This window comes from Prosopis cineraria, unplaced genomic scaffold (genome assembly GCF_029017545.1).
Source record: "Prosopis cineraria cultivar Desert tree isolate PC_DT_omini unplaced genomic scaffold, ASM2901754v1 PC12, whole genome shotgun sequence".
In the NCBI taxonomy this organism is placed as follows: domain Eukaryota; kingdom Viridiplantae; phylum Streptophyta; class Magnoliopsida; order Fabales; family Fabaceae; genus Prosopis; species Prosopis cineraria.
The window spans coordinates 38,279,923-38,351,286 of NW_026555343.1; the positions used below are offsets into that span (position 1 = coordinate 38,279,923).

Here is a 71,364-nt window from a genome sequence, read left to right on the forward strand (position 1 = left end):
TATTTAGAAATAAATAATTTTGATTAGGAGATTATTATTGAATTTAATTTAAAATAAAATCTTAAGTTATGATTTTTTTAGAAAATAGAAATAATAATAATATTAGAAAAAAAATAAGAAAGGGAATATAAATTTCAAAAAGAAAAAAAAAGGGGATGGGGGGCGTATTAAATCCGTTGGGGTGTGTGTGTTTGTTGTGTGAAAAAAAGAGAGATGAAAGAAAGAGAGTGTGGGACACATGCCAAATTTAAAAACTCACACACTCAGCTTCATTCTTTCGTTCATTTCTTCGGCGTCTCTCACAGAGTGGAAAGCAGAAACAGAGTGGGCGTTCGTCCAGAGAAAGATTTGATTCAAAGCTTAGAATATTTTGGGTGAAATTTTAAATATTTTAAAATTATGTAAGTATTTTAAATTTTTTTTAATTATCTTTTCTCTTGAGTTTCTGATTTTGTGGTTATGAAAATTTTAGAGTTTGAAAGGAGAGATGAATTTATGATGAATAAATATAATTGTTAAGATTGTTGGTAGTACAATAAATATTTTACAATATTATTTTATTAATGAAATTTGAATTTAAGACTTTTGTGTTGAACCTTAGACTCCTATGGTTAGATTTTTAGTAAATATAAATATAAATATAAATTTATAAGTTAATTTATTAATTACTAAAGGATTATTTGGGAATAGAAACATATTATTAAAACTATAAAATAATGATTCTAGGCTTCCCAAGTTCGCAATTTTTGGGTATGTTTATGTGTGAATTTATAAAATAAAAAATAAAAATTTTGATATTAAAAAATATTTGAAAGTTGATGTTAGCCAAAGTTTCAATGAAACTAATGTAATTTGAAGGAAACTAAGGAACTAAGTGGACAATTTTAAATATATGAAATTAGATTTTTAGAATTCAAGAAACTAAAACTAAGGTTTTGAAAATGCTCAAGTGTTGGAATATGAGTGGGAATAGTGTTGATGATGTTATTGACACCTGATATAATTAATTATAGATTAATTTTTATTTGACACCAATCAAGCTTTGAAAAGCTATGAAAGTATCATAACTAGAGGGATAATATTTGACCTTTTAAATATTTAAGATAATCAAGAGAAATTAATTTGTGCAAATTGTGTATTAGTTAATTATTTATGCTTGTGTAAAGAGAAGAAATGATATTGAGATGTCATGTTTATATTAAATGCAATGTATGGCTTTAAACTTGTGAAAATTGACTATGTTGAAGCTAATGACATGATATATATATATATATATATATATATGTATATATATATGTATATATATATGTATATGGGTTATATTGTGCTTTATGGCTTGATGATTAATTGTAAGACCAAAATGGTTTGATAAATGAGATCGCATGTTAATATGTATATGATGTTATGATTTGAAATATGAGCACGTATGTAAAGTTTGTGAAAGAGGGTTGTAGCCCTGTTTAGTCCAACGTGTAATGTCTAATGAGAAGTTTGTATTGAGATGCTTAATATGAATATGGTAATAAATGTGTTGAGGATGCATATGACATGAATGAGTTAAGGGATGATGATGTGTTATGGTTGAAGCCATGAATTAGATATATGTGATTATATCTTGTAATGAGCATGAAGGTCTAAATTTATAACTATTCACTATTTGAAAATCATACATTTGCATTATTGAGTTGAGATGGCATTTGCATAGCATGATCATATGGTGGGAGTTTGACTTATTGAGGGAAGATGTGATTTACCAAAATTCCACATGGTACATTGGCTACTATTGCTAGACCTACAAGGCTATAGTCATTACTTGCATTGTTGTGGATAGTAACAAAGTTACTTTGTAAAGTAACTAGTTTGTAAGGACATTGTGTCCACTAGTTCTCATTGGAGTGAGGCTAGCATGTGAGGAGACACCCCGTTAGTTGTAGCTTGAGGGAAACCGTGTTCTTTTAGTGATTGATGATAACTTTCGCCCAGTGAGTTTTAATTAATTGGATTCAGCTTAGATTAGTCTCCCACATGGACTAACCCATAGATTAAGCTCATGAATTTCATGTCTCGAGGTATAAGGAGGATATAAGGGAGATATTGATCATGCATTACATATGAGAATCATTTGTAGATGATTTTAATTGTGAATAATATGTGGGAATTGTGGCATAATGAGAATAAAGACTTGTAGGCCTAATTAAGTATGATGGCTTGTAAGTTATAGGGAAGTTGAACATGTTTATTATGATTGATTTGTCACACATTATGCCCAAACATGCTATATGCTTGTTTAATGAACTTACGAATTGATAATAATCACTTGTTTGAATATTGATGTTAAAAATGGCCATTTGCATTTATAATTGTTTAGCATGCATTTGAATGAGTTATACCTTAATTATTAAGTGATTATACTCACCCTCTTTCTTTAATATTTTACAGGTGCTAACTCATCTGAATTGAAAAGAGAAAAAACGAGTTCCTAATTTGTAGGCTATGTTTATTTTAAGTTCATGTGTATGAATTACTTTTAATATTGCCAACTAAGATTTATGTTTTATCACTTGTATTATGGGTTTTGAATGTGGTGGTTGTGTATTTTGGATCCTAGGCTTATTGTAATACACATAGGTTAAATTTAAAGGTCAAAATACTAATGTAAATGAGTTGAAATTGTTATGCATGAATAGATGATACACTTGTTTAATTCATACAACGACCTTCCCTTAGCTTTTGAATTAGGGATGAGTTGGATGAAATGTGTTATGATGTGTTATGAGTTAAATAAATGAAAATGTGAAGAGTAAACATATGCAAATATGACTTTAGGTTGTCAAATATGTGTATGAGGGATTTATATGTGATGGCATGTAATGAGAATGCATGTAAATATGCTATGAGGATGATTAGACGTTATGCAATCTTCTTTTGAAAATAGTTGATATATTTTGATGTTGAAAAACCTAAAATCCCAATTTGGTGTTAAGTTTGAAACATATTTCTTTTGAAAAGAAAATACAAGTTGAGTTGGGTTAGGTTAATCATTCTTGAATAATCCTCTTGAATTAATCCGTGATTAACTATGATTAGTGAGTTTTTAGTCTCCTAATTTAGGAGCAGTTTTACATCAATCAATCGTTGTCTCATGCATGCATCCATATTCGTAAGAAATAGGACTAATATTGGCGCAAACTTACTAATCACTTATGTTATAATAATGACTAACTATTATAACCCTGCCTATATTTTATAACAGATTCCAAACCTGGATAAATAAAGAGGGTTGCGTTAAATTCTTGGAGGTCAACATAAAATTCTATCGAATTTCACATGGATATGAATGATGTAAGTTTTTTTTTTTTTTGGGTAGTTACTAAAGGCGGCTATGCGTAGAGATATGAGTCTTCTTTTGTTCAAACTTAGTGTTTTTCTTCCTCTCGGCACCAGTTATCTTGTCACCCATTGTAGCATCTCATAGTTCGAGGCTTATGGCCAGTTTTAGTTCATTCGTTTCTTTTTTATATTTGAGAATGTTAAAGTTATTTGGTGCTCAATTTTTTTTTTTTTAAAGCCCATGTCAGAGTTTCATTGAGAAAGCTTCAATGTAGTATTTGAATTGGCGGATTTAAATTTGAAATTTTATATTTTAAATCTTATATTTAAAATTCTTTATTTAGGTAGTTTAAAAAATTTCATACTGAAAAAAAATAAATGAGTTGATGTTCGAAAATGAAAATAAAAATGAAAATGTAATATGAGAAAAGATATGTGAAGCATAAATGTATCAACAGTGAAAATACAAGGAAAATGATATGTTTGGAGTAATTGAAATTTTAAATAACTAAAATGTAAAAAGAATTTAAAATTATAAAGGAACTGTAAGAAAAAATGAATTTAGATTAGAATAAAATTTAAATTCAAAATTTTTTTGTATATTTAAACAAAAAATTTGGTTCAAATCTAATTTTTTATTAATTTAAACGCAACATAAAAGTTTTTTTTTTGGTGTGAAGTAAATGGTTGCTGCATTTTTATTTGATTCATTTGAAAATTGAGGCAGCTGGGTGTATTAAATGATAGTGTTAAAACATCTAACGATTTTTTTTTTTTCCCCATGCAGCCCCTCAGCTTCAATCGCAAATGTAATATCTTTAAGATATGAATAGTGTGCGTGATTCATTTATAGATCAAATTGCTTATATTACTAATGATAGACTAACTAATAAGTTAGGATGGTTTTCCTTTTTAATGTATATAAAACTATTTATATAATTTTTTTGTTCAACATGTCAAACTTTATATTTTTATTTTTATCATTCAAAATGTCAACTTTATGTTATTTAATTTTTTATTACATATATTTTTTAACATTTCAAATGTAATGCATTTATATAATAAAAATTACATATAATGAAAATAAGGTTCTTTTTTAGTAATTATACATTTAAAAGTAATTTTTATTATATACTTCCTCCATTTAAAAATATAAGGCATTTTTAACCAAATCTCATCCTCTAATAAAGTAATTAATTGTCTTCAAACTAGCCATATTTTTTTATATTTATTTCTTATTAATAGGTCATTTCACTCTAAAATAAATATAAAGTGATTTATTCAATAGGGATACTTAAAAAAAAAAGACAATGATTATATCCTAAAAAATTAAATAACAATTGTATTTAAGAGGACAATGGTTATTAAATACACTTTAATCAATAAGGATCATCATTATAATAATTTTTGTTTGGTAAAAATTTTTAATATTCGTACAGACAAAAGTTATGTGTACATATGCATTTTGAATTGTATATTTTTAATATGCAAAAATTTATATTATTTATACATTTTTTATTATATAAATTATTCACCATATCAAATTTTATATTTTTTTAAAAAAATAAATTTTAAATAAAAAATTACATACCATAAAACTATATACTTTTTAGTAATTATACTTCTAAATGTATTTTTTGTTATTATTTAAATATTTTTTAGTTTATCAAACTGACTTTTGAAATATATATTCAAACACAAATCTCATTACAATAACAAACCTTTATTAAATTAAATTTTGATAAATTAACCTTAATAAATGAACTTTTGTCAAACTAAAAACAAAACAAACCTTAAGAGTTTTAAGAGTTATTCTTTTTTAATGATTTTTTTTGTATTCTTGTTTTTAATGATCATTACATATTGATACATCTACAGTGTTTCTCTTAAAACACAAAAACATTCTATCTCTTCCTCTTGCACATATTCACAATTAATGTAGTTTAAGATGCCTATAATATTTTGTACATTGTTTTTAGCACAACATGTGAGACCTATAACTCTTACTCCCTCCATTCTTATCTATATAACACTTTTTAAAAGTAATTTTTAATCCAAAAAATAAGATATTTGTAATGAATAAACTACTTTTTTCCAAATTTATCATTTCTTAATTAGCATGAAGGTATTTAATATAATTATATTATTATTTAAAATCAAGGATAAAAAATAAAATTACATATTATTTTTTTATAATATAAAAAATTAACCATTCTTAAAATACGTGAAAGAGTTGAAAGTATTTTATAATAAAGACTGAAGAGAGTATCTAATAAACATCTAACTTTCCTTTTAAATTGAGAATTTTTACACTACTCTTATAAATTGGTGAATAAAATTGTACTATAATATAGTTTAAGAAGCTCTAGAATATTTTATGGAATATTTTTTGGTTATTGATTAATACTTACTTTTAGGAACTAATCATCATTCTCCCTATTAAATATTTATTTTTATTTTAGGAAAAATGACTAACAATTACCATATAAAGACATGAATTATAATTTAAAACCTTGAATTATAGAAATTTTAATTAAAACTTATGATTTTTAATTGTAATTAAAAAAGTTGCTTTCTACCAAAAATGCCCTTACTGAAGATTCATTAGGGTGCATTGCAGCTTGCCAGTTTCAATAAAATCTTAATTAACCATTATATTATTTTAAAATTTTATGATATGTTTGCATATTTTGCTTTTTTAAAATACTCTCTCTCATCTATTATATTAGATTATTTTAAAAGCTACTCAAAGTAATTTCTTAAAATAATCAAAAATATACTTTTTTTAAATTTAGATTAGTTTCAAAAGTTTAAACAAACACCATAAAAACTCATAAAATAATTTTAAAAAAAAAATAAGTGATTTTTTTAAGAAATAAGCTAAAACAAATAGCCTTATGGATGTGTTATCTAAGCTAATTGTGAGGCAGATTCTCTAGATTTTGCTCAATTCCCTTCATTTTCTAAAGCTATGTATATACCCTTAATTGTTAATAGTATTGTTATTAGAACCAAACGAGTCGGTTTGACTGGTTAAATTAGGAACCGATCATACGTCCACTCTGATTATACCTAAAAATTATTTTTCCTGTGAATTGCTCATGAATTGGTTGAACCGGCCAAAAAACAGTTGAACCAACCATGCTACTTTTTATTTTATTTTTAATTCATATTTTTAAAATATAATTTATACACATTTATACCCAATTACCATGATGAAATGAAAAAAATGCAAGAAATATGTATGAATTATGTATATATGTATATATTTTAAATTTATAAATTATAAATTATGAAATAATTATATATATTTTGGATGACAATAATGTCATAAACATAAACTATAAATTATCTTGTTTGAAATTTATATATTCATTTTTCTTACTATATATGATTATTTTTTTATTTTAAATATATAATATTTAAAATATATCAATTCATTTATGATCGGTGGGACCACTGTTTAGACTGTGGTCTGACTTTTGAACCATGAATTGGTACCTTGATCGATTCAATAACTGGTCTGGTTTTTATAACATTGGTTAATAGGAACCTTTTGCTCTTTTCACTGATTTTTTTTTTTTAATCTCTATCTTGTTTAGCTAAAACCTAGAATTTTGTAAAGTTTATTATCAATTTAAAGAATTGTTTAACTGAAAAATCAAAACAGAATAATTTTTGTGAAATCAAAATGGAATGATGCGAAGATTTTGATCCATTACAAAAAGTATTAAATAAAATAAAAGTATATTATTTATATAAGATGAGGTTATATAAAAAATAATAAAAAAATTCAAATTAAGTATGAGTAAATTAGATAAATTAAATAATTAAATTTAATTAATCAACTGAAGGAATATTATAGCCAACTATTATTGAAATAAAAATTAAAATAAATATTTTATTTATAATAAAATTGATTGTACTGTATGATGTATATTGAAGTGGGGTGAAAGGGAAGGGAAAGGGAAAAACTAATTAAAAATGGCAAACAATTTTGAAGAATTATGAAGGATGAATTGGCTTAATAAACAATTTCTGGTCAATCAAATTATAAATAAGATTTCTATTACCCAATGCAACACTTCAATAAAAAAAATCATACAATTAATGAAAAATCATCCAGTCCTAATTCCATGTTTAAATAAAAAATCTAAATTTATTAAATAAACAGAATTTATGGAAGAATGTTTGAAATTTGAATATAATTTATTCATTAAATTCAAGAGTAAATTTAATTTATGAACTATATTGTTAATATTTTTTATTTAAATAATTAAAATAAAATATTTTGAAATGCATAATTAAATCTGTATTATTAATTTATACGATCTTATTTACGGAAGCATCTTGATAGTTCAGTCAATTCTACCTGTTTCATCCCTTAGTAATGCATGCAGTTATATACTTTTATTTCATAAAAGTTACATGTGTTTCATTATCATAAACAACAAATGATATTTGCTATGCAATAGTATATGTTTAATAGGCACAATCAATTTCAACAATTGTTAGGCGCGCATATTATGTGTAAGATTTTTTTTTAAAAAAAAGACTATTTTTATTGAAAAAACAAAAGTTACTTTTTTTAGAAAAATATCAAAATAGTTTACTATATAATGCTGATGGGTTACTTTGCCGACCTTTTAAAAATGGCAACTAAATTCACAAGTTCTTTTATATATAATTAAATTTTATTATCAATTTAAAAGAAATTAATTGAAAAATAAAAATAGAACATCAAAACTGAATGGTTTGAAGAGGAATTATTAAATAAAACAACAATATATCATTTATCTAAGATGAAAGCTTTTAAATTAAAATAATGATAAAATAATTCAAATTAAATATAAGTAGGTTAGATAAGTTAAATAATTATTTTTAATGAATCAACATAACGGATATTATAGTTAAATAAGAAATTAAAATGAATAGTTTATATATAATAAATTTATTTTAATGTATGATATGTAAAGTGGAAGTCAATAAGGAAAAAGAAAAAAAAAATTCATTCCAAGGGCCAATTTGGTAAAGAATATGCTGTTAGAACATGTATTAACTTTTGATCCTTAAATTATAAAAATTTCAATAAAAGCCATGATCCTTAATTATAATTAAAAATCTTACCTCGCCCCCTCCCAAAAAAAAAAAAAAATCCCTCAGCAAAGACTCGCTGCCAGTGGTCGGATTCAGATTTACAATCTATTAATTATCATAACACTTAATCAATGAAAAATTATTTAAATTGGGAGTTGCACAATTATATTGAAATGTATATGAAAAGGATATATCTAAAATTATTTTCTAATATATATATAAATATGCAATGTTTGAGAAATGACATGTGAAGAGGAGAGGATAACATTTGACGTTCTTTATCCCCCACTTTTTAACAGACCATTTAACAATGTGCCTCTGAAAGATTTAACGAAAAATGTACAAATTATTTGTATATCCATATGAGATATTAGTTTTCTAGTTTGTGATTTGGACATAATCTTCATTGCATGGAAAGGAACACGAGTTTGAAGGGATTATTATAGGTGTAAAAAGATTGACCGAAGTTATTGTGAAAAACAAAAAAAGATTGACCGAATTTTTAACAACTTCAACGTGTTGATATGAAGCAGTCTCCTCGCCTTGCCCATCGCCAAACTCTGCGTGTGAAGAGCAGAGACTTGGTCACTGCTTTTAAACGCATTTCCCAATCTTCTCTCATTCAACCAACACGTTGCTCCTATATTTCAGACTTCATTTACCATCATTATGCATGTCTTGGACCTAAGCTAATCTGTGATAATTCAACTGAAGGGGACGAAGGAGATTCGTTGGGTTTTGCTCAATCCCCTTCATTTTCTAAAGCTATATATATACCCTTAACTGTTTATAGGACCCTTTTGCTCTTTTCACTGATTTCTTGTTTTATCTCTATCTTCTTTAGCTAAAACCTAGAATTTTGTAAAGTTAATACTTACTGTTCGGTTTTAATTTCTTCCTTCCATCTAATGGTTTATGATCAAAACTTCTATTTCTTTTAAGTAGATCAATCTGGTTTTAGCATTGTTCATATATTTCTTTTACTGTGTTGTTTTCGGGAAAGAAGTTTTCCTAGAGAACGTTAGAGCTGTAATGCCTGCCAAGTGCTTGTTATTTGTCACTGAACCAAAATTCTCTGAGAAATTATACACGTGAGATCTTCCGAGTTTGGTGGGATTAATTAAGAACTTTTTGTGAGTGGATCGAGAGTGTCTAGAAGAAGAAAAAGAAGAATGAAGGGAGGAATTGAGGAGGTAAAGGAGATAAGCCCAATGTTTCCTAGGCTGCATGTTAAAGATGCAGATAAAGGAGGACCAAAAGCCCCTCCAAGGAACAAGATGGCTCTCTACGAACAATCCACCATCCCTTCTCAAGCTCTTGCTTCTGGATCCCCACCCAAGTTTCCTCCTCTTCTCAGAAATAATTTCACAGTTCCTGCATTGTCTGGCCATGTGAGTCTACTAATGCTCCACATGATTTTTGAACAGAAACATCCAGGATCTCTTCAATTTCTTAGATGGTACCATGCATAATTTGATTTCCCTTTTTCCCCAGCATAAAATGTTATTGTTGTCATGGTCCTTATAAAAACGTGGTAAGATCGATTGACATTATTACTTAAAGATGATTGAACACGTTTAAGCACATTGCATTGTGTCTGCTCTTTGCTGTTGTTTTTGATCATAATGGCTATATCGGGTTACACAGGTCAGTAGCAGTCCAGGCATCCAATTCTGCAACTCAGGTGTATCTTGTTATCTGTCTGAGAAGATTCATGCTTATCAATCCAGAACTGTGAACTTCACCAAATTGATGGTAAAACCCATGAAACGAACGAGTTAACATATTTTGAAATGCATGTTCCTATTGTTACTGACTAGTGTATGCAATGTTTCAGCCAGATGGTCTCATCAGTTGTAACAATTCTACAAAAAATTACGAGCATGGCGATGCTTTGGTAACTCCTGTCGCTACCCATGGAAAAAATTCATGCTGCAGCATCAACCAGAATGAGGAAGATGAGGAGAAACTTGCTCACTGTAAATCAAGCTGTTCACTTCTAAGTCAAAATTCATTCAGTAAGAAGGTGAGTTTAACTAGACCCATAGAACTGATGCCAGCAAGATATGAGAAGAACAGGACAGACGATCACACAGAAGTAAATCAAACAGATCTCCCGGAGGAAGGGTCTGCTTATCCATTAACTGGTTTTGGTGATATGACGGATGAATCATCAATCTCATCAGTCAAAATTAAAACTCCTAAACCAATAAAGAAAGCAAATTCATCTTTGATGGAAGACTTTAGAAGTATTTCAGCAGATAGCCTGAAAATATTGCAAGGTAGCAATGGCCTGGCAAATGAAGAGGATGCAGCTTTTGGGGACAAAATCAACCTTAGGGATGGTTACTTGGAGAAGCCGGCAACAACTGACGTTCAAAAATGTCCTGATGTTTTAGAAATTGATAGAAAGTGCTTCTGGGGCAAGAGAGACGGGCATAAAAGTGAAGATACCTATAGACATTATGACGCTCTAAGTAATAACGTCCCAGACTATACAATAGGCATAAAAATGAGAATCACTCCTGATGATGTTATGGGAGTTATGGGGGAAAAGCAATTCTGGAGAGTAAGAAGAACCATCATCAAGTAAAGTGATCTGTCTCGTTGTGTTTATTTATGATTCAGCCTTCAATTATTTTTTCATCATACTACTATAGATTACATAACTAAATTCATTGCTGGAGGTAGTGGTAAAAGATAACCCTGAGTTTCTGAAAATCCTAGTTATGGACTTGATCATTTCCAAGATGATTTGATTGTATTTTTAGCTCCCCTCTAGAGTATAGAAAATTATAGCAACTTACAGATGTATGCTACAGGCGAAATGTTACTTGTTTCACAAGCATGAAATCATTGTGTCTGTTTAGAAGTTGCCTTCTAAGAGAAATTTGTTGGTGTCTTTGGAGAAGGCAATTGTGTTGTTTTAGATTTTGAGTAAAATGTTTGGGCATTGTGGTAAAGGTCAAGGTAATGAGGGGAGGTTATAATAGAGAATGGAAGATCCATGCTAAGCATTGAAAATCATATAACTTAAGTTTGTTTTATATTTTAGTAGTTATCTTTATTTTAAATTTTATTTAAATTTTGTATTGGGATTATTCTATCTCATCTCTTATATGGGTTGGTTGAAATTATAATTATTTTAATAATTGCACTTAGGTCTCTATGATAGCCATATAATTATTTAGAGGTCAGACTCTAGCCTATTGAAAATATGATTGAGACTTCTGTTCTCACATCTATCCCCTGAGTTCTCTCCTCTCCCTAGATCTCATTCTCCCTCAGTACTATGAATCTCATAATGTAAGTCCTAAATGCTTCGGACTTGTTGACTTCTAATGTCCAGCCAAAGAAAACTTCTCGGAACAGCATGCATAGAGGTGGCTATAGAGGGAGGGAAAATCATTTTAAAACGGATTCAAGAGGGAGACTATTAGAGTTAGTCGTAAAGGGCGCTCCATACATACTCTTTATCTGCAAATGGCTATCAGAAGTGAATGAAGTTCTTTCCTACTTCTACCTTCTATCACCGTAAGGTATACTCTGTTTTATTGGGGTTTGTTACTCTCTTCAGCCTTTCTTTGGCTCCTTTGGCATCGTCTGTTTCCGTCACACTATATCTCAGTTTAGTCTCATAGGGTGAACCTAAAGTCAATAGAAAAGAGAAGAGTGCAAGCATGTTTCCTTTGTCATACTTATTTGACAAGATTGAACCTTCAATGCATGACCAACACATAACGAGAGAGAGGGGGGGGGGGGCAGAAAGAGAGGAAGGGAATACGGAGATTTTTTTTAGTTAATTTGGTTTGACTCGTATTTTTCAGCTTTAGAGAAATCAAGTTCATCGGTATTAGAGATAAAGAATAGGAAGTGTCTAAAGTGGAGAGTGGCTTCTTTTCCATCCCTTGCAGGATTGAATTCTAGGAAATCCTAAGAACGATACAGGGAGCTCAAATTTAAGGAAAGTACCTTGGAAAAGGTTTTTGTTCAAGTTTGATGGAACTCATGGAAAGATACGTGCAGAAAATTATACTCTGATGAAAAACTACTCAATCATGACATACCTTTTTTAGCACTCAAAAAATTATTAATGATCCCAACCTATGTGAGAATTTGAGAAAAGGATTTAGGAAATATCTTGGTTATCATTCAAATATTGTTGCTGAACTGTTGAGAATTCTTGAAGACCTCAACCTATGCTGGAAATGGAGATACTCTCATGTCAATATTCATTATGACTCCATAGAAGTTATTTACTTCGTACAAAGTAAACATAACCTAAATCATCCTCTCATCAATGCTATCAAAGTGATTAGAAATTTGCTCATGCAGGATTGACAAGTTTTAATTGAACATGTTTTCAGAGAAACAATCATTGTGTTGACTAGCTTGCGTATCAAGCTGATAATATGATGTTTTTTATATTAGAATTTTTAATGTTCTGCCCTTGAGGTGTAGGAATTTTTTATGTTTAGACTCCTTGTGATTTTTTGAAACTCCATGGAGGCATGGACTTAACCTAGCCATCTCAATTAAAAAAGAAATGGGGAGTAGCAGTTGGTGGCAATTTAATTATTAATTCATTTCTAACATTTCAGTCATGCAGTATCAAAATATGAATTAGTTTTCAAATAAGAAACCTAACTATAACTACATCCTAAATTATTACTTTTTTGGTTACAAATAAATCTAAATTATTGGTGATACCTAATTAACTACAAAATATCATATAAACATATCGTTTACTAAACTTATTACTCCCTATCTTGTTTTTGCCTGATCTTAACCTTGACTTCATCATGTGAATTATTATTTAAAGTCACTACATACATTTCATTCGTCCACCTCCATTATTTCTTTGATTCTAGTCTGCTCTCTACTTACCTGACTCTGGTTGCTATTTTCAGTCAACAGAGAGTCTTCGTTCAGCAAGTGTTTGAACTGCATAGACTGATAAAGGTAAATGCCAGAAAGATATTGTTTTTTTCCATTAATTATGTGTGCCTGTTTATGGAGAAATATTTGGTAGAAGAAATTATATGTAACTAGACTGTTTACACTCTAATTGTCAGATTCTGAGACGTAACTAAAATGCTTCTTCAATCTAAAGCAGGTACAAAAGCTAATTGCAGGATCACCCCATCTCTTGATTCAAGATAAGCTTCTATTGAACAAACCTACACTAAAAGTATCTGCTCCCAAGAAACTACAATCTGACTCCGTCATAGAACAACCATCGTCAAATGCCAAACTAAACGACAGCAACTTTGAGAAACCTATCACTGTTGAATGTGCTGAAAGTAATATAATACGCTTTCCTGGGGTCAACAATATGAGCAAAGGCCCCCATGTTCAGCTTCCAACTTATGGTCATCACTCGGGAAACAATCAACTAGCCCTTCCAGCTCCCACAAGTACCAAAACATCCCCATGCTATGTCCACGCAGCGCCAGGAAATCAGTGGTTAGTGCCCTTCATTTCCCCTTCTGAAGGCCTTGTATACAAGCCCTTTGTAGGACCATGCCCTCCAAATGCAGGTTTTATGGGACCAGTATATGGAGCTTGCAACCCTATAAGCCTCACCCCAGGAAATAAGGATGTTCCAGATGCAACTCATGTTCCATATATACTTCCACCATCTACATCTGCTTTTGCGCATGAGCAAATGAGCCCTCCCACAAAGATGCAATCTAAAGGTGGTACTGAAAATTACCAATCAACCGGGTTTGTAAATTCTTCCATATTATACCAAAGCACATCTAACATGTCCAGCCAGATGAGTCAAGTGATGTCAAGACACGTTACAAATGATAATCACACATCAGAAGATAAAGATTTACAGACAAGTACAGGAAGCAGTCCCCCTAAGAGGATGAAAGGGGATGCACTTCCTTTGTTTCCAATGGCACCAACATTTTGGGCATCATCGGATCACCAGAAGGCCCAAGCTGTAAAAGAACATCAGCCACGTATAATCAAAGCCATACCTCACAATCCCAAGTCAACAACAGAATCGGCAGCTAGAATATTTAGGTCAATACAAGAAGAGAGGAAGCATTTATGATTAGGCTAACTATTCTATATCATGCCATTTCATTTGAAATATAAGGTCCACCAAGAGGACGAAAGGGGATGCGCTTCCTTTGTTTCCTATTGCACCAACATTTCGGGCGTCATCCCATCACCAGAAGGCCCAAGCTGCAGAAAAACATCAGCCACGTCTAATCGAAGGTATACCTCACACTCCAGAATCAACAACAGAATCTGCAGCTACAATATTTAGGTCGATACAAGAAGAAAGGAAATACTTGTGACCAGTCTATTTATGCTATGCCATTTCAGTTGAAATATTCCTGCAGTCCACCTAAGAGGATGACCGGGAATGTAATTCCTTTGTTTTCCTATGGCACCAACATTTGGGCATCATCAGACCATTAAAAGGTCCATGTTGTTGAAAAACATCAGACACAAAAAATGACAGCTATACCTCGCAATCCTAAGTCAACAACAGAATCTGCAGCTACAATATTTAGGTCAATACAAGAAGAAAGGAAATACCTGCGATTAGTCTATTCTACATTGTGCCATTTCAGTTGAAATATTTCTGCGGTAATACTCTAATTTTCTTCCAGTAACTATTTTTCTCCACATGTACCAGTTGTACAGAAGCAATTTTTTTTTTTTAAATAGAGTAACACACTACTAGTCTTTCTCTCCATCTTTAGCAAGTTGTATTCTTCACGGATCTTTCATTTGATTCTAATATCTTATGATTAGGGGAATCTGCATGGCGAAATATGATTCCCTTTTGTAGTTTTATTGGAATTCACTTTTAGTTACAGGAAGACTTTATGGCTGTTAATTTAAAAACATCTTTACACACTAAGAAGTTATGAATTTAATGAATTTCATAAGAAAGCTAGGTTTACTTTCCCATAAACATATTTAATTTTCCAGAGCTCTAACTAGGCTATCATGAATAGTCCATGACATTATGTGAGAATGCTTAAGCTCAGAGTGTCAGTAGACTGCCAGGAGAAGATCCTCAACCAGAGAGACCGACTGAAAGAATCTTAAGAATTTCATACGTTTTCACTAGAGAAAATACAACCATTCCCCTTGCCAAAACCCTTCCAGTACATGCTAAACAAATCCAACATGGACGGCACAGCCCCTCCTGATTATGTGAAAGCCAGAAAGAAATTTCTAATTCTCCAAATCATGTATTGTCTTTGCACCATCAGAAGCATTTTCCCTCTCCTTTTGATACCCAGCATGACAAACTGCATAGCTCTTGAAAGTTATTTTGTAACAATCCTAATAAATAAGATTTCACAAGTGAATCATTTTAAACAATCTGCCCAAACCTCTAACGTTAGGGAATGGACTTCCACCTCTATCTTCTTTGAGCAAGGAAGGATCAGAAAAGTGTAGAATACAATAATCAAGTTGAATGGGATTGATCATAATGCACAATTGAAAACTAGCCAGCACAAGCCCAATCCTTCGAAGCCCTGCAGAAACATAAATATTTTCCAACAATGTACATGCATGATTGAATATCCTACCTTCTACATCTTTCATAGACTGAAACAACAGTTCGGGGAGCAAAACATAAAATTGAGTTTCACCTTGCAGGACAATAATTTTATAACTCTGCTCCATCATCTTGAAGATTAATCATCACTCGCATCTATTATCAAGCTAGTTGTCTCCTGAAAAGCCACCAGAAGGTTGGAGGAGTTGGAACATAGTATAAGCAAGGAAGATCTAGTAATCTGATTGTGGTTTCTTATGGCCAAGGATGCAAGTATGTAAAAATCATGGTTACAGTTTGTTCCCACATTTAATAAGAAAGTAAATGCTTGTTATGACATTTGCTTTGTCTTTACCTTATTGTAATCCAGATGAATTGGTGTATTAATGTTTCAAACAATAATATAATCGCACAGAATATATCAGATATCCAAGCTGGTCCCAGATGAAGCAGAAAATGAGATATGGTACCTATCCTTGAACGGTTTTCTGAAGTAAAGATCAACAAAGCTCCAGTAGACAAATACACTCAATATGAGGAGTGTGTGGAAACATATCTACTGGCTGTAGACTTGTTAGTTTGTAACATCCTTCTATATTCTGCTGTGTCTGCACAAAATTTTGCACAACTCAAATTATTGAATCTGAAAGAACAAGGGCTGCTGGTTGTAGTAATTCAAATATCAATACATACCACACCATGACAAAGATAATCAAGGTCACGTGCACATGTAGCAGGATTGCATGACACATAAACTATGCGTGGTGCCTTAAGTTTTAGCAAGAATTTGATCAACTTCATGTGCATGCCTGGACGGTTTGGATCTGCATCAATTAAAAAGCTTAAGAGCTTGGAAATAATGCTACATCATTACAGAACACAAGAGGATCAATGGTGAGTCTCAATACAAATTTCAACTTTTACTGTCAAGATTTAAAGAATACAGTCAGCATGTTATTACTAAAATGAAGACAAGGTTTCTCTCAACATCTCAACTATGTAGAAACTAAAATGTGTTCATCAAAATTATAAACTTTTTTTTTTTTTTGAAACACCAGCACATACCAATATGCCTCCCTTTATATGAAATATCAAAAGGATGCAAGTTCTTCCCAAATATTAGTACGGCTTGTTAAATTCATGTTTCCAGAACATTTCCGATTTATTATCACCACTTGCTTTTATGAAACAAATTCAAGCAATCCAAATATTTAAATTATTTTAAAAATCATTTTAGGAAAATTCACATTAAGTATTTATATATAAATTATTCTTCTGATAAAGATAATACTCAAGCATAGAAAACATCAAACACATTACTGAAAGAACTCAAATTCATTAACAAAATAGGCTTCCTTTTCAAATTTTTTACCTTCTTTCATATAACCTTGAGTAATCATGTTATGCGACAAAAGCCTCTTGAATAATCATATTTATGGCAATTAACTGGTTAACATTCAATATGTGACAAAAGCCCCTTCGATTGAAATAGTTCACAAGCTAAATGCTGAAATTTTGACAGTTAATTGCCAAAGTTGAAACCATAAGGACTCGTTTCACTCATTTTCTAGGTGGTCAAAGTTAGAACTTTTAAAGTTATTAGTGAGTTATTGGTTAACGTAATTTAACCAACAAAATAAGAGAACTATCAGGAACAAACCTGAAATTACAATGTCTGGCTTAGGAAAATTTTTCCCAAAATTTTCATCAATTTTATTAAGATCTCCTTGGACAAATATGGCGTTTTCAATGCAGTTTATCTTGGCATTAAGACGGGCATCTGCAATGGCTTGCGGGACAACTTCATAGCCATAAACATGTCTGACGCTGAGAAAATTAAAAATAAATAAATAAATATCATAATACTGTTTGTCTTAGAATCAAGTGAGATAAGATGCTACTGTTATCCTTTTGTAGTTTGATTTAAAAAGAGGGGGGATGAAGAAATGATATTACCTTCTTGCAAGTGTCAGGCCTATAGTACCTGTCCCACAAAACAGGTCAAGGACAATTTCTGAGCCATCTCCCCTGATGCCAGCGAATTCTTCTATAAGCTTATATAATACCTCTGCCTAATAAAGAAAAGAAGTTATCTGAGTATCATCAATAACAACCATGATTAAATTCAAGAAAAACACAAGTGGGCCTGAGTTGTCATTTGTCAACAGCGTGTTGATTTTCTAAGCATATTGCAAAATGCATACCTGTTGTGTATTTGTTTGGAAGAAAGAGTTTGCTGATATTTGGAATGTAAGCCCTCTCAAAATCTCTGTAATGTTAGATTTCCCGTACAAAGTGTGTTCTTCCTCCCCAACAGATGTATTACCAACAGAAGTATTTACATTGTTCATGACACTTACCTATCATTCATGCAAAGGAAAATTGGGATAGCATTAAAAGATAATAGATATAAAATAACAATTTGGAAGCAAAACAATGAGTTCAGCTTTTGAGAAAATTTCCCAAAAAGCTCCAGATGTCTTGCTTTAAAATTTGAGTCAATATCGCATTCAAGGAAAAAAGACTACATAATAAACAACTTTGTTATCATAATGAGAATATTGACACAAGACAAAATCAGCATATCAAAGAAATCCTAAAGTTCACTAATAAAACTAATTTCTATTGAATGTGTAAGAGTTCCTGAAAATATCTTTCATCCTCCAGTTATTCCTGTCAAGTCTCAAGGTCCAAACCAAGCTTCAGTGAAGCAGTATTTAGGGACAGATCATGGAATCTCTCAAGAACCAGATCAAACCCTAGAAAGCACCAGTCTAAGTACACAAGCTCAGTAACTCCTCCCCTCATTTAACAGCATATGTTCCTCATCCATTCTGCTGGAATAGCTATTATTGAAACAAATCTTAATCATACTTTGCAAAGGTCAGTCAAGATGAATTGGAAGACGTACCCAAGTGCATTGTACAGAAATAGGGTAAAAGAAAAGTACTAATAAACTTCAGCACCAACCACTTCAGGAAATGCAGAAACTTTATCAACTAGAGGCTTCAGCAGGTCTGGCTTGTAAGAAGAGGTCACAAAATTGACCATAACTTCAGGAAGGCCGGTGCTGACATGTCTGGAACAAGTCATATTTGTTAGCATTGAAAAATTATAAACTCTTAGACATAGTGCAGCATCTCTTGTTAGTAAACGTCCACTCATATTTGATATATGATCAACCAACTTTACATTTAGAATGATGAAACCACAAATGGTTGCACATACTGGAAAAGTAGAGAAACAGGAATCAAAATTGAAGTTGTCCATTTTCTCCAATTTCAGTAACTTTTTTCACTTCCATAATTTTTTATGTAGTTTTCAGCATGCTTTATATTAATAATTTGACAGATTTTTCAAAGGTCAAATTAGCATTCCTGGTCACATTTTAAGTAATTAGTTAGGACAGCACATCCCTGTGATTCACCACACATTCTCACTGAACCACAGACCAGAAAATGTTCTAGTCTTTCCCCTGCTTACTTCCATAATAAAAATATAGGATTCAAATTGTTGTACCTAAATGACAAGTTATGACTGTATATCCGTAGGATAAATGAGATGGGCATTGTCCATAAGTATAGATCTAGGAACTACAGCACACACACATATATTAAAAAAACAAAGTTGGGTAAATGCAAGATATAATGATACATCCTATACCTTCCTGTTCTTAGCATCAAATGCTTAAGAAATCCAGAGTGTGAGCGAGCATCATAGGGTGAAAGACAAAGTTCTGGGTCTCTCCAACAATCTTGTACGGCTGCAAGAACCTATTTTTATCTCAAATCAAAATGGCAGGAAAATGACATTTCCCTTAAAAGGCGGGAAAATCCATATGCAATATGAAATCAAATGACTCTGATGAGTAGAATAATGGCTCCACTCTCAACAACAGACCAAAATTAATCAATTTCCAAAATCCCTCCACTCAAATGTAGCTAAACTCACAAAATCCATACAAAGATACTCTCCACACAAAATATTCTGAGTTTTTGGCAGAGTGCAGTTTGCTGGAAGGTTTAATGTGCAAAATGAGAAAAAAAAAATAAAAAGATATTTTACTCCAAACCCCAACTTAAATATTATACTTTGGAAAAGCTCACAGAAAAATGTTTGGCAACCCAAAAGATTTCTACTTTCTTTGATTTCCACTCCAATTAAATGCATTTCATCAGATAATTGCCACATATTAATTCAAACGTCTAAGAAGTCTAATGATGTCTGCTAGCAACCATGATAGTGCCTCTCCCTTCACACATAAATGCAAGGTCAAATAGACTGTAGGACCTCATTTTAAAGAAAAAGTTGTGCAATCTCTTTTATGAACCAAGATATGCGTGCATACCCATGCATATAGGGAACTGCAAGCTTCTTGAGTCTTAAAATATTTATTCCACAATAAATGCATAGGAGTACTCTATAGCTATACAGACTCTGTACTAGATAAGAGAATAACACTGCATACCTTATTAGCAGGAGCAGTCTGCAGGAAGCACTTGTCAACATTTAGAACTTTATCAAAATAACCAGGAGCATGCAATCCTAGAGCATAGCTTCCACTACCATTATTACTTTCCAGCAATAATTCTTTGGGTAACCACTTACGGGGACCAAATGAAAATTCCATCTGCAGAAGCAGCAAAACAGACATCGTATGCAAGTGTGAGTACAGATATCTTTCTTACAATAACAAAATGAAAAGGCAGCCATCGACTAACAATTGCTAAATTTTAATGTCAAGCAAGCACTTGATCATACTAAGAATTAACGAGACATGTATGTATCATAGTTACCCCTCTTCCTCTAATAACAAAAAAGTTTCACTTTGGCAAAGGGCATGCAAAATGTAAATGGTGCTACAGAGGCAATAAATGCTGATCAAATGCATCTTTTACAATAAATTTGTTGGGTGCTCCTGATAAGGGTTTAAAATTTTAAGATGACTAAGACATAATGTCACATACAAGAATAGCAACTTTTTGAATGAGGTGGGAAATAAGTTCCAACCTTTCTTTCTTCCTCAACAGTTTTGATCAACTTACGTTACCCTCTAGCTATACTTGAGGATTTTAGTTGGAGATACAGTTCCCTATTATATAAAGATGAACTCCTAAAAAATCAGGCAACTTTTTACTTGAGGATCAAGGAGATATCTCTGCTGAGACATTAAACAAGTCATAATTATAACCCATTGGAACAAATAATCATACAGGAAACGTAGATATGAAAAACCCTCCATTTAAATAAATTTAGCAAACTCCGCCTATGTTTATAGCCGGTCCCAAGCCCGGGTAAAGGAGGAGGGTTGTGTTAGGCCATCAACAGCCAATGTAAAAATTTGTTGAATCTATCATGAACATGGATAATAGACGTTATAATGTTAATGCTAGGTCGTTGCCCATAAGTAACGCGCTGCATGGCTCGAGTACAGTGATAAGTGAGTTAGAGCCGCTGCATCGGCGCCCGGATGTAGTGTTAAATGAGCAAGGGCTACCGCGTCATTCTGGACGCACGCGGCTAAAGAAGTTAGTCCATAAGAGCAAAATTAGATTTGGTACTTGGAATGTTGGGACATTAAATTGTAAATCTGTAGAGGTTGTAGGGGTTATGATTCAAAAAAATCAGTATGCGGAGGAGACTTTTATTGGAGGAGACTTTAATGGGCATGTCGGGAGGGAAGCTGGTCAGTATGCGAGGGTGCATGGTGGTTTTGGTTTTGGAGAGCTAAACAATGAAGGACAAACTCTTCTTGATTTCTCATTGGCGTATGATTTTAAGATTGCCAACACTTGTTTCAAGAAGAGAGATGAGCATCTCATCACTTACAAAAGTGGAGCCTCAAGGTCACAGATTGATTTTCTTTTGGTTAGGAACACAGATAGAAAACTTTGTAAAAATTGTAAGGTGATCCCCGGAGATGCTGTAACGACACAACATAGGGTTCTAGTCCTTGATGTGTGTATTATGAGTAAAATCAAAAAACGTCGACAAGTAGTAACACCAAGGATTAGGTGGTGGCAATTAAAAGGTGAGAAGCAAGATATTTTCAAGCGAAATCTTTTGGATAAAGGAATTTGGGATTCTCAGGGAAGTGCTAACATCATATGGGAGGATATGGCTAAAAAAATACGAGAGGTTGCAAAAGTAGTTTTGGGAGAATCGAAAGGTTCTGGTCCGAGAGATAAGGAGTCTTGGTGGTGGAATAATAGTGTGCAGGACAAAATCAAGTATAAGAAGAATTGTTTTAAAGCCATACATTTGTGTAACAATAGAAAAATTGGGAGAGGTACCGTATGGCTAAGAAGGAAACTAAGAGAGCTGTGGGTGAAGCTCGTTCTAAAGCTTTTGAAGAATTTTATAAGAACCTTGAGACGAAGGAAGGAGAGCAAAATATTTATAAGATTGCCAAGAGTAGGGAAAGAAAATCAAGAGATCTAGAACAGGTAAGGTGTATTAAGGATGAAGAGGGAAAAATTTTAGTTACAGATGATGAAATTAAAAATAGATGGGAGACTTATTTTTCTAAACTTTTCAATGATGGAGAGGATTCATCTAGTAACTTGGAGGATTTAGTAACTGGTGCAGGAGAACAAAATTTGTCATTCTATCGAATAATACGTGATAAGGAGGTAAAGGAAGCTCTTAAAAAAATGACAAATGATAGAGCCAACGGCCCTGATTGTATATCTATCGAAGCGTGGAAATGTTTAGGTGAAGAAGGGGTGAGATGGTTAACTAGGTTATTTAATGTGATTTTACGGTCCAAGAAAATGCCTGATGAGTGGAGGAGAAGTACATTAATTCCTATTTATAAAAATAAAGGAGATATTCAGAATTGTACTAACTATAGAGGGATTAAACTCATGAGCCACACAATGAAATTGTGGGAGAAAGTAATTGAGCACAGGTTGAGATTGGAGACAAGTATTTCTGAGAATCAATTTGGTTTTATGCCAGGTAGATCAACTACAGAGGCGATTTATCTACTAAGGGGATTAATGGAAAAGTATCGTTGTAAAGATAAAAATCTACACATAGTTTTTATTGATTTGGAAAAAGCTTATGACCGTATACCAAGAGAAGTGCTTTGGAAAGCGTTGGAAAAAAAGGGAGTATGGATTGCTTATATTAAAGCCATACAAGATATGTATGAGGGGGTAAAAACTAGTATAAGAACGCCTAGTGGTCAAACAAAGGATTTTTCTATAAAGATTGGACTACATCAGGGATCATCTCTGAGTCCTTATTTGTTCAACTTGATTTTAAATATCTTGACGGAACATATTCAAGAGAAAATCCCGAAATGTATGCTTTTCGCGGATGATATAGTTCTTATAGCAGAGACAAGAGAAGAGGTTAATTGCAAACTTGAGTTATGGAGGAGGACATTGGAGTCGAAAGGTTTTCGTCTGAGTAGAAGTAAGACGGAATATTTATATTGTAAATTTGGTAAAGGACTATTCGAAAATAATTTGGAAGTGAAATTGGGAGATCAAATTATACCTCAAATGGAAAAGTTTAGATATTTGGGAGCCATTATTCAAAATGATGGCGAAATCAGTGGAGATATTTCACATAGAATTCAAGCTGGGTGGTTTAATTGGAGAAAAGCTAAAGGAGTTATTTGTGACCGTAAGGTGCCTAATAAACTTAAAGGAAAGTTTTATCGCACTGCTATCAGACCGGCAATGTTATATAGTAGTGAATGCTGGGCTCTAACGGGACAGCAAGAGCATAAAGTTGGAGTAGCAGAGATGAGAATGTTACGATGGATGTGCAGACATACACGTAAAGATAAAATTCGAAATGAGCACATACGCGAAAAAGTGAGGGTGGCACCTATTGAGGAAAAAATGGTAGAAAATCGGTTGAGATGGTTTGGGCATGTACAAAGAAGACCAAGGGAGGCACCAGTGAGAAGAGTGGAACATATAACTTTGAGTCCGATTAAGAGAGGTAGAGGAAGGCCTAAGAAAACACTCTTGGAAGTTGTTGAACGTGATCTCTTAATTAATAATATTCCTAAAAGCTTGATAAATGATAGAGCACAATGGCGTCTTGCAATCCATGTAGCCAACCCCACCTAGTGGGATAAAGGCTTGTTGTTGTTGTTGTTGTTGTTTAAATAAATTTAGCAGCAAACTTGCAATTGCAGATCAGATATACAAGTTCATACCAAGCTAATTGGATTTGCGTAATTGTTGTAAATTTAATTTTTTTTTCCCCTAAAAGAAGAAGTATATATACACATAAAAGGGATGAGGAAAGAGCCTTCGACCAATGCGTTCTTTAAAATGATCTAATACATCACTAACCTTATTTCTGTAATTAAACTGTATATCACACGGAACAACGGGCTTCATAACGTTGTGCAACTCCAGTTCCTTGTGAGAAAATCTTCCTACATGTACCACCAAGTCACGGACTTGCTCCTCCTTAGCTCTCAGCTGAGCCTCATAAGATAAGTTTTGTGTTTTACATCCACCACAATAGGGTGCGTATTCGCAAGGAGCATCTACAATATCCCGAGGAGGAGTAATCGTCTTTAGCTTAGTCACCTGCTCTTCTTAACCAAGTTAAAACAGAAGCCACAACAGAGAGAACCCAAAATGATGAGATTCCGAGTTTTTGAGAAGGGAACGAACCAAATTTCATAAAATTGATAAATAAAATTCAAATTTGTAACACAAATAAAGCATTAAATTTCAGTTAAAACTAACAGGAGGCCACGTTATTTTGATTGTAATGACAAAGCTTGGGTCAATTTAACATTGAACTTGTAAAAGATATCCTTTCCAATATACTTTCTGGTTTCAAATAGTCAACTTAGGTTTTACTTTTCCATCCTATCCAAATCAAATAAGTAATTTGTCTCGTTTTGAGATGTTTTAAAGTGAAGCATCAATTTTGCAACTTCACTATTGTGAATTGTTTTTGAAAACTAAGCCAAACCAAGAATTCACCTCGGCATAATTTCCCTTCTTGCGAGTGACTCGACCAATGAATCGTTCTCCAGGAAGCGCGCGGTCGCACATAACAACGAACCCAGTATCAGTGACCTTACACAGACCCTTACCTTTAAAAGCCAAAGATTCACAAACTAATTCCAATGTCTGGCCTCGCTTGGGGAAGTAGGAATTGGGCTTGCTGGCTATGGTTGAGTCGGGGTGGGTCGGTTCCAGGTCTTCTTCGGCCAGAGAGCAAGAAAGAGAGGAGAAGGAAGATGATGAAGGAAGCTTTCGAAGACATGGCAGAGAGATACGTAAATGCCTGAAGCATTGGTTTGGTATAATCGCCATTTAGGTGTTTGGGAGCTGCCCCAGCCCTGCGCTTAAAGGGGAGAGCAACATAGAAGAGCACGCTCCGGGGAGGCAAAACAACGATATTGACGAAGTATGAGCCTTTGGGTTCGACTAGACACATGTCATACAAGGTGCTTTGTGGTGAGGAATTGGCTTTGTTCTCTTCTTTTTTCGCCCCAAATAATACTTATTTATTAAAATGTTTAGCTTAACAATTACTGTATCGCTCTCTTATTTGTGACGCGCAGAAAAAATAAATTCGTTAAATTATATTTTTAATATTTTAATTTTATATAAAATTTTAATTTATTCTCTTAATTTTATAAAATATTTTTTAATTTTTTTACTCTGACTCTAGCTCTGTTAGTTTTAAATAATTACCTTTTATGTTAATCATTATTATTTTTAAAATATAAATTAAATATATCAATATTTTATTAATATTGAAAATTTTAATATAAAAATTATTTATTGATGAACTAATAATATTAAAATGAAAAAATTTAAAAACATTTTTAAAAAATTAATGAATATATATCCCCATAAAATTTTAAAGAAATAAATGTACATTTTAACTAAACAAATTTTATTGTATTTATAATAAGTTCCATAAGTTTCTCTTTTTATCCCATTAAATATTAATGTAAGAAAGTACATTTTTAAAATATTCATTTTTTATAAGGACAAAATTAAAATCTTATTAACTTTTTTAACATAGTTAATGAATTTAAAAAAAATTATTTCAATAAAATACGTTAAAAATTATTTATAAATAGAATTGAAAAAGTATTTTGTTCATTTATAAAAATAATTTACCCTTATTAAGTTATCATTACTACTTTTTAATTATAAGGCTATGGACCATGTAAAGGAAAACAAAATTATATTAAATCTGAAAGATAATTCTAGTGGACATGTCGACAAGCCAATTAATATAAAGTTAACTTTTATAAAAGAATGATCAACGGTGATAATGACGGTCCAATCACGTGTAATGAAACTCCAAATATTCTTAGTATGACCAAATATGGGATAACTATGGTCATGCTCTATTGCTCTTTAAGAATAAGTGAGATGGTTTCCAAAAACTCACTGTGTTTATTAACTTGTAATATTTTCTTCCCAGCTAAGTTTGAAGTCTTTAGAAAGAAATAAAATAACATAAATATTTAAATAAAGTCATGCGATAAATTAAAATGAAACAAAATGAAAGAATGAACATGAAACTTTAAGTAAAACTAAAATATGTTTTTATTTAACTATTTTGTTAAGATAAAATTTATATTGTTGGTAAAATAAACCTGAAACTTTAAGTAAAACTAAAATATGTTTTTATTTAACTATTTTGTTAAGATAAAATTTATATTGTTGGTAAAATAAACCTAAAATTTAATCGTAAAATTAACTCTTGCATTGTTATTTGAATTTTTTCAAAAAGCAAAACGAAATTGTAATAATGTTTATTGCTATAAAGTACGCGTTAATTTTTATTTAGTGCCATGTAAGTGATGACTTTTTCGACTTGCAATCAGTCAATTACTATATGATAATTGAATCAAATAGAAAAAATATGAAACTTTGATTACCATGACCAACTTGATAGCGAGCTTCACTTGCGTATATTTTCGTTGGTGTTAGTTGCGTTATTATTTTATAAACTAAGTGAAATTAAAGACATAAATCTTTAAGCAAAATATTCATCTAATATTATAATAAATAATCCAATATAAATATATCTACATTCAAAATTATATATTTGCTTGGCCAAAAAAATTTCTATATTTGCTACTTGTGTATGAAACCCAATATCCGAAACTACGAAATCGTAGGAAAGTTTGAGAGACTTAAAAAAGAGCTTACTTCAATTTCTTTGTCCTCGGAAAAATATAATATAATAGAAAATTAAGGAAATAATTAACAATGATTGAGCAAAAATAAATAAGAGGGAGTTAAACAAAAAAAAAAACACAAAAACGCTCTCTGTGCAAAGCAATCTTGGATCTCAACCAGAAACGACACACAAAATCATTTAACGTTGATGTTTTCTTCTTCTTTCTTTTCTGAATGTTCCTACTTTCTATAATCAGTCTGAGGTTTCAATACAAAGTACAGCTACGAACATCATCTGCATGCACAAACAACTGATCATATGGTAAAAGACTTTTTTTTTTTTTAAAGCAAAAATTACTAACATTATCGATGAGGCACGATGTATATCTTCCTTCAATTCCATTCCTTTTTGCTTTTTGAACGATGCAAGGCATTTTTCTCATTATTGGATATATTCTTTCTTTTCTTATCCTTTTTTTTTTCTTTTTTAATACTGTGTGCATTCTTTTGATCTTATGCATTGTTGTCCTCAGAATTCTCCTTTCACTCCCCTTTTCATCATTCTTTTTATTATTGCATGGAGTTTTCTCTTATAAAACTTTGTTTTTTTTTCATATATTTCAAAGTGGATTTAAGCCAATCTGTGCTAAATACAATCTAGATCAGAATGTGTAAAGTACACTGAGAAAAAATAAAGAGAAAACAGAGCATAGGTGTAACCATGAAATATAAATCCCAAACACGTCGTATCTTGTTGGCGTTATTATCTCTTCCAAACACATAAACACAGAACATTTGAAATCAATACCAGTGAAATGCACATGAGGTCTTTTTCATCCTTAAACACAACATACAAAATATATACAACATATGATCATGACATCTATCTATCTATTTATGTATATCAGAACGTATTTTGCTGATTTTACATAGGTCTTGACGAAATTAAACATTTGAGATGATTCTGGCATGCATGCATGCAGAGGGTGGTGACGACGGCCTTGGAGGAAGGGAAGGAGACGAAGGAGGCTCCTACCCCATTCAGAACAGCACAACCCAGCAGGTCTTTCCCTCTGAGACTTCTTCAGTTCTTCTTAGTGTTCTTGATCTTCGGACTCTGTGCTTCAATGGTGAGCATGTACATGATTCGTCACTTTGGAATTCACAACAAGAACCTCATGATGCCTCTAATACAATCCTCTAGCTGCTACAAGCCTTGCTTCAAGGAAAAAGCCAGTGTGGAGAGTTGGATCAGACCTCCTCCAAGTTTACTGCACAGCATGAATGATACAGAGTTGTTTTGGAGGGCTACTTTTGTGCCAGCAATTAAGGACTACCCTTATCACAGAGTCCCTAGAATTGCCTTCATGTTCTTGACTAAAGGACCCTTGCCTTTGGCAACTATATGGGAAAGGTTCTTCAAAGGCCATGAAGATCTCTATTCAATCTATGTCCATTCACCACCTTCTTACAATGATGAGTTCTCACCTTCTTCAGCTTTTTACAGGAGACAGATCCCAAGTCAGGTACCTGATATATTCTGGTGTTTAGATTTCTAGCATTATGCTGCTTGTTCATTTTTAACAAAAAAAAGCAGCATTTGTGATTTTTTTTCATTAGGCATGCTAGTTTTTAGTTTTCATGCTATATGTTTCTCTGTTTCCATAAACCATCTCCTGTGGAGATAGCAAGAATAGAATAAGCTCCAAGAAGACCTACTCGTAAGTCTCAATTTTCTCTAGGAATCCCAAATTCAACGTATCATGTTAAATGCGTTTTCGTGAACACTAACACAGCAATACAATCTCACCAATGTGTCTGTCACATATGATTCAAGAGCTGATCTAAATTAAAGTCCACACATTTCTTTATGATCCCCTCAGAAGGAAATTCAGAAAAAATATTCGATATGTGTGGATCTAAAAGGTTTGTTCTTGCGATAAATCCTGCTTCTATCTACAGAAGAAGAAAAAAGTTCGTGGGATGTCAAAGACTCATATGACACTTACCAAAGACACTATCAACTGATTAGTGGTTTTTTATTTATATAGCTTTTTGATAACCATTGTCCTCAAGATTTCAATATATTATTCAGTTCATTACTAGATTATGCTTGATAATACCTTCATCATTACACTACTAAGGCATTATATCTATATTCTCATTTACAGCCAACAGAATGGGGAACCATGAGCATGTGTGATTCAGAAAGAAGACTTCTAGCCAATGCAATGCTTGATCTATCCAATGAATACTTCATCCTATTGTCTGAGTCTTGCATCCCTATCCAAAACTTCACTACTGTCTACAACTACGTATCACAGTCACAACACAGTTTCATGGGTTCATTTGATGAACCAGGACCCTATGGAAGAGGACGCTATAATGAACACATGGCTCCTCTAATCAATCTCGAGGACTGGAGAAAAGGGCCTCAGTGGTTTGAAGTTAACAGGGAACTTGCAGTTAGAATTGTGCAAGACAGAGATTACTATCCCAAGTTCAGAGATTTCTGCAAACCACATACTTGTTATGTGGATGAGCACTATTTTCAGACCATGCTTACCATCAATACTCCTCATCTTTTGGCCAACAGAAGCCTTACATATGTTGACTGGTCCAGAGGTGGGGCCCATCCAGTAACCTTCGTAAAGCAGGACATTGAAGAGGAGTTCTTCAGGAAGATACTGCAGCAGCATACTTGCTCCTACAATGGCCAGCCATCTTCCCTTTGTTTCTTATTTGCAAGAAAGTTTGCACCTGATGCTATTAATGCTATTTTAGATATAGCATCTAAAGCTCTGGGAATTTGAAAGACCCAATCCACTATAGAGAGAGATCAAATTAATAATGAAAAGAAACTTTGTAAATGTCTGTGCATGATTGATTTGAAAAGCCTACCTTTGGTAAATCAAGTCTACCAAAGATTTTTTTTTTCTCTTTAGGTTTACATCTTAGTCACAAGTGATTTTTCCCCCTAGGTTGCAGAAATTGAGTTGGTTGTACAGGATATTGGACATAAACTATAGTTTATAAATAGATACATATTAATGATTTATCGAATTTCTAGCCAGCCAAATTTAATACATGATAGACAACAACCGAATAAACTGCAGCCCCCCTTTTTGTTAAAGCTGAAACATACAGTTATGACGCAACACACAACCCTAATTTAATCCATTCTTCTCCTGCTGTCTGCATCTGACTATGTACAGTTATTTGAAGAGAGGGAGGGGGCCCAGTTCAAAGCCAGCGATAAAATCTTCAATAGATAGATGATATTGAAGTTGAAGACAATAACAAAGACCATTATAATGATAATATCATGATTACAGACTTCGATAATGAGAGGGTCATTTACCAGACAAATGAACAGGTGAATTTGGAATAGTAAAGACACCTCACTAGAAGAAAGATGCAAACAAATAAACATTGCTGAGAGAAAATTGGGATTCAACGTAATGATTTTTATGCAAGCACCAATGAAGGTGATTTGGATTTAAATGCTTTACAACTTAACTGTGAAACAAGCCAAATCATTGCCTCATTCCTCCAAGAAACAATCCAACACTGGCTTTTAGTGATTACTAGACTTATAATTCATCATGATAATTACCTTCTACCACAGGCACATTCTGCTGTAACTTTAGAAGATAACTAGCTGCTAACGACGCATGAAGTGCAGCTCCATAAGGAAGTGCATCTTCATTGACTTTGAAACGGGGTGAATGTGCTGATTCAAGCTGTTCAATTGAAGTGTCTTCCATTCCAAGAAAGAAGAAGTAACCAGGTAGACTCTCTTGATAGAATGCGAAGTCCTCAGATCCCATCAATGGTTGCATTTCTTTAACTTTATTAATCCCGAGCAAATCCCCAGCTACTTGTTGAAAATGCTTGTGCAGGTCACCATCGTTAACAGTTGGAGGGAAGAAGGATTTCTCTTTATCAAGAAAGCTAACTGTTGCATTGCACCTCTGCACGGCAGCCTGCCCAGTAATAACCTGCATATGTGCATCAACCTAGGCTTTTAATAGGATTGCATAGAAAAATGACACAACAATAGGTTTTCAGTTGTTTTCTAAGTTTTAGGATAGCGGTTGTGGAAGGAATGAAGAAAAATCCCGAAAAGAAATCTCCTAAGACTGTCTGATCCATAATCTAGTCATAGTTACTTTGGTTAAAGAATCATACAACAAAGAATATGAAAAGAAGCATGATGCTTGGATGGTGCTTCATATCATGGTTATCATTTGCATTAGCTTATAAATAATTCTACCCATGTGCAATCGGTGTTTTTCATCTCTAAATGTTCAAGTTGAGTTATGTGTAGGAAATTAACCAGTTATTCATGATATATGTTATCATTAATTTAGGATAAATTTGTAAACTCTTTTGGTTTTACAAAATATTACATATAGCAATTTTATTTCAGTGTTTCTTACCAAGGTTTAAAAGCATTATAATTTTCCTAGAAGCTTGTAATCAAGTTAATCAAATTCATCAATCATAATAAAGAAAACCAAATATATAATGTGATTTGATTATGCCAGTACAAAAATTGAGGTCACTAGCTTAACTTTGTTTGTGCTCATAAATGGATCTAATATTGTAATGGACACACCTGCTCAATCCGCTGTCTCAGTTGCATGAAACTTTCTTTTGAAAAAGCTCGGAAGGTTCCCCCAATTGTGACTGAATCTGGAATAACATTGAATGCACCACCTCCTTGAAATTTTGCTACCGTCACAACCTATGAGAATATTTTTTTAGTCAAAATGGCAGGGTTTTGCAATGTTAAAAGGAAAGTCCTCCAGGGAAACAAGCCTTTCCTTGAATTTCAATAATCAGCACTTACAAGACACAGACACATCACACATGAATGTTGGTGGATGCTAACTAACACATGCTCTTGGATGCAGAGAACTAAAGTCTTCTAGGTCTAGATCCCATCATGGCATCAATTATTTTCCCTTCGTTGTTGAAAAGGAATAGATGCCAATATTGGAGGAGTATCAATTTACGGTCAAAAGGTAGGACTCATGATTCTGTTATTCCTTCTCATATATATTTCACTGACAAGCATCCACATAGCTTTGCCCTGGCTGGTCTCAGATTTACATATTTTCCCATCCCGCATAAACCAGATACTTATAAGGTTATGCTGAATGCTCTGACTGGAAACTATTGAACGGGTCTTCAACTCCAGAGTATGTTTGCAGTCAACCACCCAGTGTTTGTTGCTTAAAAAGTACCACCGTCCTTAGCAAATCAATTGACACAGTTATTGTAACTAAAGTTATATTAGACTATCTCTATCATGCAAAATCTCAAATAAGTTACCAAAGAAAGCAGACAAAAATTTACTATGATAGTACTATAAATTTTGGTATCGCGCAGACAGCACCCAAATCTCAGACAATGCTAAAATTCACTTAGCGATAAGACTTGTTAGAATCAAGTTCAAACTCATCAACTGCAGCAAATTCTTTTTATTGTTAGTCCTAAGGCCCTGTTTGGTATGATGGAATTCTAAGTCTGGAAATGGAATCATAAATAGATTCTTGATGTAAGTTTGTCTGGTATTATAGATTTTGGATTCATTGGAATCCCAATTCCAGCAAAATATGCAAAATCCAATTCCATCTCAGGCTCTATGGAATCCGTTCGATTTTCTGGAATTAAAATTTAAAGCCACTTCTACCCTCATCACTCTCTGTCTCCTCCACCGGATCTATCATCATTTGCTTCACCTTCAACCACCTCCAACTACTTGCCTTCAACTTCATTGTTAAACTCCAATCATCATTGCCGCTTTTGATGCCGTGATGAACTAGCTAAAGGACATGTGATTTACAAAAACAAAAAATACAAAAGGTAACCTGGTGGGATGATAGCATGGAGGTTGCCCAGCCATGGAATCAAGTTCGACGGTGCTCTCGTGGGGATTTTGTGGGTTATGAATATGCTCCAAATTTTTTCTGGTTCAACCCATATTTCTAAAAGTTACAGAGATCTTCATACAGTGACAATGGCCAAGGGGAGAGACGAACATGAGAGAGATGATTTTTTTAAAAGGATATTTTAGTCTTTTCATATTTTAAATACATATATATATATTAAAATTAAATCAGGATTCCATCTTCATACCAAACACACTTTTAAAATTCAATTCTATTTCAATTTCGATTCCGATTCCGATTCCAATTCCAATTTCAGTTCCATTAAAAATTCTTCCATCATACCAAATGAGGCCTAAAATTTCAAGAAAGAGAAGTTATAATTGGAGACTTTTTATGAACTGGTCAAGATTGATTGAAATAACTGAACCATTGATTGAAATAACTGAACCCATCTTAATTCTCATTCAAGCTGCTCCTTCACCAATGCAGACTCCTTAACCATTTTGATAGTTTAACTTCCAATTTATAACGACTTTCATGATATTGCGTGCTTCTCATACAGATGATCACCTTCTCATGAGAAATCTCTAGTCAGTAATAGCATAAGTAGAATGTCCATAAAGATTCCACATTGCATGTGATTGAATATAATTGCTTGATACTAGGGAGACAGGCCTAAGTCCCAGGGTCTTAACATGACCAAAAGGATGAACAGATACTATTATGGTATATTTTAATCATTAAAAAAAACTTCAGACGCTTGTGTTTATGGAAAAAGGAGTTATGTTGACCCAAAAAAGGTGAGTGAAAGCTAGGGGAGCCTTAAATTTCTACGACGCTACATTGCTGACCTAACATCTGTTATTACTAGCTAAAACTTTGCTTTTAGTTTCCTTTATTCCTCATGAAGTGTGGACATAGCATAAGTAATGTGTAGAAAAAAGAACAGCATAAATGAGTGGGCAGTGACAAGGAAAATGAAGTAAAACAGATTTACCTGAGAGTCCAGAGGATCAGCTTCGCGAGAAACAAGATGTTGCAAGCTAACAATAACATTAGAAGCAGCCAATATCGGGTCAATTGTATGTTGGGGAATGGCTGCATGGCCTCCCTTTCCACTAATTACTGCTTCGAAGAAGCCACTTCCTGCCAAAAAGGGACCAGGCCTAGAGGCCACTTCGCCAATAGATAATGTACGTGTGATATGCAATCCAAAGATAGCAGCAACATTTTCTAAAGCCCCAGCATTTAAAACTTTCTCAGCCCCTCCACCTCCTTCCTCTGCTGGTTGGAAAACAAGAACAACAGTTCCCTATTCAAACAACAAATAGAATAAATGATATCAGAAATCCATGAGAGAAAGAAAATAACAGAATTAGTAAGTTCAGAACACATAGTAGGCATGAGCGACTGTCCCAAAATAGTTGAATCATTGGGAAGTCAACTTTTCCTTCTATATTCTCCATCCCCCCTTGCATATTATGTGTTAGAATTTAGCAATCACAGCAACATCGTTTACCATTTATAAGCTGTCTGCCAGATGATAGAATAACGTTAAAACAAAGGGTTGGCAAAGTGTGGGACATGATTCAAACTAAAAATCAAAAAACATGCACACACAAAAGCACCAGGAGGACCAAATTTCTTGATTACAAGAAAAGGTTAAAAAAAAAAAAAAAAAGAGTAGTGACTTCACATGGCCACATTCTAAAATCCAATCTGAAAAGCATTATGCCACTAAAAAAATTAGCAGATCATGGGTTCAACTTTAATCATGTGAAAGTAGCTCATGTTATATAATTGCTTGTATTGTTTACAAATCTACAGTTTAGTTTTCATCATGGCTGATTTATCAAACATTGTGCTTCAGAATTTAAAGGATTATCTTTCAAAAAAAAAATGGGGGGGTGGGTTTAGAAATAAAGAGATAACATAAAGAAGCATACTTTTATCTCTTTTTCATGCTCTTTGAGGATCTTTGCAGCACCAAGAAGCAAAACAACATGAGCACCGTGTCTTAACATTGTGCTTCAGAATTTAAAGGATTATCTTAACTTTTTTTTTTTTTTGGTGTGGGGGGGTGTTAGAAATAAAAAGATAACATAAAGAAGCATACTTTTATCTCTTTTTCTTGCTCTTTGAGGATCTTTGCAGCACCAAGAAGCATAGCAACATGAGCATCGTGTCCACAAGCATGCATCTTTCCAGGTACTTTACTTTTGTGCTCCCACTCCACCATTTCCTAAAGTTAATAAAACCAAAAATAAAATATAAAGTACACAGTGTCCTATAGGAAAGATGGATCCAGAAATTAGGAAGAAAGGAGGTGCTATTATGAAAAAATTGACTAGCAAAATGCATGTCACTTCAAATCTCGGCCCAAGACCAAACTTATAAAGATACCACAATTCCAACACCAAACAAGCATACATTCACTAAAATATAAAAAAAAGGTCTAGCATTCTGCATAGCAAGAGAATCCAGACCCAGAAAGGGAGGGGAGCAATAACGAAAGTTTGAGTACAGGAAAATCCCTTTAAAAGTGCCACAATTCCAAAACCATGTAAGGATCAATTCATGCAAAGAAAAAAAGGAGGAAAAAAGAGTGAAATTCATATAGACCTGCATAGCAAGAGCATCCATATCGGCTCTTAATGCAACAAAAGGAGGCCGACCGGTACCTATGAAGCCAATAACGCCAGTAACAGCAACTGGGTATTTATAAGAGATGCCCAATTTATCCAATTTCTCTCTTATCAGCTCACTGGTCTTAAATTCTTCATAACCCAGTTCAGGGTTCTCATGAATCTTCCTTCGAATTTCAATCATCCAATCAAAAACCTCTGGCTTTTTGGCAAATTCTAAAAAATCAATGGGAATTGCTGATAATGGATGGCCTGAACTCAAGGAGAAATCTGATAAGACGAGTGTTGCAGCAAAGAGATGAAACACGATGATCAAGCAGACCCAATTGAAGAAACCCATGATTCCTTTGAGGGGTAGGAGATTGGATTGAAGATATTCAAGCAAGAAAAATCAGATGAATCAGAAAAGTATAGATCATAAAAGTTACCAGAGTGAGTAATGAGAGTTGAAGTTGACCAACAGGGATTTGAAAAGAGGCGTCTGCTATATAACATAAAATATTGTGGTCTGAGTTTGGGAGCAAAATGATGAATGGAGCGCCAAGCGCAACACGTGATAAACTTCCATTTCATCACGTTTTCCCAAGTCAGTTTCGTTCTGGTTTACGCTCATAACCGGCCACCAAGTCTTCTTGTTTTGATTCATCACGTATTATTATTTCTTCACTAATTCAGTCTTAGTTTGGAAAATGAAAATTACTTTGGCCGAAATCTCATCTAACTTTGGATATTTGCAACTTTGCATCGAGTTGTCACTTCTGTCATAACCGGCCCCCCATTAAGACATTCATGATATGACATTCACGCAACCCTATCTTAATACTTTTTAAATAATGCATATGAAAAAGAAATAACTTAAGATAATACATGCCTATTTATATAACACTCATAACAAAAAAATCACCTAAAAAACAAATAAAAACATGAAATAACATCGTTGTAGGCTCTTGAATTTTTTTAAAAAATAAGGAAATGATTCTGACCGATCCCATGTTGGTTTTCTTTTTGGCTGATTTTCAAGTGTACCAAACTAGATATGTAACTGGTTCTCAGTCTAACTAAGTCAATTGGAAGGTTCAATTCCTGGCCAAAAAAAAAAATTGAAAAGTTCAGTTCATTTTTTTTAATTAAAAGAGCAAGTATTAATAACTCAAAAATATCAATGAAATTGAGCCCATAACCTTCTACTTATAAAAAAACTTAAATGTTATCATATTATTTACAGGCTTTGATTCAATTTTAATAACGTTTATTTTTTTCATATACAATATTCTAAAAGTAATTATAGAAAGTAGATATTCAAATTGGTAAAATCTAACATGCATGAAAAATGTTACTTTAGCAAACATAAATAAATAGGAGTTACTTTTTTTAAGAAAAATTATTCTTTAATTTTTAATCATTTAATTTTTAATTTGATTATAATTTAATATTTTTAATTTAATTTATTATAACTTAGTTCGTAAAATTTTATTCAATCAAAAATTTTATCCTTCCCGTTAATAAATCAGATTGAACTTGCTTATGTGTCATAAATAGAGCTTACATGGCATTCTCAGAGCACCACAAATGGCAACATATTAAAAAATAAAATAAAAAACAGTCCCTGACATTTAAAATATAAAATCTGAAACTACATGGCAAGAACTCTGCCTCCTGGTATATAATTCCACGCTCACCACCATCCTCTGTTTCATTTTTGGCTGATCCAAATCTGGAAATCTCAAGTATTTCAACCCACATCATATAGCGCTCAAACACGACAATGAAACTCCTCAAGTTCCCTTTCCTCGCTCTGTTCATCGTCTTCCTCATTGGGTTGCCCAATCTTGGGATCGCTCGTGATTATTACAGAGATAGAGAGATGCATTGTCGAAGGCAATCTTGTTATTCAAGGGCCAGTGATCGGGGTATATCAACCGAACAACTAGAGAGATTATCAAGTCAAATCTCAATGGCATAGCTTCTGTTGAAGTGAACTTTACCGTCCTGAGAAGCGCAAATTTTACATTTAATTTTAGACATTAGACTTCAGATATAAGTATGATGTGATTGATCTCCATGGCATCGCTTTTCTTATGTAATTTCAGATTTTATATTTTAAACTTCACGTACTGTTTTTATTTATTTATTTTTAATATGTTATCATACGTGGTGCTGTCATAATGCCATGGAGTAAGCCTTAGTTGTGACACAAGCAAAATTGGTCTAATTCACTAATGGCATGGATTGAATTTTTAAATGAATCAAAATTCAAGAATTAATTCAAAACAAGTTAAACTTGAATAGAACTAATAATACGAGCCAGCTCGCAAAAGGTTTGGCGATGTGAGCTGACATAACCCTCATTTTAATATATTGTATTTCTATCAAGCTGCAATAAGTAGTGACAAACTAGCTAGTAATAGGGAGGATAATAGAAAGGTTTTAAAAGGATCAATTAATTTAAATTAGATCTCAAATATCAAACTTTAAAAATTTATAAATCAATTTTTTAATTTTACAACTTTATTGTGATAAATTTAAAACTTATATTTTAAATTTTAACAAAGAAAATATTTTTTTATTCTTCAACCATATTAAAATTTGCAAAACAAATTATAATTTCATCATAAAGCAATTACAAAATTAAAAAATTAAGTTGTAAATTTATAGAATTTGACATTTGAAACCTAATTTAAATTAATTGATCCTTTTTGAACTTCTTTATCATTCTCCCCGTTGTTTTTCCTTTCTATATAAATTTTTGACCTTTCATTTTTTGAAGTTCTTATTATTCATTATTGAACTTGAAAAATCAGCAAGTTGAAATCAGTCAAACATGAGTGGCTATATAACTTTTTTTTTTAAATGAAAGTATCTTTTTTTTATATAATTGACAACCATTTTTATAACTTGGTGTTATTCACAGGACATGAATAATGTAGAATACAGTAGTGTGAATCTTAAAACAAATTATGTTATAATCTTTACAAGTAATAGTACTAGAATAATAAGTTAAGTTTGCTAGAATAAACATTTGAAAATAAAACACATATTGCCATTATGTGGATTAAAAGTTTTTAAATGATAATTTAGTAAATTTATTTCTACTTTTATCTTCAGAATATGCATGAAAACAAGTTATTTGTCAATTAACTAATGTGTGTGTGTATTTTATAACTGTGAACATTTATTTATTTTTTTAGTAGTGTTATGAAAAATTTAGTGACAAGAGATTTTTGGCTGAAAGACAATTCTCATCAAGATTTATATTTAAGTGAAAGAGTTGAGATATTAGAGGGTTCTTTTTTTTTTTAACAAATATAAGGACATGATTTGCCTGCCAAAGAAAATTAATCAAAACTTAGAAAACAAAATAACATAAAAGAAAGGCTTTGTGAAAATAACACTTGACACCAGGAAATATTTGTGGGCCTTATCCATTTACGTAAAGAGGCTAAAGTTATTTTATCAATTTATCAATGATTCTGTTTGTAATTCTTCTATTTTTTAATGATTAAAGAAGAATATTGCGCTCCAAAAGGTCAAAAATTATTATTAAACGGAGTTGAGAAATAAAATAATCAGCATGAAGAGGATTTATATGTTTTTGGAAGAATGATACAAAAGTCTCTTTTAATTCAAGTTAGACTTTAAGTGTCAAATTTTAAAAATTTATAAATCAATCTCTTAATTTTATAACTTCGTTATGATGAATTTATAATTTATATTTTAAATTTTAATAAAAAATAAATTTTTTATTTTTCAATCATGTTAAAATTTAAAAAAAATAAATTATAAATTTAGCACAACATAATTATAAAATTGAGAAATTAAATTATAAATTTTTAAAGTTTGACAATTAAGATCTAATTTAAATTATTTATTTTTTTTTAGTACTTCTTTATCATTCTCCTATAATTTTCCCACCTTCTTTATTAATGACATCACTTTCATTATGATTTGATTGATAACGTTGGTTTTCACATTATCGGATGTGTTGGTTTCATCTAATTTTTAATATATTTCTTTAAATTCTAAATTTGTAATTAAATTCTTGTCATTTGAAAAAAAATTCGGGCATAGGGCTCTCGGGACTTTTCCTAGGACAATTGAACCAGTGCTAATGACTCTCTCTCTCTCTCTTTTTTTCTTTTTTTGATAGGGCTAATATAATGACTCATATTTTGCGAAAGCATTACGGCAACTAACTTATACATGTGCTAAACATGTAAATTAAAAGTCAAGAAATTGCCAGGTCAACAACACACATGTATGAATAATAAGTTGATTCTATTATCAATATGGATCAACTACATCCACTAGTTTGAATAACTCACATTTTTCATAACTTGCTAATCATATGATAAACTTCATTATACATATCGCTATTAATTTTCAAATAACGTTGTTAATTGATCTTTTTTTTTTTCATGCAACGATCATCGTTTTTTTTTTAACTGGACTTGTTTTATTAATTTTAAAAACTATGATAAACTTCTGAGTTAAATTTTCGAAATCATTTATCAAAAAGGAGCTCAATATGTGGCCGCATAATAAGTCTAAAAAATGTAGCCATAATAAGTCCAAAAAATGTTAAGACTAAGTACAAGAAAATCATTCCTTTTCTAACCAAACTTTTTAGACTACCTCAGATTAAGTTTGAAAAAATTTGAAGCAAAACTCGTTCAAGTTCAAGCCGGCTTGAATATCCACACATGTTTTATGTTTTTTTTTTAATGATAATGAGGGGTGAGCGGAGGGGAAATTATGTGAGGAAGAAGACAATAAATCAAAGTTGTAAGAAAAGTTAGTGAATTCATGTTCATGATAAAAAAAATTATCTGTCATTTTTTTTATTTTTATTATCATAATTTTCATCGCTCACGTAACATTTTATGCTCGTTATTTTATTTGTGGCTATTTATTTTTTCTTATTAAAACTAAAAAATTTTCCTCTACTATTTTTTTTCATACATCACTTTAGCTAAGTAAACTAAATTCCTAAATAACATCTTGGCACAATCTTCACACATTGCATATTTGTTGATGTATTTGAAATTTTTAAAACTATCCAAACAAAAAATTTTAAATAGATGAACTTTAAATGTGAGATTTAAAATGAAATATTTTTAGATTTAAATTTTAAATCTATCAATCCAAATGCTACCTTAGAGAGTATATTAATTAATAAAATTAATCAACTAAATTGATATATATTAAAAATATTTTTTGAAGGTAGAAACTAATTTGAAATATATTAGTTGATATTTAAAAAAAGGCATAAAACTTGAAGACTTGACTCTTTTAAAGGTAAAAAATTAAGGTAACTAAGCTTAACTATATAAACTTTTATGTATGTTCAAATTTATTTGAAGTGACCCAACCTATTAAAATCACTAGCTTTAGAGAGAGAGAGAGAGAGAGAGAGAGAGTTTGGAAGGACACTTTTTTTTTGGTACCCCAACACTTACAAAGCAAATAATTAATGCAAAATCAAATTCATGCTAGTTAGAAAAGACTCTAAACATCTCACCCTCTCACCCTAACCCTTAAATATATAGGAAAACCCTAGTTGATCTTACAATTTCTCTTTGTCATGTTTTTGAAATTTTTGGTCTTGATCTTACCTACTAGGTAATTAGTTAGGAGGAAATCATGGGCAACACGGAGAATATGATGAACCAAATTATGGAATTAAAATTCGTCTTAAAATCCCTTCAATGCCTAGCCTGTAAATGCGAGAAGGAAGAGAAAGCTGAGAAGCTCAAGATAAAGAAAGCCATTAAGAAAACACAACGTGGACGGTGCTTACATCTATGCTTAGAATGCCATCCACAAGTAAATTGAGTAAAGGAATTATCTATGACTCACCACTCTACTTGACATTGTTATGGCTCGGCTTGATACTTAAGCCAAGGTGAACACCATTATCAATGTAATGGGCAATATTGTGAAGTCTCTTGAATCTTTCTTGACTATTGATAATCTCTAAAAGATGTCAAAGACCATGGACTAATTTGAGAAGCAATTTGTGAACTTAGAGGTTTAAGTGAAGTCAATGGAGAGCTCCATGGCTAGATCCACTTCCCTATCTACACCCAAGGGGATGTTAATAGCATAATGCAACAAGTGGTTTATGATTATGGCCTTGAGGTTTTGGTTAGTCTACCCTAACCTGTAACGCACACTAAGGAGGCTAAGAAGGTTAATGAAGATGATCTATCTAGGAAACTTTCCGAACCTAAGGCTAGAGGTCAAAAGTTAAACTCTTAACTGAGTTTTTAACTATAATATATATACTATTGCGTACTCATAGTGATAGAGAGTTTGGCCATTAAACATTGTCCTTAGAATGACTGATTTGTGTATTGAATTTGGCTATGAGTCATTAAGTAGACTTTGTGTAAGGGTTTGGATGCCTCCTACTTAATTCTATAATACGGTTGTTTTTTATATTGGCTATGATAATGTGAATTTTTTTTTTAAATTTGCTTATTGTATGTATCCTCAATATTGGATTTTGTGCATATGTATAATAGAGATTAAGAGGGTAAGTGTCTTTATGATGTTGTTGATAGTAACTTGTTGAAATTTGAATATAGTCAAATAGTTTCCCATTTCTAATAACAGCTAGCTAAGGCATTTGAGGAGTTTGAGAGGCTATTAGAGCATAGGGATGCAAGGGGCAGCTGGCCCCACAAAATATTTTACAAATTTTTTAATGAATATATGTAGTATGTGTATTATATGCTCTTCTCTCATTGATATTCATTGTCCCTGTTGATAAATAATATTACTTAATTTCGTATACCATTCAATTTTTTTATTTTTTATTCTCATAATTTTCATGGTTCACATAACATTTTATGCTCATTATTTTATTTGTGGCTATTCATTTTTCCATTAAAATTGACTTTTTCCCTTTATTGTTTTTTTCATTTCTTCCTACATCACTTCAGTTAAGTAAATTAAATCCCTAAGTAACATCTTTGTACAATTTTCGCACAATCTTCACACAATGTATATCTATTAAAATTTTTTAAACTACCCAAATAAAATATTTTAAATAGATGAATTTTAAATGTGAGATTTGAAATGAAAGATTTCCAAATATAAAATTCAAATCCAAATTCATCAATCCAAACACTATTTCAAAGAATATATTAACTAATAAAATTAATCAATTAAATTGAAATATATTAAAAATATTTTTTGAAGGTAGAAATTAATTTGAAATATATTAGTTAATATTTTTTAAAAAGAGGGTGCAAAACTTGAAGACTTGACTCTTTTAAAGATAAAAATTGAGGTAGATGAGCTTGACTATAAAAACTTTTATGTATATTCAGATTTATTCAAAGCAACCCAACCTATCTAAATTAGCTACTTTAGACATATGAGAGAGAGAGAGAGAGAGCTTTTGGAAGTATGCTTTTAGTTATGGTACCCCAACACTTATAGAGCAAATAATTCATGCAAAATCAAATTCATGCCGGTTAGAAAAGACTTTAAATATCTCACCCTAACCTCTAAATCTATAGGAAAACTATAGCAGATCTCACAATTTTTCTGTCATGTTTTTGAAGTTTTTGGTCTTGATCTTACCTACTAGGTAATTAGTTAGGAGGAAATCATGGGCAACACGAAAAAGCTGATAAACTAAATTATGGAATTGAAATTCATCTCAAAATCACTTCAATGCCTAGCTTGTAAATGCGAGAAGGAAGAGAAAGTCGAGAAGCTCAAGATAAAGAAAGCCATTGAGAAAACACAACATGGACAATGCTTGTATCTATGCTTAGAACGACATCTGCAAGCAAATTGAGTAGAGGAATTATTTGCGACTCACCACTTTGCTTGACATCTTATGGCTTAGCTCGATACCCAAGCCAAGATGAACATTATCAGTGAGTCAATGGGTAATATTGTGAAGTCCCTTGAATCTTTCTTGATTATTAATAATTTCCAAAACATGTCGGAGACCGTAAACCAGTTTAAGAAGCAGTTTGTGAACATGAAAGATTAAGTAGAGTTCATAGAGAGCTCCATGGCTGGATCCACATCCCTATCTACACCTTAAGGGGGAAATCAATATCTTGATGCAACAGGTGGTTAATGATTATGGCCTTGAGGTTTCGGTTGGTTTACCCCAACTTGTAGTGCATGCTAAAGAGGTTGAGAAGGTTAACGAAGATTACCTATCTAGGCAACTTGCTGAACTCGAGGCTAGAGGTCCAAAGTTGAATTCTTAATTGGGTTTACAATTATATATATACTATTGCGTATTCTTAATTGGGTTTACAATTATATATATACTATTGCGTACTCATAGTGACAGGGAGTTTGGCCATTAAACATTATCCTTAGAATGAGTGATTTGTGTATATCAAATTGAATTTGGCTTTAAGTCATTAAGTAGACTTTGTGCAAGGGTTTGGATGCCTCCTGCTTAATTCAATAACATGGTTGTTTTTTTTATTGACTGTGATAATGTGAATTTTTTTAAAATTTGCTTATTATGTGTATCCTCAATTTTGGATTTTATGTATACGTATATTAGCGATTAAGAGGGTATGTGTCCTTATAATGTTAGTTGTACCTTGTTAAAATGTGAATATGGTCAAATGGTTTCCCATTTCTAATAAAGGCTAGCTAAGGCATTTGGGGAATTTGAGAGGCTACTGGAGCATAGGGAGGGACCCATGTGTTATATAGAGGGGGATACTGGCCTCACAAATATTTTGCAAATTCTTTGGTGAAAATATGTAATATATATATTATATGCTCTTATCTCCTCAATATTCATTACCTCCAGTGATAAATGATATTACTTAACTTTATATGCCATTAAATTTTTTGTATTTTTTATTCCATAATTTTCATGGCTTAGATAACATTTTATGGTCGTTATTTTATTTGTGGCTATTCATTTTTTCTCATTAAAACTAACTTTGTTTCTTTATTGTTTTTTTATCATTTCTTCCCACATCACTTCAGTTAAGTAAACTAAATCTCTAAATAACATCTTCACACAATCTTTGCACGTCACATATTTTTTGATGTACTTGAAATTTTTTAAACTATCCAAACAAAAGATTTTAAATAGATGAACTTTAAATGTGAGATTTAAAATAAAAGATTTTCAAATCCATATTCAAATTTATCAATCCAAACACTACCTTAAAGATATATTAATTAATAAAATTAATTAATTAAATTGAAATATATTATGGCCTTGAGGTTTCGGTTGGTCTACCCCAGCTTGTAGTGCATGCTAAAGAGGTTGAGAAGGTCGACGAAGTTGACCTGTCTAGGTGGCTTGCCGAACTCAAGGCTTGAGGTCAAAAGTTGAATTCTTAATTGGGTTCAAAACTCTAATATATATACTATTGCGTAGTCATAGTGACGGAGAGTTTGGCCATTAAACATTATCCTTAGAATGAGTGATTTGTGCACATTAAATTGAATTTGGCTCTAAGTCATAAAGTAGACTTTGTGTAGGGGTTTGGATGCCCATTTCTTATTTCTAAAATATGGTTGTTTTGTATATTGACTGTGATAATGTGAATTTTTTCAAAATTCGCTTATTGTGTGTATCCTTAATTTTGGATGTTGTGTTTATTCCTGAAACTATAGAACATCTATTACTGCTCTATGATTGGTCGAGAAGGGTCTAGTTTAGTTCTTATCTGTCTTTTCTTCTAAACCCAATGCAAATTGCCTCATTTGGTAACTGGTACTACTCACTTCTGGTTGACAATAATCCTTTAGAGGATTATGACAAAGCTTATATTGCTTGACTATATTGGAATATTTGGAAAACCATATTTGCATCAGTCTTCTCTACGGCGGCTATAAACCCTTCTCATGTCATAGGGTCCACTACTAATGTTGTAAATGAATATTGGAGAATTAATTTTACTGTTGAACCCCCTCACCGAGTCTAGATCCCTTTAATGACAAATAGGTTTCTCCCACTATGGGAACCATTCAGATTAATTGTAATGGCACTTTCTTTATTTCCATACGAACGGTAGCCATTGGAGTAGTAGTCCAAGACAACTCAGGACAATTTTTGAAAGGCTGGCATGACTTAGTTGCGGCTAATACAAGCTTTATGTCTGAGATCCTTGCCTGCTAGAAAGCCATCCAGATTTCTTTAGAATTTAGCTTTTGCAATGTTATAGTGGAGATGGACTCACGACCAGTTTAAATCTTTCTCTTGAAATGATAGTCTCTTTGCCCTTGAACATCTCATGGGATACTTAGAGATCGGATGATTATCTTGGAGTCCCTTTGCTTTATTTCCGTCTTGTTTGTTAAGTGAGACGGAAACTCCACTGTTGATTGGTTGGTAGCCTCTACTCTCAAGGGTTGGCTAGAGTTTTAGTCCCCTACTCCCTCTCTCCTCCATTTCGTTAAAGGACTGGAGCTATTCTCAGATTTCAGACCAACATTCTGTTCTCAATAGAGATAAGGAAGGCATAGGCTGATATTCATCTTCTTTCTTTTTGTTCTGTTTAGGTCTTTACTTGATATGGCTTATGACTTTTGTTGTTGTTTCTTGCATTGCCTTCTGTTTGTAAACTTTGTTGATCTTCTTTAATGAAGCTTTCTTATTGGTAGAGAGAGAGAGAGAGAGAGAGAGAGAGACGTTATATGTCTTTTATGATGTTTGTTGTAAATTGTTGAAATGTGAATATGGTCAAATGGTTTCCCATTTATGATGACGGCTGACTATGACAATTGTGGAGTTTCAAAGGCTACTGAAGCTGTTTAGGAGAGGCAACTGCCCCCACAAATATTTTGCAAGTTCTTTAATAATATATATGATATGTGTATTATATGCCCTTATCTCAGATATCAATTGCCCCGTTATCTCAAATATCAATTGCCTCCAATGATAAATGATATTACTTAATTTCTTATGCCATTCAATTTTTTTTTCTTTTTTATACTCATAATTTTCACGACCCATGTAATATTTTATGCTTGTTATTTTATTTATAGCTATTTATTTTTTTATTAAAACTGACTTTTTCCCTCTATTATTATTATTTTTTCATTTCTTTCCACTTTACTTCAATTAAGTAAACTTAATCCCTAAATAGCATTTTTGCACATTATATATCCGAAGATGTATTTGTTTTTAGAATTAACTTTGATATTATAAGTGACAAGTGCATCAGTCAAAAGGTCTTAATCTACTATGAATACTATCAAGAATTATAAGTGAAACTGCATGGAAGATAAATTATGAAATGATTGTTTGGTTACTTACATGGTAAAATAAAATTTTGATAGCATCAAAAGTGTTTATAGGAATTTACACTGTTCATTCAGTATGAAGGTTGATTTCATGTTGATACTGATACTTATACCGCCCTTTATGAAATTGTCCGGATCATGTGACATTGGACCCATTTGGATTGGTAGTTTCAGTTGATTCTCTTGCAATTTTGGCACGATTTGAAATTTTGAATGATATAAATGGTAGCATTTTTTGGTTAAAAATGAAAACATATTTTGTTGACAGAGTTGGGCTACAATGCTAAGTACGAAGTGTTGAGGCCTTATGGGTTCAGACTTCATACTTTGGAGAGTTTTGGAAGGGCCTTTTTAAAGAAGTTGGTTTCATGTGACATTGGACTTGTGTGAATTTTAATTGGATATATATAACTAATTATAAAAAAAATTAATTAATATAATTAATTTTAATTATAATTGATTATGTTAAAATGTGATCGTATTTGAATATTATTTTTTTAAGATTAAATTTGACAGAATTGAAGATGTTTGAATGATTTAGCCATAATCAATTTTAAATATATAAATTACCATAAAAGATATTTCTTTTGAAAATTAAAATATTGATAAAGTTCTATATGATATTATTAAATTTGTTCAACATTATTTAAAATATTGATTCTTGTATTTTAGAAAAAAAAATTGGAAAGATTAAAATTATTTTGAAATTTAAAGACTAATTTTAAATTATTTAAATTTTTAATTGATTAACATTTTAAAATAATTGAATCTTTTTTAATTTAAGAATTGAGTCAAAACTATAAAGATTGAGTTATAATAAATTAAAATTTAGGAATTCATGTATAACTATGCTAAAATTATAGAGACCAAAAGATTAAATTTTCCATATTATTAAATTTACCTTCATTTATTTGATAAAAATATAATAGTAATATATTTAATATTTATAAAAATTATTTAATACACGTATATAATAAATGTTCGAAACTCTTATACAAATGAATGCCAGATTAAGTGTTCGTCCGGAGGTATCTTCGGATGTGAAGATGTCTGCATGAACGTAATGCCATGAGCCATGAGCCATGAGCCATGAAATGCTAGGGGTATATTTAGTTCAGATATTCTGAAATTGATATTGGAAAGTTGGGAATATCAGCCGAAGACAAAACGCAGTTTTAGACAAGATAATCAATAATGTAAAAATGATAGTGTTTGGATGATTTTTTATCAAAACATAATTTCCGTGCAAATAATCATAACAGGCACACACCATGTGTTTTCAGTTGAGTATAATTAATTATAAAAAATATTAATTAATATCATTGATTTTAAATATAATTGATTATATTATGAAGAATATAATTGATTTATAAAATTAATTTTAATCATAATTGAAAAATAAAATTGAAAAGAAGAATTAAAAATCAAATAAAATCATGATTTTGTGAAATATATTCAAATATCCCTGTTACATGTTAAAATTAACTAAGTCTAAAACCATATTTTTCAAAAAATATTCAAATATCCATTATGCATGTCAAAATTAACTACGAACCAAAAATTATAGTTTTATTAAAAATATTCAAATATCCCATATATGCTAAAATCAATTATGAATAAAAAACTATGACTATCTCATAAGCTACACTATTACTTGCTTTTTAATTCATATGTTCAATTATACTTTTCGAAAAATTTATCCAAAAATTATATAAATTATTCTACAAATCATTATTTTTTGTGTGTAATTAATTTTGACATGTATAGAGGGGTTTGGATATTTAAAAAAAAAACTATAATTTTAAATTTATAATTAATTTTAGCATGTACAATGAGTGTTTTGACATTTTAAAAAAAATGTAGTTTTGAATTTATAATTAATTTTAACATGTAATAGAGGTGTTTGAATATATTTTTACAAAATTATAATTTTTTTACTCAAAAATTGATTTCAAATGTTAACCAAACTAGCACTATATATTTCAAAATTAATTATAAAATCAAAAATATGATTTGTAAAATAATTTATATAATTTTTGGATAAATTTTTTAAAAAGTATAATTGAAAAGTAAGTAATAGTAGCTTATAGGATAATCATCATTTTGAGTTCATGATTAATCTTGGCATGTATGGGTATTATTATATTTTAAAAAAAAATTAATTTATAATTAATTTTGACATGTATAACGGGTGTTTGAAATTTTTTAAAACATATAGTTTTGAATTCATAATTAATTTTAATATATAACAAGAGTATTTGGATATATTTTCACAAAATTATGACTTTACCTTATTTTTAATTCTACTTTTTAATTTTAATTAAAATCAGTCTTATTAATGGATTTTATAAATCAATTATGAAATCATCCAATTAAAATTAATAATATTAATTAATTTTTTTATAATTAATTATACTCAATTAAAATCTAAACATATCTGAAGGCATTGAAACGTAAGGGTTGACCGCATTCGCCCCACTTGGCAACTACTGTTTGTTAAACTCCAGATTATAGTGGTCCAAAAGGCCTCAAGATTATGGGTGGTAAATTACTTTTTTTTTTTTTAAAGTATCATGATATTATAGAAGTATATCTCAGAGCCTAGGCAAGTTAAGTGCGAATCATTGCCTTTTTTGGATGATTTGTTCTAAATTTCTGTATATGCAATTTAAATTCTAAACTATTAATTCAGTAATAATTTAAACTTTAAACTTTTAAAATATTCATCCTGAACTTTAAATAATTAAAGTTAATACAATTTTACCCTTACTGTTAAATGTTAATAAACCTCTATTAATTTTTTAAAAATTAAAATTTAATATATAATTTTCACCAAATTTCATTCTCCCTATTTCTCGTACCCTCATTTAGTGAAAACTACAAATTAAACTTCATTTGATAGACAATTGTTTGAATTTAACAATGAAAACAAAATTATCTTAACTTTAATTGTTTATAATTTAAAATGTACATTTTAAAAGTTTAAAATTCAAGTTACATCTAAACTTATAGTTCAAGATTTAAATTAGGGACAATTATATTAAAATTCCACACAAGGAAATTAATTACTACAAGATTCATTAACAACTGAACTAAACTGCCCACTTGTCAATGTAATTTAATTCAATTATCAATGCATCTTACAATAATTAATTTTCTTGTGTGAAATTTAACTATAATTCTCCCTTTAAATTATATATTAACCCTGGCATAAATCCATTTTAACTTTTTGCATCTATTAAATAAGGACACGGAGCTTTTAAAAGACTCAAATTTTTACCTTCAAAAAGGTCAAGTCTTCAATTAACAAAGAATCGGATGCATACTTTTAAGCAAAAATAGACCCCAGATAATCTTGATTGAAATATGAAACTTATAAATTATTATTTGTTTGTGAAATATGATTGAGAATCCATTATGAAGACTCAAATTTAAGTAATTTTGACTTGTATAGTTAACAATGAGTCGCCCCTTCACAGGTGACTATTTGTCACGGTAAACCAAAGTTGATAAAAATTAAATTGTACTCCTATTAATATTTTAATATTAAAATTTGACATAGTGGTACAAGAAGACAAAATATTCCAAGGAACCAGACCCAGCCAAACCCATCGAATCTGGAAATATAAATTAGGAAGCGAGAAAGTAAAGACGAATAACAACCTGGAGATGATAGGCAAACAAAAAAGGGGAATGGAACAAAGTTATAAACACTTTTTAGTTGCGTGTAGTACATTGACCTTGCCATTTATAACAATAAGAAAGATTGATTGATAAGAATTGAAAATGAAGTTTTAGATGCAACACAGACACATGTACACATGCACAAACCAGCTGTCAGAAAAATTGACAGAAGAAAGATGTATCAAAGAGGGAAAACCAGGGAGGCAGGCAAGCACAATCTGGTTGCAAATACACCATCTCTTGCAAGTAGATTATGCCTCTTGAACAAAGCCAACAAGAAATTGATACATGGATCTCTTGCAGCCGAAAGGAGAGGCATGTAAAAAGAAAATCATTCAGCAACAAGAGGGGATGTTGAGGTAATATGTATATTGAAATATTTTCTGTAATGAGTCCTCTTAAAACATAAAATCTGCTAAAACTATGGCCCACTTATCAGAGAACAATTTCAAATGAAATTACATAGACCATCACTGAACATGAACATTAACTATACATAACAATATCAGATGCGGGTTTATCCTGCAGACTTGCACACCCATGTTAATATGCTGACAAATCATACACCTAGACAACTGATCTGACAGAATATATATTTTATGGTGCTTGGCAATGTTACAGAACATTATTATCCGGAGCAGAATTTTCAGGTTTTCAATTCCCCAAATCATTTAGAACAAATCGTACAGACCCAACTTACTTTTGTATGACTTACCCCAACCCAAGTTCAATTGTGTGAACCAAAATGCACAAAACTGAAGCTTATTCATCAAGTCAAATATTTCACAGCACTAAAATGCAAAAACTAAGAATCAAAATCAACCTGCGAGGTGCACAAGACAACTAACACCAGTTGAAAGAAATGAGAATTAGATTTCTCAATCACTTGGAAGCCACAAACATTCACATCATGCAAGACAAGAAGCATTGTATGATTTCCGCATACTTGTTTAATAATGCAGTCCAAGTTAAGAATGTTTTCCTTTTGCATGCATCAATCTTCACAGATCAAGCACAATGTTGACATAAACCAATAACATAATTCAGCACTTTCTGCACACACTTTAGATGCACCTTCACTATAAACCTAGATATTTGTCAAAATTAAAAAAAGATTAAGATGGATTCATGCTACACACAGTTTTCACCATATAAAGATTAGCATGCTATGATCCCAACAAATCATTCAGGAAAACTTCAAGAGAAGAACAACTAGGACAATGATTGTCTTGAATAGGCAATGATTCGCACTTAACTTGCCTAGTCTTTGAGATATACTTCTATTATATCATGGTTCCTAAAAAAAAGTAATTTACCATCCATAATCTTGAGTTTTGATTTTACCATTATAATCTAGAGTTTCATGAACCACAATATCACATGAAACCAATTTCTAAAGAAGTCCCTACCAAGACTCCTCCAAAATATGAAATCCGAACCCATAAGGCCTCAATACTCCATATTTAGCATTTTAGCCCAACTGCATCTGTCAACAAAATAGGTTTTCATTTTTTAACCAAAACTTGCCTCCATCTATCTCATCCTGATCAAATTAGTGCCAAAATTACAAAAGAAACAACTGACAATGCCGATCCCCCAGAAAACATCCAAGAACTTCTTAGCTTACTGATCCCAGCAGTTTCATACAGGGCATTATCAGTATCACAATGAAATCAACCTTCAAACTAAATGAACAGTGTAAATGCCTCTAAACACTTTTCTGTTTCAAAAATTCAGCATTTCCTTAGATCTATAATGCCGCTGCAGTAGCCTCTCAAAATCCACAAATGTCTAAGCCAGCAGTTACTAGAAATGGGAAACCATTTGAGCATATTTACATTTCAACAAATTACTACTAACATCATAAAGACATATGCCCTCTTAATCTCTAACATACACAAAACCCAAAATTGAGGATGCACACAATAAGCAAATTTAAAGAATTCACGTTATCGCAGTCAATACACAAACCAACCATATTATGGCATTAAGCAAAGGGCATCGAAATGCCCACGGAAAGTCTGCATAATGACTCAGCCAAATTCAGTTTGATATACACAAATCACTCATTCTAAGGATAATGTTTAATGGCCAAACTCCCAGTCACTATGATTACGCAAACGTATATATATTGCAGTCATAAACCCAATTAAGAATTCAACTTTTAACCTCTAGCCTTGAGTTCGGCAAGCCGCCTAGACAGGTCATCTTCGTCGACCTTCTCAGCCTCCTTAGTGGGCACTGCGTGCGCTGCAGGCTGGGGCAGACCAACCGAAACCTCAAGGCCATAATCATCGGCCACCTGTTGCATCAAGCTATTGACTTCCCCTTCGGGAGTAGATAGGGAAGTGGATCCAGCCATGGAGCTCTCCATGAACTCCGCCTGAACCTCCATGTTCACAAACTGCTTCTCAAATTGGTCCATGGTCTCAGACATCTTCTGGAGATTACCAGTAGTCAAGGAAGATTCAAGGGACTTCACAATATTACCCATTGACTTGCTGATGGTGTTCATCTTGGCTTGGGTATCGAGCCGAGCCACAACGGCGTCAAGCCGAGAGGCGAGCCGCAGATAATTCATCTGCTCGGTTCGCTTGCGGATGGCGTTCTCAGCGTAGATGCGAGCACCGTCCATGTTGTTTTTCTCAATGGCTTTCTTGACTTTGAGCTTCTCGGCTTTCTCTTCCTTCTCGCATTTACGGGCTTGGCGTTGAAGGGATTTGGAGGTGAATTTCAATTCCATAATCTGGTTCATCAGCTTCTCCGTGTTGCCCATGATTTCCACCCAACTCGTTACCTAGTCGGCACGATCAAAGACCAAAGATTTCAAAAACAGAACAAAGAGAAATTGTGAGATAAGATATCAGCTAGGGCTTTCGGCTTTCCTATAGATTTGGGGGTTAGGGTGAGAGGGCCAGACATAATATAGCAGAGGGAGCGTCTATTAAGATACCCTTAGAAATCTGACAAAAAAAAAAAAAAAGATGCCGTTAGAAAAAGGTCAAACTAAAGCAGAAAAGCGTGTTTTCATTTATTATTATTTATTCTATTAATAAAGCGTGTTTTTATTTTAATCTTTAGTTTTAAAATTTTAAGCTTATAAAAATCCTTAATTTGAATTTAATAGTTATTTTTTAAAAATCATAAACTGTGATATCTAATTAAAATTATTTTAAAAAATTTCTAATTAATATAGTATAAGTTTCAGTTTTATTTTTTTTAATAAAAAAGCATCCATTAATCAAAAGATTATAAAAGTATGAACAAAATATAGTAACATCAAGTGGTGGGTATGGCTATGAGTTTCAACCTCCCAACAACGTGAGTTGATAAAAAAAGAATATAGTAAAAAGTTTATTTAAGTTACTGTAAATGGTTTAGTAAAAAGAATAAAGTATGAGCAAAACATGGTAACATCAAGCAGTGGGTACGGCTATGAGTTTTAACCTTCCAACAACGTGAGTCGATGAAAAAAGAATAAAGTAAAAAGTTAATTTAAATTAATGTCTAAGCTAATCTTTCCTTTTCAAACTGTTTATGTGAAAGGAAGACTTATCACAAACAATATTCTATTTGCTGTAAATAGAGTCGGTAATTCGGGTGAGTTGGGCCTATTGGGGCTCAGCCAGAATAGGCCCGAACCTGAATAGGCTCGACTCTTTGAAAAGTCCAAATAGTCAAGCTCGGCCCGAATTCTTTCGGGCTTCGGGCGGCCCGAATACTCGAATTTAATTTTTAAAATTATTTTTAATTATTTTTTACTTTAAAATTAATTATTTTATTTTATAAAAAATATATAATATATTTTTTTAATACTTAAACGATGTCTAGGACATAAATATATGATATTTTAGTATAAAATGATCTAAAACTTAAAGAATTAATTAATATTTATTATATTATATATATTTTTTAAAAATATAATTTTTTTTATTCGGGTATTCGAACCGGGCTTGGCCTGAATTTTTTAGAGCCTATTCGGGTTGCCTGAACATAAAAAAACATCTTTTTTCTAAGTCCGGCCTTAAAATTTTTCGGGCCAATTCGGGCTAGCCCATTGGGTTTGGCCCGAATTACTGGCTCTAGCTGTAAATCTAATGTATCAAGTTCATTCAGCCAAAGGTAAGAGGAAGAAATTAGTTGCTTGGAAAATTAACTTTGAAAAGGCTTTTGATAGGATATCTTGGTCTTTCATTGAAGCAATCCTTATTAAGGTAAATTTTCTATCAAGATTGACTCAACTGATTTAACAATGTACCTCCACGGTTCATTACCAAGTTCTTTTTAATGGCAAAGCTACACCACCAATATATCCTTCTAATGGAATGAGGCAAGGGGACCCTTATTCCCTTATCTCTACATTCTTGCTCCAAATATCTTGTCTAGCCTCATCTTACATAAGGAACAACTAGGTGCTTTGAAAGGTATTAAAATATGCAATGATGCTTACTCAATCACATACCTTTTGTATGCAAATGACTCAACATTTTTCTTTAAGTGTAACAATGCTAATCTTGTCACAACTAAAGATATACTGAACACTTTTTGCAAGTAGTATGGGTTAGATATCAATAAGGATAAATCCATCATGGTTCTCAATCCTAGTATGACTCCTGATATGAGGAATTTTGTTTTACCTCAACTTGGTTGCATAATAGCAAATAAGCTTGGTAAATATTTGGGAACTTGGCTAGATACTGGTAAAGACAAATCTATACTTTATGAGCATCTTCTTGCTTCTATCAACAAAAATATTTCTAGCTGGAGGGTCAAATTGCTTTCTCAAGCCTCACGCTTAACTTTAATCAAGTCTGTGTTATATACATCAAATATTTATTTACTGTCATACATTAAACCGTTAAAGAAAATTTGTAGCGTTATTGATTCCAAGCTAATTGATTTCTTTTGGGGTTTTGATCATGATTCAAAAAGGATGCAGTTGGCTAAGAAGGATTTCCTCTTTGCTCCCATCTCTAAAGGTGGGCTTGGTATTTGATCATCTCATCAAATGAATTTGGCTTTGCTTGCCAAACAAATGTAGAGGACTTTATTCTCTCAACCAAACTCCCTACTCAGTAACACTCTCAAGATAAAATATATTGATCTCTCTAGTCACATTAAACGAAAGAAACCTTATAATACTTTATGATTTTGGAAGGGCATCTTGGACTCTCAGGACATCATTCTTAAAAATATGAAATGGTAAATAGGTTCTAGAGTTAATATTATATTTGATCATCAACTTTGGTGGAAATTGATTAACTAAAATTTGCTTAATAGGTTCAATATCAACCAAGTATTTGATCTTGCGATATACAGAAATTCACCTTGTTCTCCCTATAATTGGAATAGAGATGTGATTTAGAAAACATATGGGCCTTATGATGCTCAAGCCATTCTCAAAACTCCTTTTTCCTTACTTTCTCTAGATGATAAGCTACTTTGGTCACTAAGTTCTAATGGTTCTTATTTTATCAAAGATGGTTTTTCTTCCATCTGTAGGCATGAAACTTCTATCTCTAATGATTCTTTCTAGAATTTTCTATAGAAAATTAAGTTGCCACATAAGTACCTCTTGTTCATATGCAAACTGATCCATTCAGCAATTCTAATTAGAGACATCATTCAATAGTGTCATTTAAATGTACAATTTCAATGTGTCTTTGAATGTCCAAATTCTAAGTCATTGACACATTTGTTTGGTAATTGTAATTATACTAGACTTACATGATTTAGTGCTTTGTCTATCCACTCCTCAGACATTGAGGTTGTTAGATTGTCTAACTAGATTGTTTCTATGCTGTCTTACTTACACAAGGATGGGTTGAACTTTAGTTGAGAGGTATTATTATACTCCTCAATTTGATTTGGCAAAAGAGGAATCTTGCATTTCATAATGGATGGAATTACCCATCAACCTAGTCAAGTATTGTTAAAATTTCATAGTCAATACCACTATATTTTTTATGTATGTCATTGGTATGATACAAGTGACAAAATTATTTCATTAGGTGTTTTCAATCCTTCTGGTTGTGCTTGAAATCATCATCCAACTATGCCTCTACTTTGTAATTGGAATGCCAAGATGATCAAGGATAAAAAAGAAAGTAATGTTTGCTGTCTTGCTTTCTTATATATCAACTCAAAACCTATTACAAGCTTTACTTGGAGATGCTCATTATCCATTGAATCCAATTCCTTCTTTTTGGTCTGCCTTGGAGCCTTATTGATATGGATTAAGCATAAGACAAATCAAAGGTTCACTGATCGTTGTGGTTTTTCTTTGGTTTGCTACAAAAAAAAGAAGCTTTATAATTGTCTCTTGTAGAAACATCATTCTATCCAGCCTTTGGTGATCAACATTAGTTTATTACTTGAAAATTTTGGTGCTATTTACTTTAATGTTTCTCAAGGAAAATCTTATTTTCTTTCCCCTTTTAACTTTACGATTCCTTATACTTATATTATGTAAACTACCTTCAGTTTATTTAATTGATCTTTTTTATCCAAACAAAAAAGTTAGTGTAAATGGTTCCCATTTCTTAAGAAAATAACTAGGTTTAAAATCTTGACTTTTATGTATGAAATAAATCTAATTAAAAAAGGTTTGCAGTTTACCCTATATATCCTAAATCTCTGAGAGAAATTATAACATTCATTATCGTAATTATAATCTCAAGTATAACACCCATGATCGTAAAACTCCATCCTTGTGTACATCAACGAAATTGAAATTTCTTGATATTAGAAGTCATGATGAAAAAAGTGATAATAGATACAAAGGAATATTATAGAATAAATAATATGCTAGCTAAAGCAGTGTCAAGGTTTTAATCAATCTAAGTTTAGTAAAATCTACCTAAATACCCATGAGATCATACTACTAGAGTCTTATCTAAAGTACATAATAGATATGCCAAAGAAAGAAAGAAAGAAAGGGACTGTGAAGAACGAATACAAAGAGAGATGTACTTGCTCCAGGGTAGAAGGCTGTCACTGAAAAGGAAAATCAATCATCATCAATTTGCCTCAAAACAGAGGGAATGATTTGATTGGATTAATCACATAATTGCATAGGAATTATTATTTTGGAATTAATCAAAAATTCATTATTAATTCTTGATTCTAGTCAACTCTCATAATTTCAGGATGTGTCAGATCCATGAATTGCTCTAATATAATGACTTGATTCCCATCAAGGGCAAATCAATAAATTCAAATACTATAAAAAAAGATTAGTAATATAATCTTAAATATTATCAATAAGTCTATGACTCAAGCAAAACTAAATGATAGCTTTATGAAAATGTATAACAAATTTAAGGGTTAACCAGCAATACATCATACGATGCTAGTAATATATTAATATTAAATAAAAATTTACATTTTGTACAATATTTTTATATATATATAATCATTAAATAGTGAATTTTGTACAAATATATTATATAATTGGAACATTAAAACTTGTCAATAGTATGGCATTGATCGTAGTGAATTGTGCCAAAAGTATGAGGTCTTGAGTTTGAATTTATGTAAATGTAGAAAATGTATCTATGAGAGTTATTTCTAATTAGGTCTAATAATAGTAGTGTGGTTAGTATAGAATGGGATTATGTACAAAGTAGGATTATGACAACCATATACCTATAAAATCACGAAAAAAGATAAAGATTGAATTTTAATCTCATATCCTATCCCTCTCATTTAGGATTGAGACATGATAGGAAAATCTCATAAAAAAAGTTGTGGTTAAATTTGAAGATATAGTTGCAACACTTTGGACATTATAGATTTGTTTTGTAGTTCATATAATTTTTGTTAACTTATCTCACAAATCAATGAATTTTTTTATCAACTAAATTGATCATGTCCCATGTGCTTCATTATTCCTGCCATCTATATATTTTAATGTAATGTCACATAGGGTATTAAAGTTTATGCACTATTATTAATCTTCTAGACCCTATTTAACCTTAATATATCAGTTTAGGTCTAATTTAAGTCATAGTTTGAAGCCTAAGTATATGTTGACCTCAAATAACCTTAATTGCAATTCATTCCTCAAATAATCCTCAAAATATCACCCAACATTTTATCATCTTAATCAACTTCAAAATAACTAAAACCCTCGCTTATTTTCCCCAATAGAACCATAATTTCTACAATTAATGAAAATCTAAAAATTAGGATGTTACTTAGCCCCACATTATATTTTTTTAATATTTTTTCTTCTTCCTCTCCCTTCTTATCTCTCTCCTCCCCATGTTCCTCTCGGTGAGTGTGGAGAAAGGGGGACCAGTAGGGCCATGGCCCCCCTAACTTTTCAATTTTTTTGAGTAAAATATAAGAGTTATATATGTTTAACTCTTATAAGTTGGCACAATATAAAAGTTATAAAATAATAGATGGAATTCTCATTTCAATTTTATATGTAGTCTTTTACATACGTATAAAGTAACTATTTCAGTAGCTTGAAGATATGGTTGTCATAAAATCTACAAAATAATGTTATACATGCTCTTAAAGTATTGGTGTCATTTTATTTTTCTTTCATTTTATATTTAATGAAAAAAATTATGAGAATTATTATTAACAAATTTTGTTAAGCATTGCAACATAAATTCCAAGATATATTAAATGCTATATACTTGATATCTATCATAAAATCACTTATCCAAAAATTAAGAGGTTTGGTGAAGATGTTCTTCTAGAAAAAAATTACTTTTTTAAATAATCAAGCTATTGAAATTTGTGATATGAATGATTTTTACTTTAATATAATTTGATCTCATTGACATAAAGATTTTATGACAATTGAGTATTATTAATGTGTTGATATATTTGTTTACTATGATTATCAATTGAAAGAATTAAATAGTAAATTCAAAAAGCAAGTAATAGAATTTATTATATTGAATAGAAATTTAGATTCCAATGATATATTTAAATCATTCAATGCTTATAGAGATGATAAAATTTTCACCAACTTAATAATAATTTATATTGAGAAGGAAATTGCTAAAACATTTACCATAGACATAATAAAAATGATTTTTATGCCATGAAAAATTGATGAGCAAAACTTATATATATAAGTTAAAATGTTTATATTATGTCAGTGATATATATACATATAATTTTTTAATTATCATACATATTTTGTCATCTCGGCCCCCTTAATAAAAATTCCTAGCTCCACCCTTGCTGGTGACCCCTTCCACCATCATTAGACTTTTTCTCTACCATGGCAACGCCACCCTATATTTGTGCCAATCTTGCCTTGCCATCGCATTCAAGGAGATAACATGCCTTTGCCCAAACCAAATAAAGTCCATAACACTATATCTATTGCATGTCAACAAAATTCAAGTTGGGTATACCAGCATCTGAAATTTCTTACACAGTAAAGTTTGAGGTTGATGAATTTGGTCCAAAAATCCATCATCAAATGAGGATAGGAACCTTTGGAGGGAACATAAGGATCAAAAAGTGCATACCCAGGCAAGAAGCTACAATTGACATGGCATCCACTAAGCAGGGCTCTATTATAGTATCCCATAAGTGCAAAACTAAATTATGGACTCTATTTGGCTTGGGCAGAGGCATTTTATCTCTTTGGATGTGGTGGTGAGGCAAGATTGGCTCATGTATGGGATGGCATCACCATAATAGAGGAAAAGTCTAGTAATGATGGAAGGGGTTGCTGGGGACATAATGGTTAGAGAAATATAAGGAGTAGAGAGATCAAAGGGGAGGGGAGAGAGAGGGGAGAGGGAGAAGAAAAAATATTAAAAAATATAATATGGGCCCACATGTAATATTTTACTATAAAAAATATAAAGAATGATAGGACCACAACCTAAACAAATGGAAGTCAGACAATGGGCACAAAGTTAGCAAATTTCATATATTCAAGGATAAAATTGACCTTTAATTAAATTCAAGGTATCTAATAACTTTTTGGGTAAAGTTAAAAAACAAAAATAACTCTTAACCCTAACTTATTTCACAAGTTTGTATTAATTGCAGTTGAAGTTTGATGGTACTCATTGATAACCAAGGTAATATGCTACCAACTTATTCCCTTCATAATCGTAATTATATATAATTATGGTAATTAGTTCCATAACTTAACTCATGGTATGAATTTAATTTCCATAAATACAATGATCGTGATTTCCATAAATTTGAAAAACACTTGTAACCATACATATTTGCCAAAAATGCCAATTATCAATAGTACTGCCAAAAAATGCCCATTTATTAAGTTACCACTTAAAGTTTTTCAAACACACATTTATTTTACCAGATTCTTCTCTTAGCTTAGAGGAGAATTAGGTAAGAACATTGATAAAAAAATGGGTACACAAATTTATTAACTATAAATATGAAAATAATTATTTCTTAAAATAAGTAAATTAAATGCAGACTCTAGAATTATTGAATTGGTAATCAACAACCAGTACCAAAATTAAAAGTATAAGATAATACTACCTCTATCTCAAATTATAAGGTACTTTTGAAGGAGTTTTTCCGTCCCAAAATATAAGACACTTTAGATAGATTAATGTTTCGTTAAATGCACCAATTTCAATATTACCATTTCTCTCTCTATAATTAATTTCCATCCTTTTTCTTTTTAATATATTAAATGATCGGTATTTTTAAAAGTTTATATTTTTGTTTTGAAAAAATAAAATTGTTAAGTGTATTTAATGAGATTTATTGATATGTGAGATTTTATCTAAAAGTGTCTTATTAGTATTTAATAACTAATAAACTTCCAAAATAGTTGCTAATGAATTATAGACTTAATAAACTTCTAAATTATAATCATCAAATAAATTAGCAAAAGGACTTGGGAGAATGACAGATAAGAACCTTAACTTGTAAGAACATTAATGTCAAATTAGGAACTTTAACACTGAAATATAGTAGAAGGAATGCTAAAATTTAAGAACATTAGTATTGAAAAGTCCTAATTTTAAATGAATGCTCTTACAAGGTCCTTATTTGTCATTCTCCCAAAGGACTTACTAAGCTAACAACCTAATAAATGCGTACACAGGTTTAATACCTAATAAGCAGGAAATAAAAAAATGAAAATCTTTATTTTTTAACCATTAAAATGAAAATCTTTATTAAAATAAACAAATTAAATGTCGATGAGATCTTGAATTGGCAATCAACTATTAGTGGAGTTGAAAGTAAGATCAGCTATGATCTGGTACGACAACAACAAGATGATGAACTACTCCTAAGGATTGGGGCTGTCTTCCAATGCACATTTTGGATGGCAAGCATGCTTGAAGTATTTAATATTAGGGTAATCAAGATTAAACAATACATGAGTTGCATTGTGGTAACTTTTAAAAACAATGAGCAACCCTAAAAAAAATTATTTAATTATTTAATAAGCCATCAATTAGTTTGGGCACTCGGCCTCTTTAACAAGTCATCAATTCAATTAATTAAAACATAACACAAAACATTACCTATCAAGAAGAGCAAATTGCAAGGCAATAGTTGCACGGCTCTTTTCTTTGATAAACTGGTACTCATTATATGCCCACCATGCAACAAATCCACGAAGAATACAATCAAATGAATTGCCACTTACAAAAATAAAAACAATACTCATTTAGTGACTTTTCAAAATAATCATAACAATAACAACAAATGCAACTATTGAATAGAAATTTCAAAAGAAGTATCAATTAATACTCACCAATTATCAATTATTGTAAAATTAAACTAATCAACGTATGTCCCACGATGTTTGACTAGGTGATAGTCACCTATCCTAAATATGAAACCAAAAACATTTATATGATAAATTCTCTAATTAGAAACCCAAAAACCATAAATAAAGGATACAAATATCAAACGTTGTATCAAGAGCCTTATAAAATTATAAGTAGGTTCTTAATCATGAAACGTGTGATTAAATCTCGATATAAGTCACGAAATCTCAACCCAAGCTTGTATTATATTGCCCTAGTAAGTGAGTTAAAGAGTTAAACAAATGATATAATACCCATCATTAAGAATATTCAGTTGATTGCACACAACATGAAAGTAAAAGGTCAACTGTAGATAAAAAAATCATACTTTCATATCAAATACAATGAAGTCAAAATTAAAATACATCACAGTTGATCTAACTTTTGATAAAACCTCATACACCCTAACAACCTACAATTTGATAAGTTAGGAGTAGTGGCCATGCTCTAACTTGGATAGTAGCACAATATCAATGGAGCAACCCATTGAAAAAAAATGCTTAGAAGTAAGAACACACCAACTTGATAGAAAGTTAAAGAATATATGAAATTGAACTATCACTATCAATCTATCTACATATAGAGAGAGAGAGAGAGAGAGAGTAGTTCAATATACAAGATTGGAATATTCATGCAAACCTCAAATTCATATATCCACATTCAAAACAAAATCAATTATGAGGACAATGAATTAATTCACGGATTTAAAAACAATCAAAGTAATAATGCAACTTACTTCACAAGTTTGTACCAACAGCAATCAAAGTGAGATTTGCACTAATAGTAACAATCAAAGTAATACGCCACCAACTTATTTCCTTCATAATTTATTATATATAATTTTTTCCATAAATAAACTCATTGCATGATTTCAATTTTCATTAATACAATTATTATAATTTCCATAAATTAAATAATCAAATCAGGAAATTAATTGATTGCATCTATAAATATTTTATTGAAAAATTATTTGGCTGAGATATCCACGTGTTAGCATCAAAGAAAAAGGTGGAGCTGACATGGCTTCACAATACGTTGACATGTGTGCTTGGAAGTTCTGATTTTATACATATATAAATTACATAAGACAATTTTCTTTTTAACAGTATTTGTTGTCTTATTAGTTTTTACACCATCATGGACCACATAATTATAGTATATAATTCATTATGGAACAGCAGCATATGTTATGTTGCATGCAATGCTTATTTCAATTCCTACTGAGGCAAACAAAAGAGGTGTGTATCTGCTGGAACTTTTGCATTTGCCGCGAAGAAAACACACAGCAAAGCCAACAATAATAAACAAATAAATAAAAATGAACAAAATGAAAGAATTATTCATGAGACACAGCAACACATCAATACACACAACAATCAAAATTCGCCAATCTGTTTCATCTTCAATGAATAAATCTGATCTCTTCAATTCACTGACTTGGCGAGCATAAGCCGCAACAGCCTTGGCCCATCTTCTGATCTCAGCCTTCACCCTGTTGGAGTCCATGTCCTTCAGTTGCTTTCCTGGTTCCAAAGAGACTTCCACGAAAGAGAGTCACTGGCTGAAACGCCGTCGTTTCCTGGCTTTGTCCACAACTCCGCCATTGAGAGAGGCGGATTTCTTAACTGACATGGCTGCTGTTTGTTCAACACTAATTACCAGCAGCCAGAATAGTCTGATATATATTGTATCAGACGAAATGTTTGCGTGAAAGACTAGTCAATTACATCAAGGCAAGTAATCATAAGATTCTAATGCGTGTATTCTTTTGCTTTCATTGACCCTAGACTTCGTCAGCATCCCTACAATGGATTTGATGGCTCCCAGAACATTCAAATCATCACTTGCCCCAAAAACCTAGCAAAACGAATTAATGTTTTTTATTCTAGAATAAGTTCTAGTCATTCCAGAGAGTTTGTTGACAGCTAGCATCAATGGCCAATTTTTTTTAATGGTAGAAAGAGTAGGCTTTGTCAACAATAAAAATTATCTCCCCCTAGATATTTGTTGATAGAGCGCATTTCAAAAAAATTGAGAATGGGAAAGCACTATTTTATCAATAGCCCATTTCATGCAAAGAATTTGTTAACACGTCTTAATAACCAGCCATCATACAAGTATTGACCAAACTTGAATCCTTAAAGGCTAAGTATTTTAAGATCAAGCTTGCTTTGACCCGAAGCTCTAGTTTCATCAACTAAAATTTGAGAACGAAGAGGATAGCCATTTCTGTGAGATTCTTATAAACTGTATTTGTTGTGTTGTTAGGCCATTATGAAACACTGGCATATATGTATATTATTAATTTTCCTAAGAAAACTTGAAAAGCATTACTTAGATAAGAATGCTATGGAAGAATTAATGTCTTGTGATTACATTAAAGAGATTGCCACAAGTCATCACAGGTTTTTCTGGACAGTGTTAATGTGTCTTTAGTTTTTAATTTGTGAAAAGTCCATTCACCAAACATTTATTCGTCAGCCACCAGGCATTTGGTTTAATTGGTAAAAAAGTTATACCAATTTAACTAAAAATATTAGGTTTGAGTCTTGAAAATCTAACAGCATTAGTGCTAGAGTTTTCTTTTGCTCAAAAAAAAAAAAAATAGTGCTAGAGTTTCCGTACGAGGTCCCATGCTCACTTAATTCAGGTTAGGCTCCCATTAAGTACCCTCAACTCAATATAAGACAATGCTCCCACAAAAAAAGTTCATTTATCAAAATTCAATTTAGTAAATGTTATTTATTATAATGAAATTTATGTCTCGATATGATTTTGAAAAAGTTAACTTGATAAAAAGGTAGTTGTTATAATAGAATTTATATTTGGATATAATTTTAAAAAAATCAATTTAATAAATTGAAATTTATTTAAAAAGTAATAAATAATTTTTTTAATTAAAAGTAACTGAAAGTAGTTCATAAGTGAAAACTGACAAGTAACTTTTGAAAAGTAATACAAATTTATTTTTAACAAATGAACTTTTCAGAATATATTTTTTGAACAGAAACAAATTACCCAGACAATTTTTAGTCACCTAAAAGGACACTTAGTTTCTCAAAAGAACTCATGGGAAAAGCGCAAGTTGTAACCAAACATATGTAGCCCTGAAACATATATTAGTAACGAATGGAACCGTTACTTTGGATTGCATTTAAGAAACAGCCAATGAATGCACCACGTTGCTGGTGAGATCTGCTTAAGAATTTAATGGTACGTAATATTTTATATTCTCCTGACTCTTCTTCTTCTGTATAAGGTAGAAAGCTAGAGGATATTGCTGAATAGTGAGTCTAACTCTCTGTGCTTTTGCATGGTCATCTCCATAATCCTTTCATTAAAAGGTAAGGAACATGATAATGTTTATGTTGGGATATGCTTGCTCCATATATAATGATGCATCTGCTGAAATCTTTGCATGCACTGAAGAATAAAAGGTCACTATTTCATTATGAGATGCAAGTTCACACCCTTATTTTCTGATCCTGATCCTTCTTCCATAGCAGAAGAATTAAGCACACATCAAACCCAAAAAGAATAAAAGAATCATACAGCAACATCTATGTACACAACAATTTCTCACACCCAATTTCACCAACTGTTCATCTTCAATGAATAAATCCCATATCTTCGATTCACACAATCTGTTCTGACAGTAACTATGTCTGAGATTTGCCACGAGAACTACTTCCAAAGCGGCCACTGACTTGGCGAGCATAAGCCACAACAGCCTTAGCCCATCTTCTGATCTCAGCCTTCACCTTGTTGGAATCCATGTCCTTCAACTGCTTCCCTGGCTCCAGAGATACTTCGACGGAAGAGAACCACCGGTTGAAACGCCGTCGTTTCCTGGCTTTCTCCACAACTCCGGCAGCGGCCTTTTCGCTGTTGAGAGAGGCGGATTTCTTTACCGACATGGCTGCTGATTGTTGAGCAGCCAGAATTGTTTGATAATATATTATGATATGATGTAGGAGACAGAATGAGGTCTTATATAACACAAGTCAATTACAGCAAGGCAAGTAACCCTACTATTCTAATGCGTGTACTCATTTGCTTCCATTGACCCTTGGACTTCGTCAGCATCTCTGCAGAGTATTCGATTGCTCACCAAGTTACAATACAATTGGCGCCTAACTAAATATTCCAACCGAATATTTCATACATACTTGGTATATTTAATGTCTTTTTTTAATCAAATCAAAACAAATTGATTTTAAATCAAATAAGAAGGTATTAATAATAAGAATTAGGTCCCGTTTGGTACATTAAAATTTTGGCCTTTGAATTGGAAATGGAATTCAAAAAATAGTTAATTTGGCATACTAGAGTTTAATTCCATGTGAAACTCAATTCCACCAAAATTAGTGAAATTGGCTTCCATCACAAAAGTTTATTTCCTTTTTTTTTTCCTCCAATTTTTTACTCCTTCCTCTCTCGTCTGGCTCTTATCAACCTTCTCATTGTCGATGAACATCTCAGCATCGAGACCTCCAACAACTATGAACGACGACGAAGATGAACAAGATCTATGAACAACGAGTACTAGTCTCCTCCATTGACGGCAATCAACAAGGTCACTATGGCTTGTTCTTTAGAAAGTTTACTACAAAAATGGGGATCAAACTTTGACTATAGTGAATTGGGTTGCCTTTTATTTCTCAAGTGTTGAATCTAGATTGAGTTTCTTTTGATTTCTCTAGCGGTGTTTTGGAGAAGGGTGGCTATGAGTGTTAGTCTTAGATTTTTCGTTCGAGTAAATGATATTTTGGTTCTTTTACACTATGAATATGTATTTTTAATAAAAAATTATATCAAAATTCTATGAACATATCAAATATATTTTAAATTTTATATTCATTTTCATTTCAATTTCTGTTTTAATTTCCATCATATCAAACTGCTCATTAGTTATAAGATAAATGGGGAATTTGTAAGGATAATGTATTTCTATTGAAGGAGAAAATGTATCTTTTCTCTCTCAATGAAAGCAGGCTATATTGGCCAACAAAAAATGAAAACACGCTAGTAATTTTGACATATTAATCACACAATTAATCATGGGATGTAACAAAACGCCCTGTATTCTTTACAGGATCACAAATAGTTCCTTAACGATATTTAACATTTTTGATTTTTTTAGAAGAATCTGTGTCGGTTTAAAATTGATATATAATATTATAACTATAATTAACATTAATTCATTCCAGAAGTAATCCGAATTTTCCTCCCCATATATATGCACCACTATCAGTAGGTAAGCTTTTTTTTGGGCCAACATAGTAGGTAAGTTAAAGCTTCGCTTTCGATGTCTAGTATGTCCTTTCTGTGGGGGCAATATCTAATATTCTTTCTCCTCTCCCTATTCATTCAAAGATCATAAACACATTTTGTAGATTCCATGTATAGAATCTGCAATAATTGCTCAGAAAATACCAGCAGCCTCTTGAGGACATCTTCCTGAGTTGACTTTAAAAACTTAAAACATCATGGGTTGTCGATAACCAGGTTAATGGGATAAAACAAGTGACTTGGTAACATGGCAACCTAAAACAGGTACAAGAACAAAACAACACAATAATTCAACCCGGAAGGGTGCACGCCACTAAGACCACAAGTACGCAAGGCGTAGCGAAATTCTTATGACGCACAATTGAGGCGGTGTACAAAACTTCCTTCTATTAATTCTTGGGTCCAAAATTTTATCCATAACTTGACAATCCATAAAGAATGAATTTACGATAAAGTGACTTGACCCATAAGTCTGGTTTTCAAAACATTAAATAGAACCAAATAACGGCCCACCTGGTACTGTTTAAAAGAATGTCCCATGTTTTGACAAGAGCAAGATTTACATTGTCATTTTGAATTATATCAATAGCCAAAAAGAAATTGCAGTAACTTTATCATGATGCAAACAAATCCATCAAGTCAGATGCTGTAACATGGTAGTTCTGATTCGAGAATGAAAAAAAAAATTGCCAATCATAACTGAACTCAGAAAATCTAGTGGACTGCTGGGAAACAGCAATAAAACTACATGGGGCAAAATGGGGATTGGACGCAATTAACTTCTTGATTCACTTCCTAGCAGGAATCTTCACAGCCTGCCTGTTCCTCTTTTTGACACCAGACTTGGCAACTTTGAGGCTCCTATGAACGGCACTCAACCTTGCAAGGGCAGCCTTCTTGAGATCAGGCCTGTAGTAGTTATCTGCCACCTGCAAAATTACATGGCATAACTAACTTTGAACGAAGTTGCAAATATAAGAATGTAATAAAAACTGTAAAGTGGATGATATGAAAAGCAAGGACTTCACATCAATGAAGGTGAGAAGAGGTAAAAAAGACCACACACGGTGAGTCTGAGTTCATAACCCCATTGAACATTACTCATCAGCATAAAATCAGAAAGGAATCAAAGGAGCACGTACAAGATATAACTTCTGAATGACAGAAGCTCAGAAGCCAAGCGTAACAGGTGTATTTCACAGAAGATGCCCAACTAAGGATTCTTCTTACATGTTAGAGGCTCATCACAGCTGTAAAAACTAAGCTTTACTGGAAAACGATAAGATACAACTAATTCCCTGAACAAACATACATCTCCCAAAAAAAAAAAACTTCTCCAGATCACTCAGACAAGGTGAAAAGGCACTTTCAACATTGGCGAGCCCAACTGATGCACAACACAATTTTCAAAGATGGAATTACGTGATTTTTTTTATTTATATAAAAGAATCCCCTATTTTGCACCTATGAAATATAATTGTTTAACAACTTGCGCCCTATGAATTATTTAACAATAACTTGGCCAATAAAGTAAACAGTGAAATTGAATTGACATTTAGCTACTTCAATTGACAGAATACAGGAATGCAACAGTTGAAATAAGTTTGATAAAATTCTCTCCGAAATTTTAAAATTAAAAATCCAAAGATCTTAAATATGGAAAGGAAGAGAATTGGAAATAGCACAGAACAATAACTCAGAATCTACACCACAAATATGCATAATCAAAAGCCTTGGAAGAGTCTCCAAACAACTAAAGTAGTATCACTTTCAGCATGACTTTGCGTTTTACCCAACCTGGTTCTGTACAGCTTTTGCCATTCTCCTGAACTCCTTTTTCATGACAGACCTATGAAGCAATGCAGCTGGCTTGTTCTGCTTCTTTGTCTTGGTCGTTGCCAGCAGCACAGATTGATCTTTGCCGCCAGGCTGAATAGTAATAGTTTTCTTGTTTGCCAAACCTAGATAGCAGTATAGAACCAACACAAGTGAATCACTAGGATTCTGCATGCACAAATTTCCCAATATAAAGCCAACTCAAATATCAGCTTTTCAACACCGACACTAAGGACAATATAAGAAAATGCAATTTTTATGCTAATAAACCAAGCTCCGTCAATAACTCATTTCAGATTGCCACTCCTATCACTAAAACATCATATTTGCCACCAATTCGGAGTTCAACAATGAAGTTATGCTGAGATAAACAATCCATAATGTACTCAGATTTCTGGATTTTATTTTAAAAAACCAATTGACAACTAAAAGTATTTAAAGTCCCCGCTTCTGTTATCGGGATAGTAGATTTCCCAATCCGTCAACAGAGAGTTAAACAAATCCCACGAAGCTATATATCTAATAGCATCCAAATCAAAATTCGGCGGGGAAGGTAAGTTGATCGGACAATTGCCTACCAAAAAGAAGCAGAAAAATTACCAGAGTACTTGAAAGAGTTAAGGTTGTAAAGATTGTTGCTCTCTTTACTGAACTGCACGCTCTGAGTCCCCCTACCAAACTCCTTCACCAAAAAGGAGTTGTTCCTCTTAACGATTTCCCAGACGAGCTGCCCTGGTACCGTGGCCATATTCTCCACACCTGCAAATGCAACAGAACAGATTCAAAATATCTCACGCAAAATTCAAGAGGAGCGAGATCTCGATAACACACTAAGAAGAGAACCTGTGTTGCTTTGGCTCGTCCAAGCTTTGAAGCGGGAGGCTCGGGAAAGAGTGAGAGGGTTTAAGTTCGTTTTACGATTTATACTCAAAGATGACAAACCCTAGCTCAGCATTTCTAACGAACTAGTCCCTAAGAGGTTCGGCCCATTGACCTGTGTGGGTCTACAGTTGAATAGCCTGTTTTGCAACGCGAGATCCAAACAAGTGATGTGCGCGTGCGTGAGATATGTATTTCACCAGAGAGTTTTTACCGTTCAAATAAACGATTCGTAGTTAATGGTTTTTTGAAATATCAAATAGGAATGAATTGAAATTGACTGTAAAATCTATTCTAATTTAACATAGTTTATTGATTTATTTTGTTTAAATTTAATTATGTTTTTTAACAAAACATTTTATTCTTGATTTTGAAGTCAATTGAAGAGAGCTTATAACACTTGTTTGGTATACATCCCTTTTTTTTTTATTTGGCAACGTTCCCAGAAAAAACAAAGATGTATATAAAAAACTGTAAAAATTGATAATTAAAATAATCATTATGTGGGGTGGGGGTGGGGGTGGGGGTGGGGGTGGGATGGTGGTTAAAGGTTCAAACTCTCTTGATGCGTCAAAAAGTTAACCATTATATTTATATTTCAAAAATTAAAAAAAAAATAATTAAATAATAACTATAAGGAAGTAAGAAACATTCCACTATACCTATTGTTTAAAAAGAAATCACCGAGGCGAAGAAACCAACACGAAGACACAAAAGTAAAAACACATGCCGTCAAAGTTCAACAAGTATTTTTGTCCAGTTCATCTACAAAGTACAGTATTAAAAACCAAATTAATCTAGCTGATTGAACTGCTAAACCACGGAAACATTTCCTCCGATCCAATGAAATATTTTGTTTATAACCAATCTAATCATGATTTAACAACAATTTTAATCATTAATTTTAAATTAATACTTTGATCAGTTCAATGATTAGTCTAACTTTCAATACCTAATCCAAAATTTTATTTAGTTCCCACAACTTTC

The 71,364-nt window shown here is 31.9% G+C and overlaps 7 protein-coding genes, 1 non-coding gene and 2 pseudogenes across 15 annotated transcripts; 4 read left to right on the plus strand and 6 right to left on the minus strand.

Moving 5' to 3' along the window:
• Positions 1-8,986: 8,986 nt before the first annotated feature.
• Positions 8,987-14,494, plus strand: LOC129288047 (ELF3-like protein 2). Its single transcript, XM_054924371.1, has 5 exons — positions 8,987-9,818; positions 10,075-10,182; positions 10,265-11,016; positions 13,338-13,389; positions 13,544-14,494. Exons 1-5 carry the CDS (start codon positions 9,600-9,602, stop codon positions 14,492-14,494), a joined length of 2,082 nt encoding a protein of 693 aa, XP_054780346.1. The 5' UTR covers positions 8,987-9,599.
• Positions 14,495-15,304: 810 nt separating this feature from the next.
• Positions 15,305-25,410, minus strand: LOC129288048 (uncharacterized). 7 transcript variants are annotated; one of them, XR_008587891.1, is made up of 13 exons: positions 24,934-25,409; positions 24,286-24,528; positions 20,436-20,597; positions 19,631-19,740; positions 18,938-19,046; positions 18,172-18,327; positions 17,924-18,039; positions 17,628-17,794; positions 16,661-16,791; positions 16,438-16,575; positions 16,062-16,145; positions 15,798-15,944; positions 15,305-15,713 (listed from the first exon to the last, which is right to left on the minus strand). XR_008587891.1 is itself a non-coding variant. In XM_054924373.1 (11 exons), the coding sequence occupies exons 1-10, from the start codon at positions 25,267-25,269 to the stop codon at positions 16,468-16,470; spliced, it is 1,638 nt and encodes a 545-aa protein (XP_054780348.1). In that variant the 5' UTR covers positions 25,270-25,409; the 3' UTR covers positions 15,305-16,145; positions 16,442-16,467. The 7 variants fall into 7 exon arrangements, 2 of the variants coding, with proteins under 2 accessions (XP_054780348.1, XP_054780347.1); XR_008587894.1 differs by having other exon boundaries at positions 15,305-15,944; positions 24,286-24,533; positions 25,047-25,410; XR_008587893.1 differs by having other exon boundaries at positions 15,305-15,944; positions 24,286-24,536; positions 25,047-25,410.
• Positions 25,411-27,913: 2,503 nt separating this feature from the next.
• LOC129288132 (IAA-amino acid hydrolase ILR1-like 4) lies at positions 27,914-36,263 on the minus strand. 2 transcript variants are annotated; one of them, XM_054924530.1, is made up of 6 exons: positions 35,625-36,263; positions 35,119-35,244; positions 34,000-34,314; positions 31,724-31,852; positions 30,719-31,103; positions 27,914-28,632 (listed from the first exon to the last, which is right to left on the minus strand). In XM_054924530.1, the coding sequence occupies exons 1-6, from the start codon at positions 35,985-35,987 to the stop codon at positions 28,625-28,627; spliced, it is 1,326 nt and encodes a 441-aa protein (XP_054780505.1). In that variant the 5' UTR covers positions 35,988-36,263; the 3' UTR covers positions 27,914-28,624. The 2 variants fall into 2 exon arrangements, with proteins under 2 accessions (XP_054780505.1, XP_054780503.1); XM_054924528.1 differs by lacking the exon at positions 27,914-28,632 and having other exon boundaries at positions 30,390-31,103; positions 35,625-36,261.
• Positions 27,995-30,013, plus strand: LOC129288133 (glycosyltransferase BC10-like). The gene is made up of 2 exons (XM_054924531.1): positions 27,995-28,628; positions 29,274-30,013. Exons 1-2 carry the CDS (start codon positions 28,080-28,082, stop codon positions 29,913-29,915), a joined length of 1,191 nt encoding a protein of 396 aa, XP_054780506.1. The 5' UTR covers positions 27,995-28,079; the 3' UTR covers positions 29,916-30,013.
• A 5,024-nt stretch (positions 36,264-41,287) lies between the features above and the next one.
• On the plus strand, positions 41,288-41,905 carry LOC129289333 (ESCRT-related protein CHMP1B-like; annotated as a pseudogene).
• A 1,360-nt stretch (positions 41,906-43,265) lies between these two features.
• Positions 43,266-43,884, plus strand: LOC129289334 (ESCRT-related protein CHMP1B-like; annotated as a pseudogene).
• Positions 43,885-52,546: 8,662 nt separating this feature from the next.
• Positions 52,547-53,508, minus strand: LOC129289551 (ESCRT-related protein CHMP1B-like). Its single transcript, XM_054926328.1, has one exon. The coding sequence runs from the start codon at positions 53,358-53,360 to the stop codon at positions 52,749-52,751; it is 612 nt and encodes a 203-aa protein (XP_054782303.1). The 5' UTR covers positions 53,361-53,508; the 3' UTR covers positions 52,547-52,748.
• Positions 53,509-65,794: 12,286 nt separating this feature from the next.
• Positions 65,795-66,331, minus strand: LOC129287419 (uncharacterized). Its single transcript, XM_054923565.1, has one exon. The coding sequence runs from the start codon at positions 66,285-66,287 to the stop codon at positions 66,030-66,032; it is 258 nt and encodes an 85-aa protein (XP_054779540.1). The 5' UTR covers positions 66,288-66,331; the 3' UTR covers positions 65,795-66,029.
• Positions 66,332-68,248: 1,917 nt separating this feature from the next.
• On the minus strand, positions 68,249-70,496 carry LOC129288569 (60S ribosomal protein L28-2-like). Its single transcript, XM_054925204.1, has 4 exons — positions 70,342-70,496; positions 70,099-70,257; positions 69,460-69,623; positions 68,249-68,591 (listed from the first exon to the last, which is right to left on the minus strand). The coding sequence occupies exons 2-4, from the start codon at positions 70,244-70,246 to the stop codon at positions 68,451-68,453; spliced, it is 453 nt and encodes a 150-aa protein (XP_054781179.1). The 5' UTR covers positions 70,247-70,257; positions 70,342-70,496; the 3' UTR covers positions 68,249-68,450.
• LOC129289726 (small nucleolar RNA R24) lies at positions 68,827-68,916 on the minus strand. Its single transcript, XR_008588215.1, has one exon. It is a non-coding gene; the product is annotated as a small nucleolar RNA R24 (small nucleolar RNA).
• Positions 70,497-71,364: the final 868 nt, after the last annotated feature.

Coding starts and splice junctions, on each gene's coding strand:
- LOC129288133 (XM_054924531.1), top strand. CDS start 28,080: ATGCAGAGGGTGGTGACGACGGCCTTGGAGGAAGGGAAGGAGACGAAG. Junction 28,629..29,273: donor GGAGACAGATCCCAAGTCAG/GTACCTGATATA, acceptor TCTCATTTACAG/CCAACAGAATGGGGAACCAT.
- LOC129287419 (XM_054923565.1), bottom strand. CDS start 66,287: ATGTCGGTAAAGAAATCCGCCTCTCTCAACAGCGAAAAGGCCGCTGCC.
- LOC129288048 (XM_054924373.1), bottom strand. CDS start 25,269: ATGGCGATTATACCAAACCAATGCTTCAGGCATTTACGTATCTCTCTG. Junction 19,741..20,435: donor AGACTGCTCCTGCTAATAAG/GTATGCAGTGTT, acceptor AGATAAAAATAG/GTTCTTGCAGCCGTACAAGA. Junction 18,040..18,171: donor TCCAAACAAATACACAACAG/GTATGCATTTTG, acceptor TTTCTTTATTAG/GCAGAGGTATTATATAAGCT.
- LOC129288047 (XM_054924371.1), top strand. CDS start 9,600: ATGAAGGGAGGAATTGAGGAGGTAAAGGAGATAAGCCCAATGTTTCCT. Junction 9,819..10,074: donor TTCCTGCATTGTCTGGCCAT/GTGAGTCTACTA, acceptor CGGGTTACACAG/GTCAGTAGCAGTCCAGGCAT. Junction 13,390..13,543: donor AACTGCATAGACTGATAAAG/GTAAATGCCAGA, acceptor AATCTAAAGCAG/GTACAAAAGCTAATTGCAGG.
- LOC129289551 (XM_054926328.1), bottom strand. CDS start 53,360: ATGGGCAACACGGAGAAGCTGATGAACCAGATTATGGAATTGAAATTC.
- LOC129288132 (XM_054924528.1), bottom strand. CDS start 35,987: ATGGGTTTCTTCAATTGGGTCTGCTTGATCATCGTGTTTCATCTCTTT. Junction 35,245..35,624: donor TGGATGCTCTTGCTATGCAG/GTCTATATGAAT, acceptor TATTAACTTTAG/GAAATGGTGGAGTGGGAGCA. Junction 31,853..33,999: donor CTGATCCTCTGGACTCTCAG/GTAAATCTGTTT, acceptor ATATTCTCATAG/GTTGTGACGGTAGCAAAATT.
- LOC129288569 (XM_054925204.1), bottom strand. CDS start 70,246: ATGGCCACGGTACCAGGGCAGCTCGTCTGGGAAATCGTTAAGAGGAAC. Junction 69,624..70,098: donor TAACTCTTTCAAGTACTCTG/GTAATTTTTCTG, acceptor ACTGCTATCTAG/GTTTGGCAAACAAGAAAACT. Junction 68,592..69,459: donor CAAAAGCTGTACAGAACCAG/GTTGGGTAAAAC, acceptor GTAATTTTGCAG/GTGGCAGATAACTACTACAG.